This window comes from Lathyrus oleraceus, chromosome 7, assembly GCF_024323335.1.
Source record: "Lathyrus oleraceus cultivar Zhongwan6 chromosome 7, CAAS_Psat_ZW6_1.0, whole genome shotgun sequence".
NCBI classification, from domain to species: Eukaryota; Viridiplantae; Streptophyta; class Magnoliopsida; order Fabales; family Fabaceae; genus Lathyrus; species Lathyrus oleraceus.
Window position 1 is genome coordinate 506,873,425 of NC_066585.1, and position 72,089 is coordinate 506,945,513.

Here is a 72,089-nt window from a genome sequence, read left to right on the forward strand (position 1 = left end):
TAACATATCACGATATAAATTCATAACTAGATATAATATTTTTATATAATTATCAATTAAACTGACTTAACAAAATTTATTTTTATTTATTTATTATTTTATTGATTATTAAGAATTTTATCATTTAAAATAAATAAATAAAATATCGCATACTCATATAATTGAACTTATCTAAACAACTATCAACTGAGTTGTCTTAATTTATTTATCTAAACAACTATCAACTGAGTTGTCTTAATTTATTTAACGTACACCACTTTTTATTTATTTATTTAAAATTGTTGACCAAAAATTTTCAATTTAAAAAAAAAAAAAAAAACATTGGTCAAAAAATATAATAAAGTTAAAAACAATTATTAAATGGCACATAATTTGACAGCCACTCAGTTTCCTTCTTCCACCTTTAAATATCCATTGAATTGAAGAGGAAAGTTACAAAACCTACATACTCTTCCTTTACTCCACTGTCTCCTCTTTTCACACAAACACAACAACACTGTTCCAAACAAAACAAAAACAACCGGGACCATGTTGTTTCATACACACAACAACATCGTCATCATGTTTATCATGATCTTCATCATAAACACAATCTTAGTCACATCATCACCTTTGGTTCTCCGACCTGGATATTACTCAAAAACATGTCCAAAAGCTGAAACTATTGTCAGAGATGTCATGAAAAAAGCACTTGTTAAAGAACCCAGAAGTCTTGCCTCTGTTATGCGCTTTCAATTTCATGATTGCTTTGTTAATGTACCATCAAAATCCAATCTTTTTTCATTCTCTGTATCCAATTTTCTGTTACTTTTTTATATGATTTTTTTTGTTGGTGATTTGAATTTGTGAAGGGGTGTGATGCTTCTATGTTGCTTGATGATACACCAACGATGCTTGGAGAGAAATTGGCCCTTTCTAATATAAATTCTCTGAGATCATTTGAGGTTGTTGATAGGGTTAAAGAGGCTCTTGAGAAAGCTTGTCCTGGTGTTGTTTCTTGTGCTGATATCATAATCATGGCTTCTAGAGATGCTGTAGCACTGGTTTGTACTATTTTTCATTTATGATTGATGAAAATATGACTCTTGTAGAAAATCAATAGTCACCATTTTAATTTGTCATTTCGATCTGCGTTTACATCCGATTATTCAATCTCGACCGTTTAATCTTGTATTGGTGACTGAAATTGTTTATTTGAGTCATCTGATATGAGATTTACGGTTGAGATTGTTTACTGCATATGCGAATGTAGTAAAAAAAAAATCACTTTTGTTGCAGACAGGAGGACCTGATTGGGAAGTGAAGTTAGGAAGATTGGACAGTTTAACAGCAAGTCAAGAAGACTCAAACAATATCATGCCAAGTCCAAGAGCCAATGCTAGTGCTCTCATTACCCTTTTCAAAAAATACAATCTTTCTGTCAAAGATCTTGTAGCGCTTTCAGGATCTCACTCTATCGGTCAAGGTCGTTGTTTTTCGATCATGTTTAGGCTGTACAATCAATCCGGAAGCGGTAAACCTGATCCGGCAATTGATCCTCACTTCAGAGCCGAGCTTGACAAGCTATGTCCGCTTAATGTTGATCAAAATAAGACGGGAAACCTTGATGCGACTCCTGTGATATTCGATAACCAGTATTTCAAGGACTTGGTTGGTGGAAGAGGGTTTTTGAACTCTGATCAAACACTTTTCACTTTCACTCAGACGCGGGGTTTTGTGAAGCTTTATAGTGAAGATCAGAGTAAGTTTTTCAAAGATTTTGCGGAAGGAATGGTGAAAATGGGTGACTTGCAGTCCGGTCGACCTGGCGAGGTCAGGAAGAATTGCAGAGTCGTCAATCCTCGTCCTGCTCATTTCCTGATTGAAAACAACTTGCAGGATAGTGATCTACCAATGTAAATGAAACATGTTTGTACTTAAAGACTAGTGGGTTAATAAGATGCTGTCTTAGCTTTCAATAAATGAAACAAATTTATGACATTAGACTGTAATGCATCATGGATAATTTCACCATATCAAGCATCTCATTCTCATCCCAATTCACATGATATGCAAGTCTCTTAAAACACATATTGTGCTCTAATAAAAAAATGTTGAATTAATAAACATCCATAGGCGGTCAAGGACGAAAACAGAGGGCCATATCCGGTAGCATCAGAGTTATATCAACCTCAAATATCGGACGGAGTGGCCGACCCCAAAAACAGAATACCTGATAACGCCGCTATTTGATTATTTTTTAGACTAATTATATGAATATAAAATATATATTTAATGTAAAATCAAACATAAAAAAGGGAGAAGAGGATTACAGTTAATAAATTACTATTATTTAAAAAACAAAGGACAATATGAATAAAGAAGAGAAAAGAAAGAAAGAAGAAAAGAAGACTTCAGAGGAGGGGATTGCAGGTGGCAATGCTAAGAAACGAAGCAAACGAAGACGGAGGCGTTGAGAAACGAAGTAGAAGGAGGCAATACTGGGAAGAAGATGATGAGTAGAAAATTCTGAAAACTGAAGCGAAAGCGTATGAGAAGAAGATTGAATCCTCTGTTGTGTCTGAGTTAGGGCAAATTGAAATTTTTTCACAAAACTCCTCCAACGTTTATTTATTTTAAGAGTAAATTTGGGTTTTCGTGTTCAAAACAGTTTAAAATTGCTCGGCCAGGGAAACACTCTGCTCAAATAGTGGCCGCTCCATAGTAGAGGGTCCGGGCCGCTAACCCGAGATAGCGCCGCTATCGGCCACTATCGATAACTCTTCGTGCCATTAATTTCAAGAAAGTACATAGATAAGTCTGGGTAGCATTAATTTCAAGAAAGTACATAGAAAGTGATTTGGAGGAAGAAGTGATTGTAGTGTCCACAAATTTGGAATAGACTGGAGTTACACTCAATCAATATTGCAGAAAATGGTAACTTGGAAAACAAACTTTATTCTTATGTTAGAATATTCTATGCAAAGGCAAAAGAATATTTTGGGAGAAACTTTCTGCATCACTAAATCACATCAAATGTACACAGAAAAAAAAAATGTAAATCTTTGCCTTCAGGAAGTGTATACTTGAAATTAAAATGGTCTTACCCATTTGCTTTCATTGAAATCAAAGCCAATTCCAACTTCATGGCTAAAAGTAACTCCTAATCACATGACAGTAACTCTAAAGGTATGAACAAAGCAAAATGCAAACCAATGAAGATAATGAAAAGAAAAACAGAAAAAATGTTCCCTGTGCTGGTTTGGTTGAACTATAAAGTAGAATTGCATCTCAAAATTTACATGAATTGCCTGCACTCACAGAATCAGTATAGCTCATTATAGGCATAATTGGTTCTCTCGGACTCACTTGGTTGCTAATTTCCAAAGGTTTGAAATTTTGAACGTAAACTAAAAAATGTGACGGGAAGCATCACAAACACATTCTAAAAGTTCCAAAACAATAAGAATGACAGAGTTAGACAAAGTAAACAAGGCATATTTAAATTTATAGAGCAATGGTTAAATATCGGAAGAATAAAACACATCACAAATAAAAGAGAAATATCGGAAGACCAATGCATTTTGAAGTTGTCATCATCATATCTCAAGGATAAGAGAAATAACCATTATTCTAACTTTTCAGATCTTTTACATAAACAAATAAAGAGTTAGGATAATGGAATTGGGGAAGAGAAAAACAGTACCATTTCTACACACAGTAACAATAATTCATTTGAATCAACATGGAAACCTGATGACTTCTCTCATCCTGGGTTTGCATTAAACTTTTACTATAATGTTACTTTCTTGGTAATCATTTATATATCATTATTTTATGAGTGAAGAGTGCTGGAAAAGTAGCAACAGTCACTTGGACACTCTTTCAACACTCACTATCTTATTTAGTGACATTTATGTAGGTCCCGCCACTTTATGTGGGACCTATTCCCAAAATGACAGGACCAACATGAATTTTATCTAATAAATAGAGAAGGTGTTGGAAAGAGTGAGTTAGAATGAGTGTTGCCCCCACAGTAGTCCTCTTTATGAATTTATGAGTAAACTTAATCCATAGCCCAGATCATTACCACTAGTTGCAGAATCATTCATAGTTCAACCTCTTAGAAACCTCAATCTTCTTTGTACACCGTGCTTACACGTCCTAACCTGTCTTTGATTGTTCCCCTCCCTGCAAAGTTTATAACCAGATTCACCAATAGCCAGTCTCTTTCTGTACACGCAAGCTTCCCTGTTTTTCCAATTATTGCACAGCCAGCTTTTTCAAGAGCCATGGCCTCAATCGTAAGTCAACGGCGTGTTATAATAATAACTGACAACAATATTAATCTCATAACTGATTGATAAAATCCAGCAAGGGTAAGAGAGGCAACCCCCATCCAACCCAAATTAGTCAATGACAAACAGGAAAAAAGGAATGCAAAGAGTAGAAGCAAATGGTGGCAACATTACCTCTCTTATTGAATTAATCAACCAATAGCAAAGTACAAGAGTCAAAATGTTGGTAGATGAAAAAGTAATAAATGCACAATCTTTTAATCATATAATAAAAAGAGTTTCATCCAAGGCATAAAGAAACACCTAAGAATCATTGGTGATACAACTGTATAGTAACATTTACTTACTAACTAGAAATAGTACATGTTGGAAAAATCATAATCGCGACAATAACAAATTCATATCCATTGCTGATACAATATGGCCGATACAATATAGCCGTGGAGCTTTGTACATCACCTCTCCTATCCAAGAATGAATAACATAATATGGAGATATAATAAAAATTAAAATCTCCACAATATAAGAGAACATGATCAAATCAATGATTGAACGATCAAAGAATGTTACAGGTGCTACCTCAATCAAAAACCCTCTCCCCGGTTGAAAACAACAAGAATATCACAGAACTAAAAACACACATAAGTCCCGGAATGAAAAATACCGCTCTCCAACTTTCAGGACTTGAAAGATCCAAATCAGATGCTTTAGCAGCTTCAAGCAGTTTCCCAGTAAGATCAACACCAACAACGCCAGCCAAAGTACCAGCAGTATTCGAAACACCCATCACAATCCCAGCATACCTCGGAGCAACATCCATATGATTCACCGCAAACCCAGCTCTACCAAGCGCCAAAAAACCAAGAGCCACTGAAGAACAAAACACAGCACCACTTGAAGTTCTGAAACTCGGTATCACGACCAACGCAAACGAAGCAGCTAAAAACCCAACTGTATTCAGAAACTTCCTCGTCCCAGTCACAGACATTATCCTCCTTGTAATCAAATAATCAGCAACAACACCACCAATATTCGAGAACACAAACATATTAAGATAAGGCAACATTTTCGACGAACCCATTTCATGAAGACTAAGCTTAAGCCCCAATTCAAAATAAGTCGGTAACCAGTTCATCAGCATATACAAAGCATAATGGAAAGTAAAATTATTAACCACAATAGCCCAAACAGGTAAACTAGTCATAATCTTCATCCAAGGAATTCCAACTCCATTTTTCTTAACACCATTTCTCTCAACTCCAGTTTCCACATTTACATCCGAAACCTTCCTATCCATTTTCTTATTAACCGGCAAAAGCAATTCCCCGGCTCCCGAAGCCGAAGCTTTAGGATCAGAAGCATATCTAAACCAAAGCAAAGACCAAGCAAATCCTAAAAACGCTTCCGCAATAAAAACAGATTGAGGACCTTTAAACTTAACCAAACTCGGAAGAAACAACATTCCAACAGAAGCACCAAGATACATACCAGAAGTAGTTAACGAAACGGATCTAGATCTTTCATGAGGCGGAACCCACTGAGCTAAAACAGTATGAATCGAAGGGAAAATAAAACCTTGCGCAACACCAACAAGTAAACGCGCGGTTACAAGAATTAGGGTTCTGTCTGGATCTAAAGGAAGAAGCGCGCAGGTTGAAGACCATAATAGAAACGCAAGTAGAAGAACTTTCCTGCCACCGAACTTCTGAGCAAAGTAACCGCCGGGAACTTGAGAAACAGCGTAACCGTAGTAAAACGTTGAAAGAATTGTACCTTTTGTCGATTGTTTAACTCCGGCGGCGTCGGCGGCGACTGTGTAAGCGATTGAAAAGCCCACGCGTTCTATGTAACAAACTGATGTGCAGATGAAGGTTAGGAGTACAATTAGGTATCGAACTGGGAGATTCTTGATCTTCATTGCTGACATCAATTCTTGTTTTTTGGTGAATCAATGAGGATTGTGATTATGATTGTGAACATGAGTGTGATTGGTGTTGATTGTGGAAGAAAGTGAATTTTTTGTGATGTGATTGTTGATTTGGATTGGGATTTAGGTCAACTCAAAGACTCTGAAACTCAACACTGAAAGGTTAACGATGATGCAGAGACAGAATCAGAGAGAGAGGGTGGGTGGGTAAAACGGCGTGTTTTTCTCGCGTTTTGTACTAATGAGACTAATGAATAAAAAATTGAGGCGTGTCCTAAAAACATTGATTAAAAAGAATGATAAAATAAGAATCTAAATCTCACTTTTATTTTGGTTGATAAATCTAAGTCTCACTTAATGAATAATCTACCTACAAATTTCATTGGATTCTACTACATTTAACGAAATTTAAGTTTAACACCATAGTTGTTTAATCTAAGATTAAATTGTACATTCATTAATTATTTTTATTGTTGTTTCGCATGGTCACTCTATTTTTTTTTATTTGGTAATGAAAATATAATCCGTATTTATATCTCTATGGAAACAATTTATTTTGAATATGTTTGTATATTTTTAATTATAAAATACGATGACGAGTCAAATTATATGTATACCATATGTATACCACTAGTATCCACACAAAAAATTCGTTCTAAAATTCATTTCGTTTATTTTATCGTGTATTTTATTATTTAATTTCGATAATATGAGATATTAAATATATGATCAATAATTTATACTTTATTATTTGAAATATTTAAATTGTATGTATGGAATTTTTTGAGATTGTATTACTTTATTATTTGTAGTATAATTTGATGTTGAGAAAAATGAATATTTCTATTTTAAAAAAGTGATTTCACTGCATAAATGATGGTGAGGCGGGGATATCTGAATCCAACCTGAGCTTTAATTATTCATCCTTGTCGCTTTAATTCTTCATCCCTGTCGGGGATTCGGACGGATAACAAGGATTGTTCGGCGCTTCGGGTTTGAGTATGAGGGAGGTAAAAATTGTCTTGAATCCATTTTGTTGTCATGCCTATTTTTTATTCGAGTTTTGTATGATTGATCATTTGTTAAAGACATTAAGTATTATACGTGGTTTAAATATGTTTCTTTTGTTTTATAACAAAATGATATTTATGGTATGTTTGATCTGGGTCGTCTTAACCGTGACAAATATTTTATGAAACCCTTTTTAGCCAGTTTAAACGTGTTAAATTTTGAATTTTTTGTGAAAGTATGCCTTGCACGCCCTCAAAGATGGTATTGTGTGTGATTCTTATGAAAATGATTAATTAAATTAATTTTAATGATAAAATGAGTTCTATTTAGTAATTATTATTTGGGAAAAACTCCAATCACAAAATGAGTTCTATTTTAATGATTCTTATTTGGGAAAAACGTGTGTGGGTCGACCCGTGAACTCGTCGATCCAAACTGAACAAACTCATAAACTATCTAAATTCGTTCGTTTACGGGTATACCCAACCTAATCATCAATAATCCGTATAGTTTTGGTTCAGGTATCGAGAATGGGTGAAACCTCTAATCAAAGACTGAAGATCTCTAGAAAGATCTAACTCATAGTTAAAAAGAAAATCCCTTCTTTACCTGAGATCCCAGATCCAACTATCCCTCTCTCATCTACCAACCTCCAAAATAGATTTAGAGATCTGGTCTGAAATCAGAAAAAGGCGAGGGAATCTATGACGAAGGGTGGGACTCCCAACCCATATATCCTCCCAAAAGGAAGTAAGAAGACCAGAACTAACTTTCAAGGAGAGACCAAGACGAGATCGATCTAAGACGACTGACTCTCCCTCGAAGGGAAACCCCTTTCCACCAAGACTAGGTCGATCTAAGACGACCGACTCTCCCACCCAGAATAAAGGTCGTAGGGGCCACGCCAAATATCTAAAGCCCCCAAAATAAGGAGCCACCTCCACTTACCCGAGAGGGCCAAGTTAACCATCTGAAGGTCTCGAACACCAGGGCCCCCTAACTTCTTAGGATTGCACACATCCTTCCAATTGACCTAGGAAATCTTAGACTTATGTTTCACTCCTCCCCGAAGAAACTTGCTCTGAATTTCACTATCTTCTTCCAAACCTTGACATGCATCTATAGAAAAGATAAGAAAAAGATAGGTATAACATTAAGGACAGAGTTAAGGATGATGACTTTCCCACCCAGGGAGACATACCTATGTTTCCACTATGCCTCCTATAAACAATGTTACCTAGAGGTTCCCACGTATAATCTAGGCGGGGATTAGCTCCAACCGGGAGCCCTAGATACTTAAAATGGAGAGACTTTTTCCTACATCGGAGAAACTGACAAGCAAGATTTAAGAAAGTATTATCAGAATTCACCCTAATAATCGTGTCATTTGCATTAACAAAGTTCACTCAAAGTCCAGAGGCAAGCTCAAACCCACGGAGAATAGCCTTAATGGTCCAAAGGTTATCAATAGTAGTGTAGCGGTGTATTCGTCGCTATATGATTTATTGATTAAACCATAAGCAAAGTATACAAAGAAATCGAGTCGCCACCGCACTTTTATTTATCCAAAGGACTGGCTAAAAAGCGAACAAAAGCCTAAGAAGTTTTACACGTAGAAAACTAATGAAAAGATCAGAGAATCTGGGTAAGGGGTAAATTACGCAATGGGAAGGTGTTAGGCACCCATCACGTCCTAGGTACTCCTAGGGAGCCCTTTCACACTTGTTGTATAAAATGTTTATTTGTTTATGACATATTGTGCAAACATGAATGGGAAGATGAGAAAAGAATGTACAATTTTATTATTTTTGTGTTTGAACGGATGAACCCGTTGCCTACGTACCTTTCCATACAAAGGTAAGGATCAAAACGCCGTAGTTCGGCTAAAAGATTTCCAAAATATCAGTGGGTTCATTTTAAAACAAGAGCACTAAGGCTTTTCATTACCAATGGGAGAAAACTCAACCTGAATCAACAATCCACCATGCGAGGACGGCTTCAACATACTAGTGAGGGGTTAACCCTATAATAAGTATGGAAGACTTACGATAAACTCACTAAGGACAAAGTAAGATTTACATCAACCACTATGGTAATTGAAACCTATGGCTAATGTATGAAAACATATTAACAATGGACAAAGCCACAAAACAATTGAATGGGTGAAGTTAATTGATTATGAGTATTCGCAAAATATGGTCAAGGTATGGTCAAGATTCAATTCAAAGAAGTGTTATGAAATGGAGTTTGAAAAAGTCAAGGACTTAGGGTCCAGGTTTCTAATTTGAAAAGACATGAAGATGTTTGCACAATATGTATTTACAGGTTTTAAAAGTCAACAAGTGAAAAGGGGTTTTGAAACAAAAAGGATGTGGATGAAGGAGTGTAAAACTTCCTAGAAGTTCACCTCTTGAAATCATATAGAAGATGATTCAAGTGTGTCCTTTGGAATGAAGCAACAAAGCAAGTAAGCAAATAAAAAGCAGGGTGATACCGGATGCCATCAATGGACTTATACCAATCTCACAAACAAAGGCGGATACCGGATACCAATCAATGGATTTACACCAATCTCCTAAAACAAAACAATGATACCGGATGCCAATAAATGGACTTACTCCAATCTCCCAAAGCAAAAGCGGATACCGGATACCAATAAATGGATTTACACCAATCTCCAAAGAATCAAAACATGGATGTCAGAAGCCAATCTATCTGGACTTATACCAACCTCCAAAGGATGATCATAGGAATACAAATGCCAGCAACATGGACTTACAATTGCATCCTCACATACATCAAACAAAATAAAAGCACTAAACAAAGAGGACATGAGTGGCCAATGAAATGGTCTTACACTCAATCCCTTCCAAATCATAGGAACAATGGCCAATGAATGGTCTTACTGTTGATTCCTCAATGGGTAGACTCAAACAAATCACAAAGATATGAAATGAGGATCATGCAATAATGAACAATTAATGATGATAAATGCACAAAGGTATGCAAGCAAACATGTACAGATGTACCAAGCACTCAATCAAATAAAGTCATTTAGCACACTCTATAACCAAACAATTAGGCTCAAGCAAAGGGTTAGACTTTAAAGTCAACTGGAATGGGGTAAATGGTGCTCTTAACCTTAACATTGAGAGTTAAGGTGAAGCAGATGAAAAGATATGAGGGGTGTGCCTCATGCTCTTATCCCTGGTCAGGGAGAGCATTGAATATCAGAAGGTGTGGGAGTTCAGAAAGTTGGAACTCTCTCCACAAGTTAGTGACTCGATAGATCTTGGGTTAAGATCCACAATGCTTCAACATGTAATGTGAGCAAAGGGAAGACACACAGAATAGTAGGAGATGGACTACACATCTCTTCTATCTACCAATTGCCTTATCAAAAGGACTTTTCCTGCTTGGGGACAAAGATAAACAATCACAAACATTGCCTCTTAAGGAGGACTTCAGACAGGTGCCTGACCAAGTAACAAGCCAGGTCTTCCAGACTACATGAAGAAGAAGATATTATACCTCAATGCTAATGCTATCAAGCAAAGCAAAAGCAAGTTCACAAAGGAACTATAGCAACTAATGTACCTGAAATCAATCAAATATAATCAGTATACCAATCACAAAGTCAAAACAGACAAGATATGAACCAACAGTCAACACAATCAATCACATGTGCAAAGCACCAACTCAAATCAAATGAGCTAGAGGCATCCTATAAAACAAATCAAGTTAGTTCATATCAATCAAATAAGCTAAACTCAATCAACTTGAATTAATCTCCTTAAAGCATTTGCTTCTTCAACCTGAAAACCAAACTCAATCATGAGAAGCAAACCCTTAGGCCAAAGCCTAGGGTCCAAGATAGGGAAAAAATTTAAAACAGAACCTAAAAATTAACCAAAATCAAGATTAATCAATCAAGAACAAAGTCCAATTGGTCTCATGTCAAAACTATGCACCAAATCCATTTCATAAGCAAATCATGTCAAACTATGCAAATTGAAACACATTGGAGCAAACAGAATGGGCACAAGCATATCAAATCAAACATGGCTCAATAAATTCCAAGAAAAATCCTGCCTAAACAGAACACATTGAATGAGTAACACACCAAAAAATCATGGCAATTGGATAAGTGGAAGCATGTCAATTAAAATCAACAAGTCAAAGCATGTTCAAACAAGCTCATACAAGGCACCAAATCATGCATCAACTTAAGGCAATCCTAAAACAGAAATGACATAAGGTAAATGAGTGAAACCAAAACCATAGAAAACTTCAAGATGTCTATAATACACATGCCAACTTTCAAGTCCATCCAATAAGCCACAAGAATTTCACAAATCATATAAGATCATGACTCACAAAATGTTCACAATTGGTCAAACAGAGGGAAAATTCTCAAACAAAATAGAAAATGCATTCAAAAATTCCAGGAAAAATCACAAGCAAACTTAACATCCATAAGTATCAACATGCAAAAATCCAGATCAATTCAAGTTCAATAGGCATGGAAAAGAAATTCCACAAGATGAACAAGAAATGGTGTGACATACATTGTCACACCTCCAAAGATCACATCATATCTCACAATCCAGAAATGCAAAAATCACAAACTGTATACCAAAATGTTCATCAGAGTGTCTAGATTACACATATAAAATTTCAAGAATTTTGGATCAACCATCATGATTTCACAAATGAAATGGCAAGCTATATGTAAGAAATGACATGCGAGAACAAACCCTAGGCAATTATTTTTTCCAGCCGTGCACAAATTCATTAAAAATCATCAAAAAATAGAAGACATGGCAAGGATCATGGTGGAAAAAATCTCATGTGATTTGGATTATTATTGAGAGAGTTATGATTTTTTAATGTGAAGATAAAAATAAAAAATGGTGAAAGGAAGCATGAAAACATGAAAAGCAAAAAGAGAAAAAATGCAAATGGCAACATGTGAGATGCTGGCGCCAGGATTCGAACCGCGTATGAGTTTAAAATTGGCGCTCACTTAATGAAACACACCGTTTCATTAAGTGAGGTGGCGCACGGCAATTGGCTACATGGCAAACAAACAGCGAAATCACATGCAAACATGGCTTAGGCGGATCAAAGGAAGTTCTGGAAACAAAACTTAAGCATTCAACGCGTGTTCATCATGTTCATCATCATCATGAACTTTTTGTTACAGAAATCAACAAGCAATACACCAATCGATTCATCTTATCATGCACAACACTAATCCAGCCTCAATTTCAATTCATTCTAACTATATTAAGAGCATCGATCAGAACAAGTTTCAACATCCAGATTTCAAATCAAGATAACTTTCTCAAAACCTAATGAAATTAAGAGATCTAAATTGCAGAATGATCTACATGCTAAGATCTACAAGAACCACATGAGAATTGCAAGAATTGGAGCAATCGAGTTCTAACCTCTTTGAAGATGCAGAACTTGATTCGCGAGTTTCAAGGCCTCAAAGGTGAAAACAGATGATCTATGATGATGAGGAAGATGAATGAATGCAAGGCTTTAGCTCAACAGTGCTTGAATTCGAAGAAATCTCCAAATGCCATGAACATGCTCGAGCTCCAATAGTTCCAATTCTTCTTGAATTTTGCACAATCCTGCTTCAACAGATCTTCACAATGCTATTAGAGGATGAATAGATCGAAAAACAAGCAAAGTAAATGAAGAAAAATGAAGAACAAAGTTGAGAGAATTTGAGAGAATTTGAGAGAATTTGAGTTTGGATTTGAAATTGTGATGAAGTTGATGCAGAATTATGTTATGATTAGCACTTTATACCACCTGTTAATCACACTTGTTAAACATGATTAGCAACAATGCAATGGATTAGTGAAAATGAGGGTTTATGCCAAAATGCCAAAATCACCCTTATGCACATGTAACCAATGGAACAGTGTAAATTCACTTGAAGCAAGTCCAAAATTCTGTTTTAAGGCAAATGCAATTGGTTTGGAGTGAAAATTATGCACACTTTTCAAAAATCACTTTTTCCCACCAAAATTCAAAATGAAGTCAAGTGAAAAATGAACTTTTTGTGTGATGATTTTTTATGACATGTAATGAATGATTATGATAGAGTATGTCAAATGGAGATTGCTCCAAAAAGAACCACATGAATTGGCCTTTTGGTTCAAAAGTTATGCCTTGTTGAAGTTCAAAATTCTTGGACAATGATTTGATCATAACTTGCCAACCACACATGAGAAATGGATGTTCTTGGACTTTTTGGAAAGGTGAGAGCAAGATCTTCAACTTTCATGTTGGACAAAATTTGATTTGAAGCTTGCTTGATGATGTAAAGTTGAGGAGAAGACCTTTCCATTTTTGGCAGTTTGAAATTACAGGTCACTTACTATTTTTGGAAACTTTTTGTCTGACCTCAAATCCTTCAATGATGATGTTTGACATGTTATATGAGGCTTGTATGGACATGAATGAGACCTCTCAAATCATCTCCCACCTTCAAATCCCTGATTAAATGCACAGTTGACCATAGTTGACTTTGCTAGGGTTTTGGTTGACTGAGCAATGCTTTGATGAATTTCAAGCCTCTACCACTTGAGATCTTGATTCCAAATGATATCACAACTCATATGAACTCTTAATGAATGATCATAGTGCCTAAATTCTTCAGAATGGCCACCACCTATGGTTCAATGACTGACTTGGACTGTCTTGACCTAATGTTGCTTGAGCTGCAAGTAACAAGGTTAGATGATAATATTTTTGTACTTTTGGTTACTAAACAAATGAAAAGCAATGATATACAAATGTTAAACATGCTTGGTGATCAAGAACCACACTCACAAGATAGCCCACCCACAAGAAAGAAGGCAAGGTGCACAATGATCCTTGAGGCAATGATATGATATGATATGATGCCATGAGGGATCTTAGGGACAAAATTGGGGTCTTACAAGTAGCATTAGCCATAATAATTGTGTCATTTGCATACTGAAGATGAGAGACCACTAAATTCGAGGATCCAACTGTAATGCTAGAAAGAAGGTGCAAGTCTGCAACCCTAGATAACAGGCCACTCAAGCCTTCGCCAACCAGGAGAAAAAGGAAAGCATCAAGGGGGTCTCCCTTCTTTAATCCCCTCTGGATATTAATCTCTTAGGTCGGGCAACCATTTACCAAGACCGCAAGATTTCCATAAAACACAGAAGTTCTGATCCAACTTTTCCACTTATCGTTAAACCCAAACCTGGAGAGCATATAGTCAAGAAAAGACCAGCTAACAGATTCATAAGCTTTCTCAAAGTCAACTTTAAAGAGGAGACAAGATCTCTTACCCCGCTTGACAAGATCCACAAGCTCATTCACAGCAACCACCCCATCCACTAAGAGTTTACCTTTAAAAAAGGAAGACTGATTAGAGGAGATGAGCTTATCCATAACACTAGAGAGCCTAGAAACCAAAACCTTATAAAGAATCTTATAATGCGATCCAACCAAAGAAATGGGTCTAAAATCCCCTAAGTGAGAAGGGGAATCAACCTTAGGGATCAAAGTCATAGAAAAAGAGGAAAAACTATGGGGAAGTGTAGAAAACTGATGGAATTGAGCAAGCATCACACCAAAATCTTCTATGAGAAGAGGCCAACACCTCTTAAAGAAGGAAAGGTTGAAACCATATGGATCTGGACTCTTGTTCCCATCACAAAGAGCAACCACGTGGTCTATCTCAACTAAGAGGAAAAGCGCATTGAGATTAGCATTATCCTCTTCAGAAATAGTGCGGAAGGAAACCTCGTCTAGACGAGGGAGGTCATCAAAGGGTTTTCTAGAGTGATTATTAAAATAATCAACTAAAATCTGACGGATCTCATATACCCCCTCAACTTAACCATCTCTTACCTTAAGAGCTAGGATAGAACTCCGCCTGCTCATACTCTTAACACATGCATGAAAAAACCTATATTAGCATCTCCTTCCTTGAGTTACTTGGCTATAGACCTCTAAACAAACTGAGTATACTTGATTTGGAGAAGGGACCAGAGGTCTAAGGAAGCCTTAAACCTAGTCACAATCTCCTCCTTAGAGATAACACCCTGCTAAAGACACAAATTAAGGTTTCTAACCACCTCCCTCAGGGAATCAATCTGAGAATCAAGACTACCAAACACTTGATGATTCCAAACTTCCAAATCCCCTTTGAGAGCTTTAAGTTTTTCTTTAAGAATAAAAGCTTTCCACCCAGGGGACAAAGAAGTAAACCAACCAATAGTAGGAAGTTAAGGATGGCTTAACCAATGGTTATTAAACCGGAAAGGATTAGGCCTCCACAATTGGTTAGAGTACCTGAGGATGATCGGGTAGTGGTCAGACACATCTCTAGATAAATCCCACTCGGAGGTAGTCCCCCACAAACACCACCAATCAGCAGAAATAAGAATCCTATCAAGATGACTAGCAACCCAAACATAAGGTTGGAACCAAGTGAATCTCCTCCCTGATATAGGGAGGTCCCAAAGCTCCATCTGGGATATGAAATTACTAAACTCAACACAAAAAGAATCCTCTCCCTGGTGCTTGGGGGAGCCACCACCAACCCTCTCAGCAAGGGAACAAACAAAATTAAAGTCATCTAGGATACACCAGATACTACCACCAAGGGAGGTCCGTCTAAGGAGTAAATATCTCTAACGGATTCTCTTATCTCTGAGAATGCACTTGGAGTAGATATTAATCACCACACACTTAATCTTAGATATTCCCTACTTCAGACAAAACCATAGGTAACCAGGACCACAAAGGAGAACATTCAAGTCCTTTTCGAGTTACACCAAATAAAAATAAGGCCATCACTATTACCAATAGAGGGGGAAAAAGCCCCAATCACATAAAAGATTCCCCTAAAGGGAATGGACAAAAGGGGTACATACCTCATAAAGCTTAGTCTCTTAGATTGCAAGGAGCTATAGGGACTTAGAGACAAGATCTCTAACCTTACTCGTTTTGATCCTACTTCCTAAACCACAGATGTTGAAAGACCCAATCAACATCGAGCACAACTCCTAGATAGTCTAGTAGACCTCAATTGTCTATCTCTAGATTCAAGACCTGATAACCTTTTAATCTCATCCTTATCACTCAGGAGAAAGGTACAACCTAGTTTCTTGGCTTGCCTGAAAACCCTTGTCGCTTTCTGACTATCCAACAAAATGAAAAACACAAGTGATAAAGGAATAGGACTTTGGTGACATGAAACACGAGCACGAGAAGCGCCCTTCAGGCAAATGGACAAGTTAAGTCCCTAAGAACTCAAGCCCCCCTCAGGAAAATGTAGGGGGTACTATCCTGTAAATAAAAACCAAGAAAAGTTAGAGGACTAGTAATACCTGAATCCGTATCACGTAACAACAAACACAGAGGATCAACCAGTGGGAGTGAGACAACGCATCGCCTATCTTCCTGAGACATATCATTATCGCCACCGGACAACTCCCCACCTACCAAATAGGATGTAGGCAATGAGGAGTAGCCACGTGGAAAGCTCATTACCCCATCATGCATCAAACGTAGCTCTTCGTCTTCCTCATTAAAGACATCCAAGTCTCCACCATTTTCACTTGTTTCTTCACCCAAAAAAACCTTTTGACCTTCATTAATATCAAGAATCATCACCAACTAGGTCATCAATGGTACCCATCACTAAGCCTTTGTCATCCACAAAAACTAGACCAAATGGTGAGGAGGGGGAGTTAGAAATGCATGAAGAAGGGACTTTTTCAACAACCCAAGCAGAATAAATCATTGCTCTAACTTTTAGCTTGACCTCCATATCAATAAGAGGGCCAAGTTCATTGGAAATAAGTATTCAACCAACTTCAAAACTAACGTCAGAACATGAATTATGAGCTACTTTTTATAACTTTTCCAAACAATTTACAAATATTCAAGAAAACTTCTTCTTTTCAAGCATGGACTGGAATGCCTTTGCATACAATCCACACATTCTTTCTGGATATATTAAGAGACGCTAACCATGGTACCATGGAAGTAAAGAAAGATTTCTAAATCTCTTCTTCATTAGCATAAAAATCCTACAAAGCTCCTTCAAAAATGGAGCTTAAAAGAGCATAGTCTCCCCTCATAAAAAAGATTTTTATCGAAGGAAAACCTAGGATAATAAGTTGTCTGAGACAAAAAATACCTAAATTTGTGAGTTCAAAACTGGTGGATTTTTGATGGATTTTTAGACTTGATAATGCTAGAATGCAATTTATTAGAGTCAAAGACTCCATACTCTCGGATAGTTCTTTCTTTAACATTGATCAAGTCACTAGTATTAGGAATAATAGCCATTTACATCCGTTGAAAGTTGTATGAGGAATTTTTCTTGAGTTTAATTAATTAAATTCCTTTTTCAAAAAAGTATTCTATATTTTATTGTGATGACAAGCTAATTTTGAACTTAGCCACTTTCATTAAGTCTCACCAAAATACATAATACTTTTAGTATTTGATTGAAATGGATTTTAGTGAAATAGGAAAACTAACTCGAATAGAAATATGGATGGTAAAGGAAAAAACAACAATCAGTATTTGGATGAAAATGGCAAGTGTAACATTTCTATTTTTAACAACAGGAGTGTTTTTTTCTTCAACGTGACTAAATCTTTCACAATTATTCTTTGATTTAAAATTAGAGTATAATTTTTTCTTTTAAAAAAGTATTGTCCAAAACAATGATTCGAATCATTTCAGCATTTGTAAAATACCTTCAGAATACGTATTTAAGTAATCATATATGAGATAAATAATCAACATGAATATCAAATATAACTTATAGGAAAGACACCTAAATACTTCACAATAGTCAATAACTTGTAATCAAAAAACACATACAGAATACTCAGCAAGTACTTATAGTATTGTTAGAAAGCGTCTCTATCTTTTGCAAGCTTCCTATGGTAAGACCAAGAAGTGGTCTATACTAAATACCACCATCTCCTATAATAATATTTAGGATTTCACTATATTATGTCTCTCTTTCAATAATAAATTAAGCGTATTTTTAATGCACCTTATATATTACTTAGACACTATGTGAAAAAATAAGAAAATATTTTTAGATTTTGAAGATGTATCTTCGGACACACCCTAAACACACATACACCTTAGGCCAATTTTGAGTTATGTTTTAGGAGTGTGACTTATTTAGATCCGAAGATGCATCTCCGTAACATGTCTGTAGATGCATCTTTGTAGCATACTGAAACAGAAACAGAAGCAAAAAATCAGAAAATTGTATTTTAACAAAATAAAATTAGTATTCATAACATAAAATCAATATCATATGGGTGATGTTAACCTAAAATCAAACATTACATTTCAATATCCAGACAACATATTCACAATATCTTCGACCGATCTTGAAATCGTCGCTTCCACCTCGATCGTCACATAACCCTTACATTTGCATTTGTCTTGATCTTATAGTTGTTGAAATCAATCTTGCCTTCGTTGTTAATTGACGGTGAACGGTACTCAAGCTTCACAAATTTTCAATTATCTCCGTAAGGTAGGAGATTCTACACTTCGTATTGCAGATCTGCAAACGGGGTGTACTCATTGATCTTAAATTCTCGCATGTGTGTCGCGTTGAAAAATGAGACATTTACGACATACCAGATGACGTTCATTTGCGATCAATGAGGTTTGAAGTGAATGATCTTTACCAGGAATTCCAACTTCTTTTATTCCTTTTGATGTGATGAAATACAAGAATGAATATTTGAAATGAAAATGTTGATTGAGAATAGAGTGAATAAGAAGTATGGGGTTGTCACTATCCAAGTGACTGTTTTATCAAAATAATGTTTCCTTATTTAGGAGATACATCTCCGTAAATACCTGACCTGCAAAGGTGATAGATATTTCAAAACTCCGTCCCCAAAATTTCAAAGATGCATCTCCAAAATACCAACTGAGCTGCTCAAATATCAATATATTTTTTGAAAATACTCGGAGATGCATCTCCGAAATAAAATTTTGTTTTATTATGGAATGACATTTATTTAGTGCGTCATAAGATAATGCAATGGTGCATTCAAGGATGCATCTTCAAAATTTAAATAGTATTTTAAATTTTTATAATGTGCTTTTTCATCCCATATGATAAAATAAGAAAATTCTTAAATTAATTACTAATATATTACTTCCTCTCGTACTACTAATTTTTCATACTATTTTTTAACAATTCTATGAATTTTCATATTATATTGTCTAACAACACTATATTGATTAGAGATTTGCTATATTGACATCAAAATTTTAACACCATGTCATTTACACCGTAATTATTAAAGTTCATTACAAGTGTGACACAAATTTGAATGCATATAAATATAATTAAAAAAAGGAAAAAGTAGATTGTATAGTATAAAAAGACACTGTATATGTCAAATATGATATCATTAAATCATTTATCTATTGACTAATGATAGGATCCGTTTAAATAAAGAGAAATGATCTAGTCACATCCAAAATTGACATTACACCGAATTTTTATACCATTTAAGTTGAAGTTGAAGAAGTACGGGGTAAGTATACGGTGTAACTATTTTGGTGTAAGTATAACACAACTCTTTCTATTTTTACTTCATTATTTTGGTTGTGCTTCTCTTTTTCATATTTTTTCTCTTTTTATTGAGTGTTAGGTGTAGTTCAGATAATTTTGGTATTAATTTATTGCGCAATTAAATTCAATGCATACATTCTTTATCTATGACTTTTAAATTTAGAGAAATTTTTTATCCCATCCGAGGAAGAAAAGAACCCTAAAGAAATCAAAAATATCCCTCAGTTTTTGGAGATGTATCTTCGGACGCGCCATTTGCATCACAGAATAACGTATCAAATAAGTCTCACTCCATTATAAATCAAAATTTTGCTCCGGAGATGGATCTTCGGAACATTCTCTAATACAAGAGGATTTCATATGTGAATTCAATTTATTGTTTATTGTGCATTCGCTTGGAGTTTTCAGATATGCATTTCCGGAGTTTTGAAGCGGAATATTGAAAACTTGTCACATTTGCATGTCAATCATTTTCGAATATGCATTTATGAAAATATCAAACATGTTTTGTTAGAACAGAAACGCAAATAAGATCAAAGTAAACAGAAACACATAAAAGCTTTATTCACGCAATTCGGCCAAATTGCCTACGTCTGCGAGTATAGAGTAAATATAGTTTCTTTTATTTATGTCTTGTGAATTGCATATAGATTACAGTGTTACAAACCATATATATAATACAGGGTTTTAGTTTATCTAAAACCATAATCCCTAGTTTCCTTCAACAAATAGTTATCTTTACCCATAATTATCTCAACAATATGAGATATTCTCTCAACAACCTATAGTTACCTAAACAATCCATAATAATCTCAATAATATGAGTTATGCTCTCAACAACCCATAGTTGTCTCAATAACCCATAATTATCTCAACAATATGAATCATATTCAACAATCTCCACCTTGGCGAATATCAAACCCCTATGAAGACTTCTTGCATAACGATTTGTCTTGGAAACTGAGGAGGTACACCTCCTTCTTAACACTGAGAATTATGTAATAAGTCCAAACAGTGTTTAAACTTGTCACTGGTGACTGGCTTAGTCAACATTGCAGTTGCATTCTCTAAAGTGTGAACCTTCTGAAGTAATATATGTCTCGACGCCAATAACTCCCTGATCTTGTGGAACCTCACATCAATATGTTTGGTCTTATCATGATACACCTAATTGTTAGCCAAATAGATAGCACTCTAACTATCACAATACAAGTGAACTCCACTTTGCTCAATGTAACACCCTTCTAAAATACCCCAAATATTTAATTAAAATAGCAATATATCAATCAGAGTAATTATGCAATTAAGGGTGTCACACAATCATTTCACACCATTCACCATAATAACTGTCATGCTCTTTTATTAAAACAGAGTAAACACTTGCATAATACGCAGCGGATAGAGACCAATTCAATCATGCAAAACATGTAACACATTACATGTAAACTGGTTCAACAACCAACAATAAAACAATTAAAACATCCCTTCCCGATGTTACATCTACCAGAGCATGACCCACTAAGGAACTACACTAGACTCCAAGTACTAGCTCCTACTCAATCACTGCTCGTTACCTGAAAAATAGTTGTAAGGGTGAGTTCCTCAATCAATATAATAAGCATTATAAAATATCATGTAATGTTAAGTAAATTAACACATTTCATCACCCTAATCATATCACACATTCAGCAACGGCAACATAAACTCATAATCATACTCATACCCATACTCATACTCAACACAACCACAAAACACACGTATAATATTGGAACACATCCATTCATATTATACGCCATACATACATTATGCAATGAGACTCCATGCATGCGGTACCGACTATTCGTGAACACATAGTTCAACCTCACCGACCAAATCCAGGTACGGCTACCAAGCTCACTAGTCCCACTCATTTGAGACCTAGTGACTCACTCACTAATTCCTCACCATGGGAATTAGCTACCACCCCAAGGGCTATGCTATGCACGCTAAATCACCTAGCATGCAAACATCAACAACAGTCCACAATGACTAACTCACTAATTCCTCACCATGGGAATTAGCTACCACCATAAAGGCCACACTATGCATGCTAATTCACCTAGCAATGCAACATCATCAACAACAATCCACAATGGACATATGCTCACACTCTAAGCCATAAAACAGTCCATTCACCAACACATGCATAACATATACATTCACAGCATTATGCATACCATCATACATTCATCAACACATGTATCAAAACATCATATCATGTCAAATAATTAATCACAGTATTAGCACACTCCACTAATACCTATACTGCTCAAAACAGCGGGAATTAATCCCTATTACATCATACGCCCATATAGGCCAACACCAATTATGCACACATTATTCAAATATTAATTTTTCCAATTTCCAACAGTGTTAACCGGTTAACGCCCTGGGTTAACCGGTTAACGCAACACAGAACACGCTTTCTGGCAAAACTCAACAGTGTTAACCGGTTAATGCCCTGGGTTAACCGGTTAACGCAGACAGAACAGCAATATTTTCACAACCCACAATAGTGTTAACCGGTTAACGCCCTGGGTTAACCGGTTAACGCAAGCAAAACAGCAATACCTCACAATTCCTAACAGTGTTAACCGGTTAACACCCTGGGTTAACCGGTTAACGCAAGACAGAAAGCTGTTCCTGCGCTAACACGAAGCAGAATGCAGAATTCTCCGCATTTTCCGCCGTTGGAGGACTTCCGGACCTCCGATTCCAATTCCGTAAAAAGCTACGTTTTCGGAAAATTACTACCCATCCAATTACAGATTCAATTTCAGTTTTAACACAACTTATCCAACACAATTTTTCAGCATTCAACATCCCAATTAGGGTCAAATCAACGGTTTATCACTACCCATTACATGTTAACCCATAATACCCATTAAACGACGATAAACCCCCCTTACCTGAGTTAATCCGGCGAATCTTTAAGCTTCAAGCTTTTCTCTTCTCCAACCTTCTTCCTCTTGCTCTGCCTCTTTGCCCTTTTCCTCTTTTTGAGCCGCTTCTCTGTTTTCACGTGAAAACTCTTTTTACCAAAATGGAACTCTTTTTCCTTATTTCCAACTTATATATATTCCAATAATTATTATTCCAATAATAATAATAATAATAATAATCCAAAAATTCCAATTATTTAATTAAATTAATAAATATAATATTAACTTAAATTAAATAATTATCTTATTTTTATCGGGGTGTTACACTCAACACCTAACTCTTTCACTAACCTTGTAAGACATAATGCTTCCTTGGCAGCTTCAGCTACTGCCATGTATTTTACCTCAGTTGTAGACATACCTACTATGGATTAAACTGATGATTTCCAGTATATAGGTCCCCTAGCAAGAGTAAAGACATATTTTGTTGTAGACCTCTTATAATCCAGATCACCTGCATAGTCAGAATCCACATATCCCACAATTAATGGAGCACACTGCTTCTTGTTAAACATGATATCATGATTTGTTGTACCCTTCAGGCTTCAAGTACCTTAGGATCCCCTTGACGACTTCCCAATGATGCTTCATTGTCTTGGACATGAACTTGCACACTTGACTAACTGCTTGTGCCAAATCCGGCCCAGTGCAAACCATATCATACAACAAAAAAACCAAGTGTATTGGAATAAGGAATTTTAGACATACCTTCAATCTTTGAGTCTGTCTTTGGACATTGTTCCAAAGAGAGCTTAAAATGACTCACCAATGGAGTACTCACAGGCTTTGCTTTGCTCATGTCAAATCTTCTCAAAACACCTTTAACATGGCTTTTCTGAGACAACCATAATTTATTAGCTCATCGGTCCCTGTGAATTTCCATCCCAAGAATCTTCTTTGCACCACCCAGAACCTTCATATCAAACTACTTACCTAGCTTGGTCTTCAACTCCTTTATATCATGCAAATGGTTTGTAGCAATCAACATATCATCAATATAAAGTAACATGAAAATAAAAGAGATATCATCAATGCTCCTAGCATAAACACAACGATCATAATCATACCTTCTATATCTCATCTGGAGCATGTATGAATCAAAGCACTTATACAAATGCCTTGGAGACTGCTTCAAGCCATACAAGACCTCTTCAATCTGCAAAAAAGTTTTCCATGTCTAGTATCACCGAATCCCTCTAGATGCTCCATGTAGATTTTCTCCTCTAGATTACTATGGAGGAATGTTGTTTTCACATCCAAATCTCTAAATGCATATTCCTATTGGTTACTAGGGCCAATAATGCTCTGATAGAAGTGTGTCTAATAACCGGACTGAAAATCTCATCATAATCAATCCCTTTCTACTATGAATACCCCTTTAACACTAAGCGATCCTTGAACTTTTCCCTTTCTTTTTCTGTTACTGCTGGCTTTTTCTTGTACACCCATTTACAATCAATAGCTCTCTTTCCCTGAGGCAGCTGAACAAGATCCCATGTCTCATTCTTTTTAAAGGATTTCATCTCCTCCATCATAACACTCATCCACTTATCTTTCTATTGGCTAGCCATAGCCTCTAAAAAGGTAAAAGGGTCTCCTAAACTAGTAAGAAGAGAATATGTTTATAAGTCTTCAAACCAATATCTAACTGGAGGTATAATACGACGGATATCCCAATCACGCACAAGTGTATTGTCTTGTACTCCACATGAATCTTGCACTCCGCCTGAATATGGGTTTGGTTTATCCTATTGTTGGGCTACAATCTGTCTTGGACTCACTGGTGGCTCCTAAATTGAATCTTGTCCTGACTAGAACTTTCTACACCAGTATCTGGCATAACTGTCACATCTGAGTGTTTCAACATCGATTGCTCGTCAAATATAACATCTTTGTTGACAACCACACTCCTTTTAACTAGATCTCATAACTTGTACCCCTTCACACCTTTATTGTAGCCAATAAATATGCATTATTTTGACTTGGGTTCAAGTTTAGACTGATCCTCACTGGAAATATGCACATATCCTTGACACCCAAAATTCCTCAAATTACTTAGATCAATGGGGTTACCTGTCCACACCTCCTCTGCAACTTTTACATCCAATGACGCTTAATCCAGAAGGTGCGAAATTCGAAGTGACTCGATTTGATGGAATGTACAATTTTAGTTTATGGCATAGAAGGTTTACAGATTTATTGGCTCAACAAAGTTTACAGAAGGTGCTTCGTGATGAGAAACCGACAGACATCACAACCATTGATTGAAACGAGATGAAGGAGAAGGTCACAGGTTTGATAAGATTGTGTGTTTCTGATGACGTGATGAACCATATCTTATACCTAACAACTCCAAAAGATGTATGGGAAAAATTAGAAAATCACTACATGTCCAAGACTCTCATGAACAAATTGTTCGCGAAGCAACGTCTCTATAACCTGAAGATGCGGGAAAGAGGTGATTTGCAGGCTCATGCTAATGCTTTCAACAACATCCTCTCTGATTTGAAACGACTTTGTGTGAAGGTTGATGATGAGGATAAAGCCATTATTTTGTTGTGCTCTTTACCAAGCTCTTATGATCACAAGGTGACCACTCTCACATACGGGAAGGAAACAATCACGTTGGATTCTATGTCTTCTACTCTTTTGCAACACGCACAACATCGTCAAAGTGTAAAGGAAAATGGAGGAAGCTCAGGCGAGGGTTTGTTTATGAAGGAAAGTCAAGATTGTGGCGGAGGCAGTGGCAATAAGGTGTGTTCTGGAAACCAAAAGTGGTTCAAGTTCAAGGACAGAAAAATGGCAGAATGTTATGGTTGCAAGCAAATTGGCCATTGGAAGAGGGATTGTCCAAACAAGTCAGGGAACAATAGTTCAGCAAATGTAGTTCAATCTGATGGCTCCTATAGTGAAGAGGATTTGCATTTGATCTACAAAGTGCACTGATGCATGGATTCTTGATTCTGGGTGCTCCTACCATATGACGTCGCACCATGAATGGTTCAACTCTTTTAAATCAGGTGATTTTGGTTTTGTCTATTTAGGTGATGATAAAACTTGTACCATCACTGCATGCATTCCTTATTGTCTATTTAGGTGTTGATAAAATTTGTCTCTACAACCCAAAAATCATCTTAACAATATGAGTCATATTTAACATATTTTTAATAAAACAACCACCTGCATGATTAGACCCATTTTCATTTTTTCCTAAAACCCTTTTTCAAAACCCCATCCATTCTCAATCAAGATTTTCACTCCAAAACGTCATTCTTGTTTTTCATCACATCAAAAGAAGCAAAAGAAACTGGAATTCAAAGTAAAGATCATTTATTTCAAATTATAATGCTCACATTAATCTTATTTTGAAGATGAAAAAAATGTATGTTGAATCCGAAAATGTATTTCTGGATTCTGTATGAATTCTTACAAAAATGCATTTCCATAGTCTATTTGTTTTCATTTCCCAACTCTCTGTTTTCAGTCTTAGCTGTTTTTTAGTATTTTATGTTATTGTTCATTAGGTATGGTGCAGCCCGGTGTTTTGCTTAAACCTATTGTGTCTCTGAATGCCAAACATGTTGTTGTGAAGGAGGTAAATGTTGACAACCAATTTAAAAATGAACAAGAGTTTGAATTTCGTGATCACATACTTCAATGGATTCGTATGGAGGCATCCAAATTGGGGTTTGTGCTGTAATCGGAAGGTCCGATAATGGTTAGGATAGAAGATGTGCGTATCTCCAGAATTTCAAACGAGATGGCATCGGTTCAAGAAAGTGTGAGTCTCTCTTTAAGTTGTGTGGTTATCTGTTGGCAAATGACAAATGGATACTTAATGTGATATGTGGTATACATAACCATGCAATTTATGACTCTATTGTTCCTTGCATGGGTAGACCGACATCAAAGGATAAATGGATGTGTTTCCCTGAAATGGGTCATCACATAGAAAGTGTGTATGATAGAATGTGTATTGATCTTACAAGATACAATTTCTCTTATACATTTTTTCCATTGTGCACCACCCCACCTCAAAATCCAAATGATCGTATTATGAGTATTGAATGGCTTTCAAAAACGCCACATTTTGTTCAAATTTATTTGAAAGCAAGATGCCTTATACCACTTACATCACCGGAATGGACAGCTATTTCAACAACAAAAGTCGAGACTGTTAGACGATATGCCTAGATATAGAGGGGGTGAATAGATCCCAAATTAAAAATTTATTCAAAACTTTGATTTAGAAAATTTTATCGCGCGGAAAGCAAGTTTAAAATATTTCCCGAATCCAAAATCGTCTAACCGAACCTTCTATTGAAAAGCTCGGATATGCGTATGAGTACCAATGGTACGATAATAATTCACAAGTTGATTTATCAATCCTTCAAGCACTAAATTTAATACTCTACTATATTAACGATCTATCTCCAGTGACAACAACACACTAAAGACTAGTTGACACAATTCGTCAAACACTTTACGTGCAATCAACAAAGTTTGAATATTAGTATAGTGTTTGTAGTTCTTAAAAAACCAATCACTACCAAATGGTAAGTGATTACTACAACAACACAATTTAACAAAGAATTCAAAAGTTATTATCCAAACAATATTGATCAAGAGATTAAAGTAATTAGCAATTTGTGAGCCAAAAAATAAATGATATATATATATATATATATATATATATATATATATATATATATATATATATATATATATATATATATATATATATATATATATATATATATATATATATATATATATATATATATATATATATATATATATATATATATATATATATATATATATATATATAATAGGAAAGTTTTATCTTAAATGATTTGCATATTAAAAAGAAGTACTTAAACATAAATACAAGACAATAATGCAATAATAGAACAAATTGTCACAACTTATGCCACATAAACACAACACAATCATAAAAAATGAATTATACAAAATAAACACAAAATAATTGACATGCTATAAAAAACGACATTGTGACATACACCTTTGGTGCTCCCGAAATGATGCACACGCATGTGCTCTAGCAAGGTAATAAACAAAGTCCCACCACACAAACCAAAAACATAGAGGAAATATAACAATGACACACAATCAAGGATATTGTAAACAATGTAACATGTTCAATCATAAATCATGAGAAAAATAGATAACAAACTGATGCATCAATTACTATATTTCAAGGAGAATGAAGATAGCATAATGTCACTATAAGCATATGAATTGACATGCATCAATTGAACACGGTTGGAAGTGGTCATACATGAACTATCGTATATGTCAAGAACACCAATCATATGAACCATAAACAACATGTGAAAAGAAAAATCTAATACACAAAAACGGAAAATGAAACGATAGTACCTTGCTTGTGAAATGATGAGGAATGCACTCTTATGAAGTATGCTTGTCAAGAAATGTTAGATAGACAAGATATATTCAAAGTGCATTAACATAACATTTAGGCAAGTGTTGAGATGTCAAGAATTCCTAACTCCCTTCGAATGTTAAAGAAGGGTTCAGTCACAAGTGGTTTTATAAAAATATCGGCTAGTTGATTTTTACTATCAACATGCTCAAAAATGACGTCGCCTTTTTCAACATGGTCGTGTAGGAAGTGATGATGAGAATGTAGCATAAGGTTCTTATTTAGGTTAGTGTTGTCGTGCAAAATTGGAATACAACTTAGTTTTATATCAAAATCAAGTAATTTTTGCTTAAGCATGAGATTTGAGCACAACAACTACCGGCTGCTAAGTATTCCGCCTCGGAAGTTGACAAAGCAACTGAAACTTGTTTCTTGCTATGCCAACTAACTAAGGAATTTGAAAATATGTGACAAATCTCACTGGTGCTTTTCCTATCCGACTTGCAACTAGAAAAATCGGAATCATCGTAACCAACTAAGCTACAATCACTCCTTTTGGAATACCAAAGCCCATAATTCAAAGTACCGTGAAGATACCTAAAAATACGTTTAACAACTTTGAGATGAGATTCCTTAGGGGTTGATTGATATCAGGCACACATACAGACACTAAACATAATATTTAGCCTAGATGCAGTGAGATATAGAAGAGAACCTATCATACCGCTATATTTCTTCACTTCCACATCCTTACACTTTTCGTTCCTTTCCAAGTTACCGTTCGTAGTCATCGCAATGTCAATCGACTTTGCATCAACCTGCCAAATCTCTTTAGCAAGTCCTTGTAATACTTGGTTTGACAAACAAATGTGCCTTCATTTAGTTGTTTGATTTGAAGCCCTAGGAAGTAATTTAGCATCTATAAGGCTCATTTCAAACTTGTGCTGCATAAGCTTAGAAAATTCTTTGACAAGTTTCATATTAGTAGATCCAAAGATAATGTCATCAATATATACTTGTACAAGAAGAGTATCATTTCCATGAAGCTTAATAAAAAGAGTAGTGTCAACCTTTCCCCTTAAGTACCCTTGATTAATCAAAAATTTGCTTAGTCACTCATACCAAGCCCTAGGTGCTTGTTTGAGACCGTACAAAGCGCGTTTTAATTTGAAAACATGATTGGGATACTCGTGATTTTCAAAATCGGGAGGTTGAGCAACATACACCTCTTCATTAATATAATCATTTAGAAATGCACTTTTCACATCCATTTGAAATAATTTGAGGTTCTTAGAGCAAGCAAAGGCAAGAAAAAGGCCTATGGCCCCTTCACTTGGTTATATCCTTGAGCGACTAACTGAGCCTTATTTCGGGTTATCACTCCATTTTTGTCAAGTTTGTTCCTAAAAACCCATCTTGTGCCTATTACTTGATGATGTTTTGGACGCGGGACAAGGTCCCAAACATCATTCCTTTTAAATTGATTTAGCTCATCTTGCATTGCAATGAGCCAATGCTCATAAAGTAATTCATCTTTAGCATTTTTAGGCTCAATCTGTGACACAAAAGCGAAGTGATAACAAAAGTTACTTATCTTAGAGTGTGTTGTCACGCCTCTTGTGATATCTCCAAGAATATTATCAATAGGGTGATCTTTGGATGTTCTTCAAGACAAAGGAAGGTTGTCTACTGCAGCTAGACTCTCCTCTTTTTCCTCTTCGTGATCATTATCTTCTACTTTCTAATTTTCATTTGTTTGAATTTGATTAATCCCTTCATCGGATTCATTGAGAATGTCATGCAAAGCCACATCTATATCATGAAAAGGCATACCCTTCCCAATATATTTTGGAAAATACTCATCAAAAGAAACATGAACGGACTCTTCAAAGTAGCCTCTTTCTATAGACCTTATATGTCTTGCTAGATTGTGAGTATCCGAGGAAGATACCCTCATCGGCTTTATCGTCGAATTTACCTAGATTGTCTTTTCCATTGTTTAAAATAAAACATTTACATCCAAATACATGAAGGTGAGAAACATTAGGTTTTCTACCTCTAAGTAATTCATAGGGGTTTTTGTTTAGAATAGGACGTATCAATATCCTATTCAAAACATAACACGCCGTGCTAATAGCATCGGCCGATAAGTACTTTGGTAAATCACCTTCATTAAGCATTGTCCTCGCTAACTCCTCTAAAACTCGGTTTTTACGCTCCACAACCCCATTTTACTATGGAGTTCTAGGAGCCGAGAAGTTATGCTCAATACCATGTTTCTCACAATATTTTTCAAAAAGAATATTTTCAAAATCTCATCCATGATCACCTTGAATGGAAACAATTTTCAAATTCATTTTATTTTGGAACAATCTAGCAAATTATTCGAAAGTCGGATAGGTCTCATCTTTACTAGACAAAACATAACCCATCAAAATCCAGAATAGTCATCAACTATAACAAAGTCATAATAGTTTTACCTAAGTTTTTGGTCCTAGAAGGACCAAAGAGGTCCATATGAAGAAGTCCGAGAGGTCTAGATGTTGGAACAACATTTTTTATTTAAAAGAGACATATGTTTGCTTCCCCATTTGACATGCTTCACATGGGTGATCTTTTGTGAACTTTATTTTGGGAATACCAATGACTAGATCCTTTGAGGTTACCTTGTTTAGTAAGTCAAAGTTAATGTGAGCTAAGCGCATATGTCACAACCAAGAGTTTTCACTCATGATAGTAAGGCACTTAGTACCAACCAAGGACACGTCATCTAAATTTAGCATATAAGTTTTATTGACTCTCAAGCCTTTAAACACACAACTTTTCTTCTCATTATGCTCAAATAAACAACACATGTTAGTGAAAGTGACTTTAAAACCCTTGTCATGAAGTTGGCTAATGCTAAGAAGGTTGTGTTTAAGACCATCATCAAGCATTACATTGGAGATAGTAGTATATGAGGAATTACCTACACTAACTTTTCCAAGAATAGCTCCTTTGTTGTTATCTCCATAAGTGACGAATCCCTTTTTCTTTGGCACAAATCAATGAAAAGAAATATGTCATCCGTCATATGTCTTGAACATCCACTATCAAGATACCACATCTTTTCGGTAGATTCAAGACATTAAACCTGCAGAATTAAATAAAGGAAATAGGTACCCAGTTTTCATTGGGTCCTTGGAAGTGAGTGGAATCAAGGTTGCATTTAGGCAACCATTGAGAGACTACTTTAGGAACTAACATCTTCATAAATTTGCACTTTTCAATGGTATGACCCTTTTTGCAACAATAATGACAACATATTATGATGAGTTATGCTTTTACCATTCAAATCCTTTTTGAAATTTTTATGCTTTTTGTATAAATGATTCAAATATCTTTCATACTTAGAAGGATCAATAGAAAATTCATTTTTAGGTTGTAAAGTTGTGTCTAATTTGACTTGAATAGCATTTATCTCTTTTTGCCAATTATGACAAAATTCACAACTTAATCTAGAAGGTTCTTCAGACATATTCTTGTCACTTTGAATATCTATCATAGATCTCTTAATAGCTTCCAACTTCCTTTCGGATTCTAATACTTTAGCTTCTAATTACAAAAATATATTTTCATGTGAAGCTAATTTCTTAAAAGCATTTAATGCTTCTCTATGAAGATTATCAAAAGTGTCTTGCAATTGAGAATAAGATAAGTCACTAGTAAGCTCAAGTTTAGAAGGACTTACTTGTTTCTTCTTCCTTCCATTAGCCATAAGACAAATCTGGGCCGATTCTACACTTGAAGTGGAGCTTTCATCGCTTGAGGAATCACTTGCAGTCTCACAAGCTACATAAGCTTTTCTAGATTTACTAGGCTTCTTGTGATGCCCTCTTTCTTTTTCTTTCTTAATCATGGGACATTCCGGTCTATAATGACCAATTTTACCACAATTATAACAAGAGATTCTAAATTTACCTTTCCTATTCTCACCATCTTTTGAAGACTTTGACTCCCTTCTAAATTTTGCTAAGTTTCCTTCGGAGTGCTTGACCTTGTTCTTTCAAATATACCTTTGGTATCTATTGACAAACAGTCCAACATCATCATCATTTGAGATCTTATCATCCTTTTCTTCATACTCACTAGGCTCATTCTTTGAGGACTTGAAACTAGAAGTCTTTAGAGCAATGGACTTCTTCTCCTCCACCTTGTCTTTACCTTTCTCTTTCTTCATCATCTTTTAATATTATTTTTCATGTTTTTCCAAGAAAGTTAATTCTTGCTCATGTTCTTCCAATTTACCAAACAAATTAGTAAGATCAAGTGCTTTAAGATCATTCGCCTCTTTGATAACGGTGACCTTGGATTTTCATTCCCTATTAAGACATCTTAAAACCTTGTTAGTAGCAATAGCATTGGAGATAGGATTACCTAGAGCATTCAATCTATCAATAAGATGTGTGAATATATTTTGTATGTCAGCAATGGTTTCACCATGCTTCATATGAAAGAGTTTAAACTCTTGATTCAAAGTATTAATCCTAGTTTATTTGACTTCATTAGTTCCCTCATGGAAAACTTCTAATGCGTCACACATAGCTTTGGAGGTTTCACAATGAGAGACATGATAATACTCATCAACACCTAATGCGGATATGAGAATATTTTGTGCTTTCCAATCATTAGACCATAACTTATCGTTATCATTCCATTGATTTTCCGATTTTTGTATGATGACACATTCACCATTGGTCATTGTAATTTGATTAGGAGCATTGGCGATGACGTCCCATACACCTTTATCAACGGAGTTGATATGGATACGCATACAGGCTTTCCAGTAGCCATACTTTTCGTCGGTGAAATTAGATGCTCTATTATAAGTCGTTTAAAGTTTGGTAGTCATTATCTAATAAGCAAATCTTAAGACCGGTAACAACTAGAGCTTGTGATACCACTTGTTAGACGATAGACCTAGATCTAGAGGGGGGTGAATATATCTCAAATTAAAAATTTATTGAAAACTTCGATTTAAAAAATTTTATGGCACGGAAGCAAGTTTAAAATATTTTTCGAATTCAAAATCGTCTAACTGAACCTTCTATTGAAAAGCTTGAATATACGTATGAGTACCAATCATATGATAATAATTCACAAGTTGATTTATCAATCCTTCAAGTACTAAATTGAATACTCCATTATAGTAACGATTTATCTCCAATAACAACAACACACTAAAGACTAGTTGACACAATTCGTCAAACGCTTTGCATGCAATCAACAATGTTTGGATATTAGTGTAGTGTTTGTAGTTCTTAAAAAAACAATCACTGCCAAATGGTAAGTGATTACTATAACAACATGATTTAACAAAGAATTCAAAAGTTATTATCCAAACAATGTTGATCAAGATATCAAAGTAATTAACAATTTTTGAACTGAAAAATAATATATATATATATATATATATATATATATATATATATATATATATATATATAGAGAGAGAGAGAGAGAGAGAGAAGAGAGAAAGAAAGAGAGAGAGAGAGAGAGAGAGAGAGTACGCAAGGATTTGTTTAGGAAATTCCCCAATCGACCTCGTTATGGGTATGACTGTCCTCAATTCGAATTCGAATTTAGATACTAATATAATAAATCTTACATTGCGAAAGTATCAATACAAGAGATGAGAAATAAAATCTCATAAACCATGTGTTTGTTCTTGACTCTAGCACCTCCAAAAACCTTGATCAAAGCTTCATCAAGTCACCAACAATGTCGCTTCAATTCACCTATTATTGCTACTTTCTTGCACAACCTCCTTGTCTTAACGCTTTCACCCGACTGAATTAATCTCAAACACACACTTATTGAACCCAAGATTTGTCAATACGATCTACTGTTTCACGTTACTCCCTTGCCGACACACCTAGTCTCAAGGTTTTCACTCGATCGGATTCGAATTGCACAATCTTGACAAAATCCTTCAAACCCTAAAGATCTTGAAGGAAAACTCCAAATCGGTTTTCTTATTTGAATCCATCAAAGATCTCAACTCAATATTCTCGGTACAACAAACCTAATTGGACGTTATCAATCCTAATTTATATGGCACCCAATCAAAAAATTATTATTTATAGTTTGATTGTGTGTATGTATATATTGAATTGAAGATGATGATATGCTTTGAAATTCTGGATTCAGGTAAGTTTTACTCACTCTAGAAACTTTACTAGAGAATGATGCATATATAGAGCATTTATATACATGCAGCATGGATGACTTAAGGAAAAAGAAAATGCAAAGGAGAATAGAAAAATATGATCTTTTGAAGAAAAGTATCGGATAGGTCGACCTATACAAGTTATGTGTCGACTTGTTCGATGCATAGGTCGACCTGTCCAAGGTCATGTGTCGACTTATGACACTTATGTGCTCCCTATGTGTCAACCTGAAGACTTCAGCACATGAAACAGAGGTCACAGACTTTAATATAGCAACATATATTTCGACCTATAGACTTCATGTGTCGACATATAGCCAAGAAATTTTTTCCATATGTCGACCTATAATTCTATGTGTCGACCTGTATTGCTATTTTTCACAAAAATTGATTTGTCATGTATGTTTGATGCATGAGACCTTGCCCAGATAGTTTTCAAATACTTTTATGCTTCCTAATACTAAGATGCACATAGAGATTTAGAGGATATCATTCAATATACATATATGCTAAACTATCCTAATTTTAACATCATACAAAACACATCTAAAGAAAGTTGCACTCTGAGAGACTTGGCCGGACCATTTTGTGAAATGATGCACTACCCATAGATATAGATTTAACCGACAACAAATATTTCAATTCATTTTAATTTTTACTCACCAATGTGTTATATATTATCTTGTATTAATATTAATGATGTCTAATATATACATTTTGAAATACACACAAACTTGGAGGCATTATTCAATCAACTTTGGATGTATGTGTTTGGAATGCGTTCGAAGATGGATGTATCACCATTGTATTTTTACGAGATGTGCTAATAATATACATGGTGCACTAAGAAATTCCCTAAACTCAATGCTAACAATGTATTAATTATTTCACATATTTCACACAGAAAAATACTCAGCTACAGTTTAAAAAATTACTATATATTAAAAAGATAACAGACTGCAAACTTATTTCACTTACAAGTGCTGATTCCACGTCTGAGAAATGATAGAATATAAGCCCTTACAAATTACAACTAAAACTATCATACCACCATTAACCAAATCATACATAATGGAACCCAAATCATTCTCGTTTAAGAAACTTACTTTTATTATTTTCAACCCAGTCGCAGTAATCAGGACTTTTCTGAATACAATTTGCCTGACACCCTAAGAATATAGCAAGACATATACTGCGACCAAAAAATTTAAAATAATAATCCAAATTTTTGCAAGATCACTATATATAGACTAAGCAACATACAACAAAACCTTTACATAGTCTCTTACAGCAGATGTTGCGTGGCAAGATTTTCCGCAATTTCCTCCTTTATAGCAATGTCTCTGAGCATTCAACACCGAATGTTGCATAGATATACAATCTAAGAGAACAATAACAGAAGCAAGTTACCCCAACAAATCCAAAAGGGGTGGCTGCTCAGTGCTTGACTTTGTATGAGAGGACTGTTTGGTTGAAGTAGCACCCCTTCCTCTTCCCCGCCCTCTACCCACTGTGGTTGAAGGGGGTGGGGCAAGTCTAGGTGCAATTTGTTCATTCTTGTTGGAAGAAAATATTGATCCAAGATCAACTGGTTTTACGTTATTGTATGATGACGAAATAACATTCGATGCTGGAAAGGCCTGACTTTGTTTTAGGAGCCCAAGAGGACTCTGAGGTTGAAAGCCATTATTCGGGTTACTAATAGATGAACTAGCATTCCTTGGGTTCAAACTGATAGACTCCACAGAACTTTGGGAGTTGACAGACCAATTGTTGCTGGCTTGAAGATTGCTTGAATTGCTTGTCATTGAATTATGCCCTAATTTATTTAGTGGCATTCCTGAAGTACCATTGTTGGGATTTCCAAATCCACCAGATAATGAGCCACTAGGGCGCGGAGGCCAGTCAGCAAAAGGATCATCATCTTCATGATTAGATGTGGATGAGGTTCCTACTGCAACTGTTTGCCTTTCACCAAATTGTGAGGTAACACCTGAAGATGCACGGGGCGGCCACTCTAAATCTACTGAAGGACATGATTTGGCTGTCTGTTGATTAGACACACCAGATAAGGCCGAATGATTTTGTAAAGATGCTACTTGACCCACGGGGTTTCCTATCACTGACTGACTAGATGTATTAGTAGGATTATTAACATAATTGGTGGTTCTCGATGTTTTGGGACCCCAATCTGCGTCCCAAGAGGAGCCGCTTTTTGTTGGAGTAGCAATAGTGCTGTTGATTGTCCTCGGAGCATCAACCTGAAGGCCATTCACTGCAGGAGATGATTTTACCTCTGGGAGTCCAGAATCAGTCACAACAACTCCCCGCTTCTCTTCTATCTTCCTGCATGAAGCATGGAAAGTTTAGAAAGAAATTCAAAGAGAAGCTTATCAGAGATTAAGGAGAAAGCAAGACGAACCAAATGACAAAATTAGAGGATGACAAATATTTTGAAGGAAAAAATATTACTGGAGAATATTCTTGACAAAAAGCATATATTTGGCAAACTGTTGAACATTGAGTTGTTGAGCAGTCAGGAGTGGCATAAGCAATGGAAGAACATGTTCAGCAACATATTCTACTCCATACTGAACAAGAGAAATCAAATAAGATTAGGGTGAAACCCTAACTATTGCTGATCACAACAGTCAATAACCTAAACAGCAGTTCATAATTCAGGCTGCTATTGTGATTACCTGCTTAAAAATAGAATTTGCAACCCCAAGGGTACACATAAGGGTTGGAGGAGAATGGTCAACAGCAGTACAGCGCTGAATAGTTTGCAAGATTTCCAGGACAGCATGTTTATCAAGTCGGTTAACCATTTCTCCTAGGCACAGCAACGCATTGACTCTAACCTGTCAAACCAAAGAGACAGTTATAGACTAAAAATTTACCCACTACGTATACGTTGAAACTAAAAGCACGCGTCAAAGAAAAAAAGAGCATGCGTCAAAGAAAAAAAGAGCACACGTGCACACAAGCTAGAATAAAGAGTAGAGATGTAACTTTAAAAACCGATAAGATTTCCTTTCAATTAAATAAATAACATGGAGAATAAAGATCTAATTAATTTGCCAAAATTAGGTATGTGTGCTAAAAATACACCAAATATACAATGACTGAGGCATTTGAACCAAAAAGTAAATGTTCAAAAACAAAATAACATACCGCGGCAACCGTTGTTTTGAGTGCTAGTCCATGAACACGGGGTAAAATCACTTGTTTCACCAGCTGAAAGAAAGAAAAGTATTAGAAACTTCATAGAAGTTGATGTTTTAATATCAGAGAACAGAGGACCAGACATTTAAAGTGAACTTGAGTGAAAAAGTGTCCAAGGGTCATCTGATATTGGGCTATACATTACTAGGGTTATATGATAATATAAGCCTAAGGGAATGATAAGACAGGGTAACAAATAAACTTTACGGACATGTTGATCTGCCTCTAATTTGCTCTCTCTTAAGTTTTGGAAGTAATTTTGTGTGTGCCGATTATTGCTCTAGGTTTCTTTATTCTGTCAATGATGCTTTGCAGATTGAAGAGATGTGGCACTAGTAAAGGACCCTTATTTGTGTTACTGGGTGGTATGGGACGCCCGACTTGGTGTTTTGAATACCCTTGGTCATTACTGGGGGTATAATGCTCAACTCAGTGTTTTGGAAATTATTTTAGAAGTTTAGGTCATTAAAGAGAAAGGTCAAGATTCCATAAACTTATGGCATTTACTTGAGGCGTGTGCCAAAGTAACTGAGGACCCTTTAAGGAGCTATCCACCCAAGGCATAACCAAGATTTGTGATTCAGGAAGAGTCCTCATTGCCTGTTTTTTTTTATGGATTTGCTACTTGCAATAGCAAGCTTATGGTTTGAAAAGCTTAAACTTGAGGGAGGAGTTGGAAGATTTTATTAGGGATACTAATTTCACTAGTATTGGGATTAGATTTATGCTTGTACTAATTAGTGATACCGATAAGTGCATAATTAACTTACTGTAGTTTTTTTTCTTTTTTTCTTTTTTTTTTTGTTGACTAATTTTTATTGTAGTTGAATAACATCTTATTTTTACTCTCGTAATGCACTGTTAGTATTTATTTATTTATTCCCTATTCATTGTCTAAATGCTAAAGATTGAACAGTCCCTAAAAAACATGAAACAATGAAACTTAGAAAACATGCTCAAAAACATAGAAGTCCTGTATGATAGGAGTATATCATTCACCTGGGAATCAAGTTGTTTGGCGAGGGATACAGACTTTTTCAGGACCTCTTCTTGTAAACGTGCATCATTATCATCGTAGGCCCGAACAATCATTGGAAGAACATGTGAAATTAAATGTTCTTGAGTAGTCTAATAGAACAAAGAATGGCATAAGTTAATACAAATATAGTCACTAGACTCGACGATTTTTCAATCTTCAAAATAAAGGAACCACATTTAAACTCAAAAATACCTTGTTTATTATTAGCTCAGCATGCTTCAGAAGCAGTAGCATTGTGTCACCAGAAGCAGTGCTTAAGACAGGGACAAGGGCTGGAAGTGTTGATTGCTCAAAATCATTCTTGTCCTGAAAAGAAACTTAACTTTTGTTTGCTTCATCTTTATGAATCTCTTTTTATTAAAAAACAATATGAACCCAGAGTATTCTTTAACTAATTGTTGGAATGTGTGCAAATAATGCCTAGGTTCATTATATATAGGCTAAAGCTAACCATAAACTTGTAGTTATGGTAATTAATTAGGATGCCTGTGATCTTTGTATTACTACTTTCTATATATATTCTTGCTTTGCTGTTTAGCTTGCTGGACAGTATGCCATCTGGTTTGTAGGTTTCAATGGACCTAACAATTCATATTTGTATATAGCTAACTTGATAAAGTTGGATCCATTGCTGTTAAAACAGGAAATATGGCTCCACATAAAATAGAAGCTGCTTTGGTCTGGTGCATCCAACTATACTTCACCCATGAAGTGTGTAGCGACAAGAACTCAGGAGCAACAAAAAGCTTCTCCTTTACAATAAGGCACTTATAGCCGCTACTAAATGGCGATCAACATGCTGAGCTTAAGGAGAATAATTTCAAGAATATAGACCATTGAATTATTTGTAATAAAGCGGTTGATATTTAGCTTTGTTTTATAGAGCACACTATTCCTCGATTTAAAATGTATTGATAGAATGGGCACAAATTTTAGATTAATATGGAATTTTCTGAGCATCGCATGTATCATCTATATTTTCAACACAATGGTGGACTCTAAAATATTCACTCTACAAAAGAATATTTCTCGATGCATTGGTGTTTGATTAACATTGTTGTCAATACTACCATTATGACTAATATAGGAATATAGGAACTTTATCGAAGTAATGAAAAGAAAGAGAGAATAGTACCTGAGACTCCGCAATGGTTAGAACCATTGGTAGAATCATTGGCTGTATCACTACATTCCTAAGTTCTGCACAAAGTGGTGGAAGGACCTGCATGGAATTTATTTTGTCGAGATTACATCCATGACAAAAGAGAATAAAACTCATAATTCTATAAATTTAATAGATGTCAGGAGTAAAGAAACAAATGTAATTTAATTACATATATTAAGAAAAAACAAGATGAGTTAAACATATTTGACATATTTCAAAATGCAATTATTCACATACTCAGCTTATGTCAAACCCAAAATCAACGAAGTCATAGGACACATTACCAAGTGATCGATGGATCAAGAGTGTGGTGAAATATATACGAGAAAGAGAACCAACATAAAATTGATTTACAATAGTAAATGAAAAAATATATTACATGACCAAACGATGGGTTAGGATCTTCTCCATTTCTCTGAAGAAATAGAGGGAATGGAGACGATGCTAACTCCCAAACATCATACCTTGTATCGCAATACACGGGAATCAAAATCTTTCCACATATCTGACAAGGCTTTTAAGAACTCTGACTTCTGCATGTTATCTCTTTCCTGAAGGAAAATAAGTCACGTCATTAAGAAATTATCATCTAAATACTCTGCATGTTATCAATTTTGTGATGCTAACAAGCTAAACTTGAAACTCTTACAAGCATGTGGTCCAAGAAGCGCAGAGCACGTAACCTAGTGTCATTTCGAAAAAACTGTGAACCTGCAAAACGAGGGACATATATCCTGTAAAGATAATCATAATAAAGGTAGTAAATGATATTATTTTAGGACTAGTTTTCCTTCTGTATTATTTCCCCTTTGAACATAATTCCTCTGCATAATGTTCTTCGATACTCTCAGATAAGACGGGAAAAAATACTTGTTTTAAAGCTTTTTGCATAGTCTTGTTCTACATCATAGGAGAAACTAAACTATGAAGAAAAACATTGAAGTGAATTGTCAGGATAAAGATTTGATATATAATAGAGCATTATGGCATCGTTTGATCTGTGTAACCGACCACACCAAGTTGGATAAGGCTTGGTTGTTGTTGACCATGTTGTGATTGGAATCAAACTACATACTCCTTTATACATTCTGAGGAAGTTAAAAAATTAGAGACGTGGTTGTGGGGTATTAGTAGAGATATACATGATACATAGGCTTGGTTGTTGTTGTTGACCATGTTGTGAGTGGAATCAAACTACATACTCCTTTATCCATTCTGAGGAAGTTAAAAAATCTGAGACGTGATTGTGGAGTATTAGTAGAGATGTACATGACACATTTGATGGTGGTGACCGCTTCTTGAATTAGCATAGTTGTCTATAGATGAGTTTGACTTGGAAGCTATGTTTTTTTCTGAATGATGAAGATGTAGAAATGAAATTGATTCAGTAGGGTTATTAGCCCAGTTTATTTTGCTTAAAATAATCTTTAAAAGTCAAGTAAAGCTGTTCGCGGTAATTCACAAACATTTAAGAAAAAATGTCCCGACTCCTGACTCACTTTACCATTATGTTAACAATAGTTCCAATACAATTTTATTATTGTAGAATTTTAAAAAGAGAGCCAGAAGCACATTTTAAAAATAAAAGAATTCACCACCAAAGGATGAAAAAAAGTGAAAAAGGAGTGAAGACATTAGTACGAAACAGAGCCTTCTTTTTTCCGAAGCCCTCTCTTTTCCTCCTCTTCTTCACAAACAGAGCCTTGTGCCAAGACTGTTTTTTTTTTCATTCAAGGAATGAAGAATATATATTCATTTATCGGGCAATATTTACCTGTAAAATCCATTGCAGTTGGCCTGAAAGATTCATTTAAAGAGAGCATCCTTTGCAAGTCAGGAACCAGTTCCGACGGGATAGATGAGAAAGCATCACTGGATAAGTAAGTCAAGGTATTCATGTACTGCATAAGTAAAAAATCACAACTTATTACTTTCTAATTAATGAAATAATATAGCCCAGTGTTATCAAATAATAAAATTTTAGACATCTTTTGTCTATCTAAATATATAGAGTAAAAACCTACTAGTGAAATGTATTTGATCATTAATACAAATACTCAATATGGTTAGCATTGACTTTGATTAATACAATAGTGGTATTTTAGTACTTCTGCAAAATGAAAATGGTACACCTCGAATATATTATACTAGAAAACCTTGTGAAGTAGCTAGCACGTGAAAACCTAATTGCAAGTAACGGAAGCAGAAAAAAAAATAATTCAGATGGAAAATATCTTACTAGAAATTAAACTTGTGTATAAAAACACAAGATTCAATCTGGACCAAAATAACCCTCTTTCCACATTTTTTGCTGGTTTAAGTTTCTTATATGATATCGAGCTCATTTTTTTCAGATACCATTACCAGTCTAGATAAAAGGAAGACAAAGGGATTTGTACATACCATCTTCACATTGTTGTGGCAGTCAAACAAAGGCTTGCGAGCAATTAAATGGTAGGCAAGGCATCCAAAACTGAAAATATCAGAATAGCAGCCAGATGAAGAAGCAGTGCTCCTCACCATCTCAGGAGCAGTGTAATTAATTGATGGCTGAAGTGGCAAAATAGAGTCTTCAACGTCATATTCCTGTTCAACAGACATAGTGAAATAAGATACAGATCATTTGAGCTCTTGAGGATTAGAAGGAGATACAAATATTAAATAGTTTTATGATGAGTCACAAAATTTAGAGTTCTATGTTGTATTTCATTTCTAGATTTATTCTATGGTTCTATGTCATGACTACTTTAAAAGGCAAACACGGAAAATGAATTTTGTCATGTTCTGCCCCTCAATTTTAAGCAAATGAAATGCACCCTTACATTTCATTCTAGTATCATATATGATATGTATCTAATACTTTGGATAATTCATTGACGAGCAAATCAACCTCTTCTTTTCTTGGAAGAGAAAAAATATTATTAAATCTGATATGCCGACAGACTGTAGTATACAGTTGAAGAGGTTTTTGACAAGGCTCTGGCCCTTTCAATCGAAGAAAGTAATTTTCAATTTCTTTGGCAGGATTATGACAACATCAGCGTGGAAATTTCTTTTTTTTGCCTAAGTGAACGCGTATTTTTGATCTTCAGATTGTTGCATATTTTGTGGCCGCATAACGTGCTGCATAGGTTTCTTTTCCACATCTAGGTTTGCAGCATACTTGCTATCACTATTAGTTAGATTCTACCCAGAAATTCAAGTGAAACTTCAAAGCAAAACAAGACCAAATACTAGTAATAACAATGTCTAAGTACTACTTCTGTTTCTAAGTATAGGCCTCATTTGGAAGAAGAAAAGTTGTCTCAAGATACAAGCTCTATTAATAATTTACAAGATATATTTATTATAATTTCTCAAATATACCATCTATTAATACTACTAATTTGTCTTGAGATATGAGAAGTCATAATTGAACACACCTATGCAAAAAGGACTGCTTAGTAATATTCATACACAAAGTGTAAACATTAATTATACCACCAACTTTGCCTAATATATGTGAAAAGTGTCAAATGGTATTACAAAAAGGGATGGAGATAGTATGTTCTTAATTTGTATTTTAAGAATTGAAATTAGATGAGTATATTATATTTTGTGAATTTTTGTCCTATATTTTTCAAGAATATCCAAATCTTCTGCATCATTATAGTATAGTTTTTCATATAAAATCATCATACTTACTACTTAGTATAAGGCATTTAAGACATCCAATATGTCAGTCAATTAAACAATCTCGATATAGAAAATCCTAATCATATCAAATGTTTCCACTCACAGCATAATGGAAGGCTTGCTGATTAGGTAACTCGCCAGGGTTCTGCGAAGCAGGGATTGCAAAACCAAATCCACCAAGTTTCCAGGCTCCGCTCATTGTAATAAAAACATTCTGCAAAGCATAAAATTTGTATTCAATGAACCACTCTGAAATTTTATAGATGTTGCTCATCATTACAAGGAAAACTCCAAATTTAGACACACGGTTTACATAGATTATACCATTTCTAACTATTATTGTAATCACTTTCACCGGTATTATTACTTGTCAAAAACTTATGACAAAAGTTGAAGGAAAGAATAATTAAACTAATTACAAGGATCATTATAAAGGAAAAAAAAGAAATTAAAAAAGTTGTCACCTCAGGAGATATAGCTCGATGAATAAGATGAGCTTGGTTGTGGAGAAAATCCAACGATTCCGCCATCTGAAGTAACCCATGCTTCACCTCCAACAGTCCCATTTCCTGCAAATTAAAAAAAATTACAACAATAACATAACAAGCCACACAAAAATACAAAAAATTAGCAATGGAATGAGAACGGCACTGAGCATATACACGTGGTTTTAAAAAAGGTAATGAACTGCAATTTAGTCTATGATAACAGGGTTTCCAATCTTCCCTATCAATCTATTTGTCTATTTATTCTAAGACAAATCTTCTACCTAGTAATACATACTGGAATTTCACACCTCTATTTTGTATCACTTTTTTCTATATTCGTGCAATCTTCCACATGATCTATATTCTATACTAGCTACAATTGTAAAGAGACTATAATAGAGGCGACAACAAGCAATTCTTATTCGTAATAACAATGCTTCTCTGTATCAAATGATCACAACACGGCTGCGATTTAAAATCATGCTTATACATAATAAATTAAATTTAGCAAGCACTGGCATTTGCATTGCATTTAATTTGAATTGAATTGAATTGAATTGGATCAAGACACTAACCATTCCTCTAAGATCCTTAGGAACATTTGCAACATTATCAAGACTCCCAAGCGTATTAGCAACAGAAGCAAACAAAGGCTCCGTCACCATGGCCATCGCGTTCTTATTCTCATCAAGTCCCTGAACAACATGAACAATTCCAGGATGCCTAAGTCTAACAAGCTTCCCCGCATCCGTCCGAATCAAATCTAAAAACGAATCCTCGGCGGCTTTCGTCAACCCCGCGCGCATTCGAGCCTCCGACAAAGCCCGTTTATCCAACACCCAAACGCATACAACAGGATACTGATGCTGGCGCGAAGGATCGCGAGCACGGGCGGAGTAAAGCCGCCAGGCTAATCCCGGTCCGGCGGAACCGATCTGATCGAGAAGCTCGTAGTCTTGAAGTGGCTTTGGACCTGTTACCTCTTGCACCGTTGTTTGTACCTTTTTCTCGATTACTGCTGCGGTTTTTGCTAGTGCTTGGGTTAGGGTTTTCATGTTGAGCGACATTGTGATTGTTGATTGATTGATAATGGAGAAAGGGAATTGATCGAGAAGAGCTGAGAGGTTCGAGATTGATCTGAGATTCACAGTGTGTGCTTGTTTGTTTGATCTTGCCCGGATCTCTGTCTTCTTCTCTGTTTCTCCGTGTTTCAAGTCATCTTTTCTACCCCAATGCTTACTTCGCCATTTTAGTTTTTCTCTTTTTTTATTATTTTTGTTATTATTATATTATTTTATTTTTATTTCTAATTATAATTAGTATTATGTTGGGTTTCATTATTAAAAAAAATTAAAGTTGGTATTTTAAAACGTAAATTATTATTCAATTTTTAAGTATCAGTATAAAATAATTTTATAATAAACGAGCAATCTATTATATTTTTTAAAGATTCCGAAACATGTTTTAGAGTTGATTTGGAAATAATATTTGGTCAATTTTATATTTATTTTTTTATGTCTATATCATAGTTTTGTATTTTATTTTGTGATTTTGATCTTCGATGCTAAATCTCATTTTTATTTAAGAGATTTTAGGTTTATTTTTTGGTGAGATCCTTATACAAACAGGTGGCTAAAATATTGGCGATTAGACTTGGGTCAGTGATGGACAAGTTCATATCTCATAATCATTCGTTTTTCTTAAGGAGAAAATGGTGGTTGATGGAGTGGTGGTTATCAGTGAGGTGGTGGACTTTGCCAAGAAATTCAAAAGAGATTGCATCATCCTTAAGATGGATTTTGAGAAAGCGTATAATTCAATTAATTGAAATTTTATGAATTATATGCTTATCAGATTTGGGTTCAGCAATTAGTGGATGTCTTAGATGATTAGATGAGAGTTTGTGTATTTGTTGGTAATCTTGTAATGTTGGTTAATGAGTGTAATACTCAAGAGATCATATCCAATAGGTTTGAAGCAAGGAAACCCTTTACCTCATTTCCTTTTCCTTTTTGTGGTAGAAGGGCTTAGTGGTCTAGTTACTAGGGCTAAAAATATAGGTTTTTACTCTAAATTTAAGTGGGAACATTTTGGTTGGTGGTATTTCATCTTTAGTATGTTGATGATACTTTCATAGTGGTCGACCTTAGTCTAAAGAATATGTTGAGTATTAAGGTTATTCTTGCAGGTTTTGAGATGGTCTCAGGGTTTAAAATGAATTTCTTCAAGAGTAGTTTTATAGGGATCAATATGGTTGTAGTCTTTCTATCCTCTACTAAATTCCCTCCATTGTGAAATTGATTATCTTCTTTTTAAGTATCTAGGTTTTTCAGTGGAGGATAACCCTCAAATTTAAGCTACTTGAAATCCTTTAGTTAACTTGTTAGAAAAGAGACTCAATTCTTGAAAGCATAAGTATGTCAGCTTGAGTAGTATACTGGTTCTCCTTAATTAAGTGTTTAATAATATCCCCATTTTCTTTTTGTGTTTTTTTATGATGTTTGTATCGGCATGGAAGAAACCTGACAACTTACAGAGAAGGTTCCTTTGAAGTAGGGTGAAAGGTGCTTCTAAGATAAATTGGGGGGGGGGGGGGGGGGGGGGTATGAGTGAATGGCCTTTGGTTGGTTAATCTTGCCTTGTATGGCGAAGTGAAGATGAATACTACTTACAAGGGATCCATGTCTTTAAAGGAATGTCCTTATAACTAGATATAGGGCTACAATCATTTCCTCTTTCTTTATGGGGAGGATTGAGGGGGAGGGGGGTTGTCCCACTTCTTTCTGGTGAAAATGGGTGTATCCTCTTGGTTCTAAAGAGGGTGATAACTCTTATTGGTTTGTAGATGTTGTCATTAGGGAAGTTAGGTTGGGTTCTCAAACTTCCTTTTGGAAAGATCCTTGATTAGGTATCATTCCCCTTAAGATTAAGTATCGTGGTTTGCTATCTAACTCTTTATACTAGAATTGATCCAAGAAACTCAAATACTATTCGTGTATCTATCATTGATTAGCTTAATTAAGTTTATAAGAGAATGTATTCATGAAATGTGTATCTATGAAGTTCAAAAAGAATGATTATATAGAGGAACATTTTAAACAATAATTAGAAAATATGTTTTTTTCATAAAGAACTTGGTGCATAAAAATAGTGTCTAGCATCAAAAGAATGAGAAGTTTCCTTTACTCTTAGTTGAACAACACATTTTCTAACATCAATGAGGGTTATGGTGTGCCAAATATGTATAAAGTATAGCTAATTGAAATAAATATAAAAAAGAAGATAATATGTATAAATTATTGTCAAAAGGCATAATCAATGACCTCTGAATCTTTATGTTGAAATGATTCGTATTGATGGCCAAAAGAAAAAGCGTGACTTATCATATTAGGAAATTTCATTTTCAATTTTCTTTTATTAATTACAATTCCACCTTTAGTTGTGTTTGGAGTATAAGATCTTCAGTTTGATTTGTAATAGCTACTACATATGATGCTTGTATAGTGATTATCATATAACTTAATTGGAAAATAAAAATCATTAATTAAGGCTAATGAAGTTAAGCGATCATTCATATCAGCTTTGTACAAACACATGATTGGTGGAGCCCTTTAATATATACCCTAGTTCATATAGACTATACATAAAACTTGTTGATAAACTAAATTATTGCACCATTATTGTCTCATACATCTGTTAGTTGTAATGTAACAAGTAAGTTTCTGGAAGTTTTTTTGGATATTCCATTCATATACTAAACTAAGATGACCAACTATATATTAAAATATGATTCATTCAAGAATTTTTCATATGAAGATAAAGGAATATGATTATAGTTTCTCTTTACAAAATCTGAATATATTAGATCATCCTCTCTTTACAATTATGTTTGACATATTTTCAGTTCCATTATAGGACCAACCATCCAAGCAAAAATACACACATCAATAATATAAAAGCTAATGTTAGTTTATAGTTTTTTTTTTAAGATATTGGATCGAACTCTAATATGTTCGAAGGGTAGCTTCTTGGTTCGACAATTTGACATGACTTTAGCATGTCGTCGAAGTCTGTTCACATGTTGCAGTCGAAGTATGCTAGGATTGTTAGAATATCGAATTGAGTTTGTTCGTTATGCTCAATTGTTTAAGTTAGTTTGTTCTTTAAGTTAGCTTGTGTAATCAGCATGTATATAAAAGCTCATTAGTTTAGTGTGTTAGTTTTCTTATAAATAGCATACTAGTCTCTCATCATTGTATAATGCAAATCTTAATTAGGGTAAGAGATGTTATTTGATATTATGTATAATTTGTAATCTTGTTTCAAATAGAAAGTAAAGAATAGCGGTTTATAACCAATTTCATTGTGTTCTTCTTACTTCCCTTTTTCCTACCCTTGTAGGTTTCTTGTCGATCAAGAAACTGATTATACTTTGTTATTCTGACATTGTTTTCACAACAAATTGGTGCAGTGAGAATGGAGAATATGTCATCAACAAAGTATGAGATTGAAAAGTTCACAGGAGTGAACTATTTTGGTCTGTGGCATTTGAAGATGAAAACTCTATTGATTCAACAGGATTGTTTATAAGCATTAAAGGGATGAGAAGCCATGAACGATGCATTAACAGACAAAGAAAAAATGATTATGGTAGAGAAAACCCACAACACCATCTTATTGAACCTTGGTGATAAGGTTATTCGACAGGTTTCGTAGGAGACGACAGCGTTGGGGTTATGGGTGAAAATCGGAAATTTGTACATCTCATTGGTCAATTGCGTCTACATGAAGCAAGCTCTGTATTCATTCAAGATGAGTGAAGACAAAGTTCTGGATGAGCAGTTGGATATGTTCAACAAACTGACTTTTGGTCTTGAAAATATCGATGTCAAGATTGAGGATGAAAATCAAGAGTTATTGTTGTTGTTGTGTACTTTGCCCAGATCACATGCTAACTTCAAAGAAACTCTCTTGTATGGAAGATATTCTATGACCTTTTAAGAAGTTCAATCAGTTTTGTATTATAAGGATTTAAATGAACGAAAGGAGCACAAGCCATCTTTGACTGGTGAAGGCCTGTAGGTTAAGGAAAATATAACAAAGAGAGATGGTAAGTTCGACAAGAAGAAGGGTAAAAGTCAGCAGAAGTTTATAGTGGTGATGCATTTGGTACTCAATGTTATCACTATAAAAAGGAGAGTCATACAAGAAAAGTGTGTCATGAACGCCTGAAACATCATGGAGGTAAGGATAATGGCAATGCAACCATTGTTCAAGATGATTTCGACTCATCTGATGTTCTTGTGGTTTCAAGCGGCGACTCAAGTAAAGAGTGGATTATGGATTCAGGTTCTACTTTACACATGACTCAAAATAAAGACTTGTTTGAGGAACTATGTGATCAAGATGGTGGATTTGTATTGCTTGGAAACAATAAAGCTCGCAAGATTGCAGGTGTTGGATCTGTGAGATTCAAGATCCATGATGAGTCAATAAGGTTGTTGACTGAAGTCGGGTATGTACATGATTTGAAGAGAAATTTGATTTCTCTTGGTGAATTCGACAAGAAATGATATGTTTTCCAAGGAGAGAAAAATATTCTAAAAGTCATGAAGGGGTCGAAGAAAGTCTTAAGAGGTGTGAAGAAATAAGGCTTGTATACCCTTGAGGTGAAGTTGCCAGTGGTTCTGCAGATGTTGCATCCACAAAACCTTTGTCAAAGAAAGAAATTTGGCATATGAGAATGAGCCATGTCAGTGAAAGGGGCATGGTCAAATTGGGGAAATAAAATCTACTTGGTGGAGACAAAGTCAAAAAGCTGAAGTTTTGTGAACCATGTGTACTTGGAAAATCTTGCAGAGTGAAGTTCAACAAAGGCAAGCAAAGAACACATAGATCCCTTGATTACATCCATGTTGATCTTTGGGGGCCTGCAAGGTGTACATCAAATTCAAGAGCAAGGTATTTTCTATCCATAGTTGATGATTATTCCATAAAGTTATGGGTATTCATCCAAAAGACTAAGGATGACACTTTTGAGAACTTCAAAAGTTGTAAGACTCCGGTAAAAATTTAGACTGATAAAAAGGTTAAGAGATTGAGAACCGACAACAACCTTGAATTTTGCAATGAGGCGTTCGATAGTTTTTGTGCAGCTCTAGTATTACAAGGCAAAAAAATATTGTAGATACTCCCCGACAAAATGGTTTGGCTGAAAGGTTTAATTAAACCATTTTGGAAAGAGTTAGATGCATGTTGAATAATGGTGGGTTAAAGAAGGTGTTTTGGGCAGAGGGTATTTTGATAACAACATATATGATAAATAGATGTCCTTCGACTGTGTTAGATATGAAGACACCTGAAGAAGTTTGGTCGGGACATCCACCAGATCTCAACAAACTTAGAGTATTTGGTTGCATAGCCTATGCTCGCATTAGCCAAGACAAGGTCGAATCTAGAGCTCTGAGATGCATGTTCGTCGGATATCCTGAAAAAAGTCAAAGCTTATAGGTTATGGTGCTTAGAGCTAGGTCACAAGAGGTGTATCACCAATCGAGATGTAATTTTTAATGAAGTTGAGATGGCTTTCAAGAAAATTGATGACGCTAGTCGAAATGCACATATATCTGAAGAAAAGCTAGAATAGGAAGAGATTCTTGTTGAGGTGAAGCATGTCAATGTTGAATTGCGTGTCCCAAATCAAGTCAAAGAAGAAACACAAGATGTTGAAGATATTGAGGAAGTTGAGGAAACTGTCGATGAATATCTGTTGGCAAGAGATATGCCTAAAAGAGTCATCAAGCCACCTCAAAGACTTGGGTATGCAGATCTCATAGCTTATGTATTTATCTTTGCAAGTGAGCTTTTAGATGAATAACCTAAAGACTATAATGAAGTCAAAATAAGACTGAATGACTGAAGGCCATGGATGATGAGATGAAGTCTCTTCATGATAACCACACTTGTGAAATAATCAAGAAACATGTTGGAGTCAAGTTATTTAGTTGTAAGTGGATTTTCAAAGTTAAGAAAGGAATTGAAGGAGTGACGTCGAAAATATACAAGGCAAGATTGGTTCCAAGGGGTTTCACTCAGAAATAATGTGTTGACCTTAATGATGTGTTCTCTTCTATTGTGAAGCACATGTCCATTCAAATGTTACTTGCCATGGTGGCACAGTTCGACCTAGAACTAGAACAAATGGATGTGAAGACTGCTTTCTTGTATGGAGATCTAAATGAATCAATCCCGATGAGGAAACCTGAAAGGTATGTAGAAAAGGGAAAGGAAGATTATGTGTGCAAGCTGAATAGATCCTTATATGTACTGAAATAATCTCCTTAACACTTGAATAAGAGATTTGACAAGTTCATGGCACACAAATGTTTTATTAGAAGTCGATTTGATTATTATGTTTGCTTCAGATTTTGACCTGCAAATTCATTTTTTATTTTGTTGCTTTATGTGGATGATATCCTCATAGCAAACAATAATGTTGAGGATGTAATGAAGGTGATGGATGAACTCAATAAGGAGTTCGATATGAAGGATTTGGGAGATGCATCCAAGATTCTTGGGATTAACATCCGAAGAGACAAAAAGTAGTCAAAATTATGCTTATCTCAAGAGACGTACCTACGGAAGATTCTCGATAAGTTTGGTATGTCGAATTCAAAGTTTGTTGTGACTCCAACAAACCCTCAATTCAATATGAGTACATATCAGTGTCTCGGTACTGAGGTCGAAAGAACTTATATGAGTAACATCTTATATGCTAACATAGTAAGTTCTTTGATGTATGTTATGGTTTGTACTAGACCCAACATAACATATGCAGTAAGTCTTGTAAGCAGGTACATGACGAATCCTGGAAAGGCTCACGGGCAAGCATTGAAGTGGGTTCTAAGGTACATAAATGAGTCTCTAAATAGAGTATTTATTTATGGTGGAACATGTAGTGAAAATAGTAAAGCAGAAACCGAAGGGTATGTCAACTCTAATTAGGCATGTTGTATGGATTCCATAAAATCCATTTCTAGATATGTGTTCACTATGTTTAGCATAACAATCAGTTGGAAAGCAACACTTCAGAAGATTGTTGCCTTATCAACCACTGAAGCGGAATATATCTCCCTCACTGAAGCTATGAAGTAAGCATTATGGATTGAAGGTTTTGCTAAGTAGGTGAAACTTCAAGGTCGAGTTATCACTGTTAAATGTGATAGTCAAAGTGTTATACATTTGTCAAAGAATTCAGCCTATCATGAGTGAATCAAGCACGTCGATGTGAGACTGCATTTTGTCAGATGGGTAATCAAGCATGGAGAAGTCCAAGTGCGGAAGGTTTTGAAAGATCACAATGTTGCTCATATGATCACCAAGACATTACCAAGTTACAAGTTTTTTCATTGTATTCAATTGATATAATTGCACGAAGAGAGGTAGTTTATTCCTTTGATGTTATAGAGTTTCCTCCAAGGTGGAAACTTGTGAGATATTGGATCGAACTCTAGTATAGTCAAAGGGTAGCTTCTTGGTTCAATAATTCGACAGGACCTCAGCAGGTCGTCGAAGTCTATTCACATGTTGTAGTCGAAGTATGCTAGGATTGTTAGCATGTCGAATTGGGTCTGTTTGTTATGCTTAATTGTTTAAGTTAACTTGTTCTCTAAGTTGGCTTGTGTAATGGACATGTGTGTAAAAGCTCATTAGTTCAGTGTGTTGGTTTTCTTATAAATAGCATACTAGTCTCTTATCATTGTATAACACAAATCCTAATTAGGGTGAGAGATGTTATTTGTTATTCTGTAACACTTGTAATTTTATTTCAAAGAGAAAATAAAGAATAATAGTTTATAACCAATTTCATTATGTTCTGCTTACTTCCCTCTTTTCTATCCTTATGGATTTTTTGCTGATCAAGAAACCAATTATACTTTATAATTCCAACATCGTTTTCACAATATTTTTTTATGAAATCATCTACAAATTGAACAAATAATAGTAGAGCTTGTGCAAATAAGAAACAATAAATTCCTACATTAATAACATGTGAATGTGTTCACGAATCATAATATTCAATTTGTAATCATACAAAGACTATTGATGTTAAATTATACATACATGTGTAACACCTCAAAATTTGCCCTCCTCTCTTGGGACTAGCTTAACATATTACATATCATTTTTAGGGCATTAGGCATAGCATATTGCATATCATGTGGTTACATTGTGCAAGCTATCTTCCCAAGTCTGGATCAGAAGATGAGGAAGTCAAAGTGCAAGCCTAGGGTTTCATTGGATTGATCATTGATCATCTGAGGATGGGGCAGTGAATTAGGGTTTTATGATTCTCAGAGGATATTGATCTTCATCTTGATTGCAATGATACATCATTATCATCATGGTTGGATTTCATCAGGAGATTGAAGCTCATTCCTTGAGATTAGGGTTTTGACCACTGGTCAACCCTAATCAGTTGCATTGGGTCAGTCAGGGCATGATCAGGAGATGGGGTTTATGATGGCTATGGGGTTCATTCTATGATTTTGTTGTGCTTATTGAGGCTAGGGTTTCACCCTTGAGCCATTTCATCAGGAGATTGGGGCTCAGTTTGATCTATGCATTGCCAAATTCATCTATCGGTTGGAAAAGACAACTGTGGTCAACTGTGCTTGATTTTATGGATTTGGAGGTGGAAATGAGTTGGATACACTTCATTCATGTTGGAACAAGTGATATTTGACATGTCAAAGCTCAAGAATGGAGAAAATCAAGTCAGGACAAAAACTGCCAAAAATAGAAAGTGACTTGTAATAGAAGTTTCCAAAAATGGAAAGTTTTTGATCTCAAAATTACATGTCCAAGGAAGCTTCAAATGAAAATTTGTTCAACATGAAAGTTGTAGATCTTGTTCTCACCTTTCCAAAAAAGTCCAAGAACTTGAAAATCCCATGTATGGTTGTCAAGTTATGGTCCAGTGAATTTCAAAAATGACCCATAATCAGGAGGGCATAACTTCCACATGGAGTGTCCAAATTGGATGTTCTTTATATGCACAAACTCTATTTGACATGTACTCTCATGGTGCATAATTGGATTTTCTCAAAAAAGGTCAATGCAAAAAGTCAAATTTCAACTGGAAAGTTAAATGAACCAGGGGCAAAATTGTCCAACTTGTGAAATAATTGGAATTTTTGGATGGGGATTTTTGCAACACTTCATAAATGGCATTTGAAACTTGTTGGAATATTCATAACATGCTAAGGCTTCATGGTTTGGAAAATGGCTTTTGAAATGGACTTGAAAATGAACACATAAGCCATCACATAGTGAAAATGAGAAATATGCATCCAATCAACATGAACCAAGTTGCAACAGCTCACACATGTCATTTTGAGAGTGTGTGAGCTGTCCATGAGCTGTCATGAGCTGGCATGTGAAAGTTTAATTTTGCCCCTAGCTTGAAAATGACATTATGCTAAGCATTTTGCATTTGGCTAATTAGTGTGATTAAGCATGGATTAATCAAGAGTATATATTCCTAATCACAACTAAATCATAACAGATTTCACAATTCACCAAATCAGATCAAAATTCTCTCCAAATTTTGAAAATTCTCAAGAACACCAAAACCAAAAATTGACAAGATCTCTCTCAATTCTTGGTCATCTTTCGAAATTCTTCTTGCTGCCAATTCCTCTCATCATCATCATCAACTGTTTTGGATTTCATCATCAAATTCACACTAAAACACGACTGTTCAAGTTTGCATCATTCATGGCATTTGGAGAATTCAAGCACTAGGAGCAGAATCAATTGAACCTAAGCCTTGCATTCAAATCCTTGGAGCTTCTAGTTCAACTGTTTGTGGAAAAAACGCGCGAAGAACATCAGTTCCAGCACTGCATTCCAGGTACTTGATTTTTTCGAATGTCATGGTTCTTTGATTGCTTGTATGCGTTGTGTAGACTGGTTCATGTAGAGCATCGTGATGCTTTTAGTTTTAGGAATGATGAAACGTAGGTGAAGTAATCTTGATTAGAAGTTTTGAAACCAAACCCTAACGCGATCGATCCGTGAGATTTAGGAACTTGTAGGTTAAATCATTGACATATTTGGACTCCTTGTTCTTAGACGATTCCATAGACTATGCGCTTGCAATTTTGGTGATAATTCGTGGATCTTCATGTTCATGTGGTCCTGGAAAAATTCTGAGCGAAAACGATGAGGAAAGGCTTGTTTGATCCGAAATCCTGTTTGAAAATTTGAATAAGATGTTTACCGCGTTACTGTTCATGTTAATTACGGATATGCCATTAATGAACTAATTTAATTAATTTAATTCTAAAAAATTGTTAAAATTCATAAACACTTTAAAAAATTCATAAAAAATGTTTTAACAATCCAAAAAATATGTGGATTTTTTTGTTGACTTCCTAATTCACTGTAGAATTTTGTTGACTAATTTTTGGAAGTTGTGCTTGGAGGAATTTAGGTTTGACCTAGGGTTGATTAACATGTGTGCAATTTTGATACCTTTGGCCATTTTGATTGTGAAATCCTCATGCTTACAAATAAATGCTTGGAAATTTTTGTGGTAATTGTAGACTGGTTGATGGTTATTTACATGTAAATTTCATGAATGTTGGATTCCAGGTGATTGAGTTATGAATTTTTGAATCTAGGTGTGACAATTTGTGTCACACCTAGTTAGGTCATCTTTCTGGATTTATTTTCATGACCTAGACTTGTTAGAATGGAATGAAATTTTGCATGGATGTTCATTAACATGTTAAGATGCTATGTGTATTTTTCTGGATTTTTCCATTGCGTTTTCAAATTGATTGGTATTTTTCATCTCTGTTGGTCAATTATGCAAGTTCATGTGACATAGGTTGGTAGATCTTGTGTGAAATGCTCATATGGTATTGAATGAATATGAAATTTGGTGTGCTGGTTATAGACACATGATAGGACATGATGCTTTTGGTCTCATTCGTTTCTTTACTGTTTTCATTGACTTATGATTTTTTGAAGTGAATGCATGTGTTGGTGTTATGGTTTGGATCATATAATTGTGTCTGTTTTTGGTGATTTTCATTGACATAGTTCCCTTTGCCTAATTAAGCTGAAATTTGACATGCCATGCCTTGAATAAGTCCTGTTTAGGTGTAAATTATTTGAGGATTTTTGGAATTGTTTTGATATGGATTTGAATGCAATAGTTCTGTTTGGATGTTTGATGCTTCATTTAACCTAAATTGAATTGTTTGGTGCATGAAATGAATATGGTGGATGATATAAACATGGGACTAATCATGTTGGCTTTTGTTTGACATTAATTTGACTTTGGTTAGAGATCCCTTGCTGTTTAGACATTTTTGTCACCTTTGGACCCTAGGCTTGGCCTAGTGGTCTAGTTTCTAACATTTGATTGATTTTTCAGGATGAAAAGGTGCAATGTGTATGGAGATTGAACCAAGTCAATTCAATTGATGTTGTTTGATGTTTGTACACTAACATAACTTTGTTTTGTAGGTTGTGAAGATTGGGCTTGAGCTCATAGCTTGCCTTTGTTGTGCATTAGTTTGTATAGTCTGACTGATTAATACTTGCTGTTTATTTTTGTCTATCTGAGTACTAACTGTGTTTGACTGTTTCCAGGTACTTTTAGTTGCTCAGTTCCTTGTGAACTTTTGATTTGCTTTGCTTAAGCAACTTGCATTGAGGTATAACTTCCTAACTTCATGTAGTCTGGAAGACCTGGCCTGTTACTTGGCCAGGCAATTGTCTGAAGTCCTCCTTAAGAGGCGATGCTTGTGTGTGTTTACATTTGTGCCCAAGCAGGAAAAGTCCTTTAAATAAGGCAATTGGTGGAAGGTAGGGATATGCAATCTATCCCCCACTATTCAGTTGAGTCTTCTCCTTGCTCCCATTACATGGTTGTAGCATTGAGATCACAAGCCCAAGATCTTGTGCAGTGCACATTGTGTCAGAGTCTCTGAGTATAGAAGGGTTCCCCCATTCTGGACCCATGCTCATTTGTCAGAAGCTCTCCCTGGTCAGGGATAAGAGCTGTGAGGTCTGATCCTCACTTCACCTTTCATCTGCTTCACCTTAGCCTCGTAATGGCAAGGTTAAGAGCAAACACAACCCGTACAGATGACTTGCTGAGGCAGTCAAACCTATTGTGTGAGCCCACTTGTTTGGTTATAGTGCGTGCTATGTGGATATCTGTTTGAGATGCTTGTTCTCATTTGATGTATGCTTGAATTATTTTGTATGCTTGTATGCTTGCTTCTTTCCTGGATAGGAGTAGTTTGCTTATGCAAGTAGGATAGAAAACTGAACTTAGGGTAACGATGCATGACAACACTAGGCTCGAGTCCAGCTCCCTGGTAGTGTGTCTTCCCCTGGTTTCTGGCTAGTAATTCAGTCCCTTTCAGGGGAACTACATCGCCCTGATCCTTGTTCCAGACGAGGTATGTAGGCAGGTGGTCGTGCGAGATCACTTCGGGCAACCTTTTTTTCTTTTTTGTGTGTGTTTACCTGTTATCTGATTGTGTGTTTGGTTCGGATGCCGACGTAAGTCCAGTGATTGGCTGTCGGGCTCCACGTTTGCTCTTTTTGAGTGTGTTTTGGTTCGGATGCCGACGTAAGTCCAGTAATTGGCTGTCGGGCTCCACGTTTGCCCTTTTTAGTGTGTTTTGGTTCGGATGCTGACTTAAGTCCAATGATTGGCAGTTGGGCTCCATGTTTGCCATCTGTTTGTGTGTTTTGTGCTGTTTGGCGTGCGTAAGCCGAACTACAGTGGCTCTGATTCTCGTTCCAGACGAGATATGTAGGCATAGGATGCGATGTCCTATCGAGCTCCCTTCTCCTAACCCCACCTGCGTTCCCTGTGTGTGTGTGTGATGTTTTAGCAACCTATTCTTTTTTTAGAACGTGGATCCCGTCGAGTACGACGGACGTGAGGGGTGCTAATACCTTCCCCTTGCGTAACCGACTCCCTTACCCTTTCTCTTTGGTCACGAGACCATTTCCTTTCCAGGTTTCTCTGAGCGTTTCCTTTCCCTATCTTGGGATAAATAACGCGCAGTGGCGGCTCTGTGTTGTGTTTTTATTTGAGTCTCGCCGGTTGTTTTTTCGCGGATGCGACAGCTGGCGACTCTGCTGGGGAATTACAGATGTAGACCTGTGCTGGTCCATCTTCCCTAAGCGAGTCCTTCCTAGCGTATTAGGATAGTTTAGGTTGCTTGTTTTGCTTGATTTATTGCATTTATTATTCTAACCAATGTATATATTTGCATTAAATATTTGCATGCATCATTCTATCATATTGCCGTCCTCTGTGCAGGTGGTTCCTCTGTTATGGGGTGGGTGTTCTGAGTGGGGCTAAAACCCAGGCCCGAGTATACACCTAGGATTAGTGTGGTCTCACGTTCTTCACATGTTGGGTTGACATGATTGTTGTGACGTGACATACCACAAGCTGGACGAGGTTCTTCTGAGAGGGCTCTTCCTTGTGGAGTTTCCACTATGGTTGAGTTTTATCTCTTTTGAGCTGTTGACTTCGGTGACCGATCATTTCCCGGATCTTTGGTTTAGACGATCTTAAGGGAGCTACAATGGCACACCCGAAAGGGCAAACCCATTGAGTATCCCCGCCCGATTGTCGAGGCTATTATCCGCCTTAGGATGACCTGATTAGAATTTACCTGTGAGGGGAGGGTTGATTCTTACAGATGCATGTTCTGTTGGTGACTCAGATGGTGACTAATGGTTCCGCTGATCAGAGTCATATTTATAAGTCGGATTTATGGGCATTTCTTGCCGAGACGCCGGAGTGCTGTCCGAGTTATTTATCAGTGGGGATCCGTTTATTTCAGGATTCCCCGGGCCGATTCAGAGGTTGTGGTTATCTGTTCAGTGGATCTCTGAGGTTGATGATGATGATGGTGTATCTTGCAGTTCCGTTTATTTCGGAACCCTTGAGTGGGATTTGTGGTTGCATATTCCTTCAGATGATTGTGATCAGTCCAGAGATCAGGCTTCAGTGCACCAGATGATCAGATGACTTGGAGGATGGCAACGCATTGCATTCATTCATCAGCATCGTCCCATTTTGCATTTATCTGCATCTAACACATGTTTATCCATATGCAGGGACCTTTTTGATCGAGATCCTGGTTGAGAGGCTTCTTAGACATGAGGAGACCCGGTTTGAAGGACGATGTGGCTTACAGTTTCTTTGACCCAGAGATCAGTGTGCTGAAGGATATGATATCATTGATTACGCCTGACCATGTGGGGATGTTCAGAGAGGCATACGGTGGTATTCTGAAGATGGTTTTCAGACTCACTGACAGTAATAGGGACGCCATCCACACTTTTCTCCAGTTTTATGATCCTGGTTTGAGGTGTTTCGTTTTTCCGGACTACTTGCTGGGGCCTTTGTTGGAAGACTATGCAGGTATCCTGGGTATTCAGATCAAAAACCAGGTACCTTTCCTTGCCACTAAGGAGGAGCCTGATGTTGGGGAGATCTCTCGTGCTCTTTATTTGAGCCAGGAAGTGATTAGAGGAGGTTTGAAGGAGAAGGGGAATTTGCCCGGTTTTCATCTAAGCTTCTTGGAAGCTAAGGCCAAGGAGTATGCTGTTTTGGGCAATTGGAGGGCTGTATGTGCTTTGATTGCTGTGAGCGTCTATGGAATCATCTCGTTCCCTAATCAGAAGAATTTCGTGGATATTAATGCCATCCGCTTGTTTGTTCAGAGGAATCCTATCCCCACCTTGATTGGAGATGTCTATTACTCGGTCCATAATCGGAACGAGAAGAGGCGTGGGGGATTGATTCGATGTTGCGCTCAGTTGCTATACAAATGGTTCATGGGATATTTGCCTACCAAGGGTGCTTTTGTTCTTCTTGACCATACTGTCAGTTGGGCGACCAAGTTGATGGGTTTGCGTGCCAAGGACATAACTTGGACTCATATCGATGAGGCGGGACGAGATTTCATTTGTGGCTGCGGGAGTTTTCCTAATGTGCCTCTTATAGGAGTTCAAGGGTGTATCAGTTATAACCCGACACTTCTTAAGAGACAAAGGGGATTTGCTATGGAGGCTCCTCCTCTCGAGTATGAGATTCAGGACTCTTGTTACTTCCCTGTCGAGAGTAACCGGTCAGCATCGGAGAAAGTGTCTGAGGCATGGCGTAATATTCAAAGGAAAGGCAAGATTCCTTTTGGTAGGGCTAATAGTAGGTCTTTCCCTTTGTTTGATGAATGGCTCAGAAGGAGAGTGGAGTTTACTCGTCTACCTTTTCCTGTGGGTGATCTCTGGTATCCGGTGATTGAGAAGTCTTGTTCTTCTATCAGTATGGAAGAGTTCTTGGAGATGAAGAGGGAGAGGGATCAGTTGCAGGTAGAGAAGACCGAGTTGGAAATGAGGGTCGCTAGAATCCAAATGACTAATCAGGAAATCAAAGGGAAAATGGAAGACCAGGATAAGAGACATGCTCTTGTGGTGGAGCGCTTTGAGATAGACACCGCGTATTATGGCAAGGTCAGCCAAGCACTAGAGTCATCCATAAAGGAGCATGACCTTACCAAGGAGAAACTAGCTAAGGCCTTAAGGGTTATTGAAGAAGAGAAGAGGAGGCAAATCCTTGTGAGGGATCAGAGAGATGCCGGAGCCAAAGTCCTTGGTACAAAATGGGAAGCTGAGAAAGCAAAGATTATTGCCGAGAGAGATCAATATCTTGCTGAGAGGGATCATTACTTCAGACAGATGAAGATGCGCCAGAAGGAGATAGGGAGATTGCAGCAAGAGAACACTGAGCTTAGGTTCGCGGTGAAGTTTACCCAGATGGTTGACGATGCAGAGCCGTCTGCGGGACCTCCTTCAGTGTAGACTTTTCTTATTTGTGTTGGATTACCGTCAGGCTTGTTGACGGAATTCATTTTGCTTGTATTTCTTTTCCCGATTCTGGAGATTTGTATCTGATTTGATGTATGACTATGGCACTGATTGTGCATTCTTTGGTTATGTGATGGTTATTTTCATTCAGTGATTGATCTTCAAGCTTTATTTGTTTTACCGTATGCACTCACACAAGCACACACATGGTTGGGAGTATCATGCTAAATCACATATCTCCGATCTGCACGATAAAGTTAAACATTGTATATCAGAATATTGATGCCGGATTATTGTTTGTCTCAATGATGCCAGGATCGAGAGACAAAGTGTCCTTCATATGGATAGACACTGCATCCATGCATTGATCATAATAACTGTGCTTTATTTTGCAGGTGTTTGTTACTAACGTGCTTGTTTGTGACAGGAATCATTGCTCGCGCACGAAGAACAGTACCTTTGCACTCAACACGCCCTCACAGATATTATACCAGAAGAAATACTCCCAGACTCATGGAACTTCCCAGCGCAGATATGCTCGAACTGAAAGACAAAATGAACGAGCTGATCAACATAATGCAAGGTTTCGCAGTTGGTCAGAAGGCTCTGGCAGATAAAGTTGAAAAGCTCGAGCGGGCTTCTACAGCCAACAGTGGGGTTAACCTGGATGGAGTCTCCAACCAGGGGCAAGGGTCACGTGACGGCGGAAAGAGGACGACTGTGGGTCTCGTGAATAATGCTGGTGGTCTTGGTGGTGTTGGTGGCCAACCGGGTCAGAATATGAAGGATAATTTTGTGCCTCCGTTTTATGGGTTCGACGAAGATCAGGAGGAAGATAGAGAGGCTGATCAATTATCGATGCAGAACGAACCGTTCGTGCCTTATAATGCTCCGCCTCAGAACAAGGAAATTCAACTGCTGGCTGAGAAAATCAAAGTGCTTGAGAGTTATGCCACTCCTGGGGTGGTGAATATGTCTAACATGGGGTTGGTAGAGGGGATCGTTATTCCGCAGAAATTCAAAGCACCTACTTTTGACAGATATAACGGGAGTTCTTGTCCAGAGACGCACTTACAAGCTTTCGTCCGCAAGATCTCTGCGTACACGGCAGATCAGAAGTTGTGGATGTACTTCTTCCAGGACAGCCTGTCTGGAGGCTCCCTGGAGTGGTATACTAAGTTGAAATCTTCTGATATAAAGAGTTGGCAGGATCTTGGAGATGCTTTCTTCAAGCAGTACCAGTTCAACGCTGACATGGCTCCGAGCCGTACCCAGTTGCAGGGTATGTCTCAGAAACACAATGAGGGATTTAAGGAGTATGCCCAGCGGTGGAGAGAACTGGCTGCGAGAGTTCAACCTCCTCTGGTGGATAGAGAAATGTCTGATTTGTTTATGGGGACCCTGCAGGGGCCGTTTGCGGAAAGGATGGTGGGTTGTCCTGTCACCAATTTCTCTGATATTGTGGTGGCAGGGGAAAGAATAGAAAGTTGGTTAAAGCTGGGTAAGATTCAGGGTACTGCGTCTGCATCTTCTTCCGGTTCAAAGAAGTCATTCGGTAATGGTGGGCAGAGGAAAAAGGAAGGAGACACCAGCGCTGTTTATACTCAACGTGGACCCAGTAGGGACCGTTACTTCCAGCACACTGCTGCGGTAACTATCCCTGCTGAGCCTCAATCTGCACCACCACAACAACAACAACAACAACAGAGACAACCCTTTCAGCAGAGGCAGCAAAGGGCTGGTTATCAGGTCAGGGGAAGAGCACATGATCGTCAATTTGACAGGCCTCCGGTGACCTATGCTTTCTTGTTTAAGAAGCTGCAAGATCTGGGCCTAGTGCAAACCAGAACTCTGGCACCTTTGAGACCTGATCAAAGGCCAGCCAGCTATGACGAGAACGCCAAATGTGAATTCCACTCAGGTGCGCCTGGGCATAATATTGAGAACTGTAAAGCTTTTAAGCACACAGTTCAAGATTTAGTGGATTCAAAGGCAATCAATTTTGCTCCATCTCCCAATGTCAATGCGAATCCCATGCCTGCGCATGGTCAGAGGGGGGTGAATGCAATCTCCGAGGAGAATAGAGTTGGGTTGTCTGATGTTGATCAGCTGAAGACGCCTCTGGCTGAGGTCAAGAGGCAGTTGTTAAAGAATGGGGTTTATCCGGCTGCGGGTCTGGTTGTGCTGAGTGCACTGTTTCTGTGAATGGTTGTGAGCTTCTGCGGAAGTGTGTCCAGGGTCTGATGGACAGTGGTGATATCCTGATTGAGAGGGCTGACAAAGAAGAGAAGGAAGAGATCTCCACCATAACCATTTACTACGACCCGGTGGATTTGTCAAACCTTAGTGAGGAGGCTCCAGTTACCATCACGGTACCTGGGCCGATTCCCTATGACAAAGATGATGCCGTGCCGTGGCATTATGGGGGGGAAGTGTATTGCAATGGGGAGAAGTTGGAGGAACAATCTGCAAGTGAAACCACCGTGCTAAAGGTGGGTAATGCCGATCCCAGCGGTTTCACTCGCAGCGGTTGTAACACCCTTCTACCTAAACGACATATTTAAATAGATTATCAGAGTACAACATGTAGAAGAGTTTACATTTCTTACAACATAACAATTATCGCATCACAACATAAAACATATTATTTATTTTATTAAAACTTCGCAGCGGACAACAACATTAATATTATCATTCATCATATAACAATTCATAATAATGGTTCAACATTATCTCAACAAAACATCTCAACATGTTAGTCATCATAAACAACGTAAATAATAATCAATTATCTATCGAATCCCATAACCCCGGTGTCACATGACCAGAGCATTTGACTCGACTCTGTAGAATAACTCTACACTTATTCTTCAAACCTCAACAATAGCTACTCCTTTTTATCTGCACATTGCTCATCATAGATGAACATAAACACATGCAGAAGGGGTGAGAATTACATTATTAAATAATAATATAACGACAGAAATATAAACATAAATATATTTCACATATGCCAACACAGCTCATCGTAATCATCATAATCAACATAGTCATGAACATCAACAAAACAACATATCAAATGCAATGCACACACCCATGCATGACTCAACACGACTCGGTATACCCATTTTGTGACCAACTACAGGATCACCACTCCCAGATTCATCACCATAGAATCCGAGTTCCCCGCAAGGAACCAAGCCTCTCAACAAGCCCGGAGTCAACAACATCATTGGAACTCAGTCCGTTCATCACTAGGCATCGGCCTTTCATGAATGCATGCACACCAAGCATGCATCATAATCAACATAGCAACAACAGCATCATATATTCATGTTATCATCATCATTAACACATTCTATCACAAAAGCATATCACATCATGCCACATAATCAAACACAGTATTATCACACTCTACTAATATCTATACCACTCAAAGCAACGGGAAATGATCCCTCGTATACCATGCATCAGCTAAGTTACCTCGCTCAGCCTAACCAACCAAAAACTGCACAACAACAGCCCAGGAAAGACCACAAGTCTGCCCATACGCGTATTGCCTATGCCCATACGCGTATTACCCACGCCTAACCAAATCCATACGCGTATTGCCCATGTCCATACGCGTATGCTACGCGTATCACATTCCCATACGCGTACCAACAGAGACCAAAACACGTTCAAAACATCATCTTCCTCATCCATACGCGTATTGCCTAGTGCCATACGCGTACCAGCAATCTCATACGCGTATTGCCTAGTGCCATACGCGTATGACCAGAAACCAGATTTCCAGATCTGCAATGGCTTTTTCTGCTACGAGATCTATCCAAATTCGTCCTTCCACAGTCCAAATTTCACACAAAATCACTCATATCATCTAATACAAATAGTCCCCTATTCGATTTCACAAATCCTAACATCATTGCATATAATTTCTACGAATTCCTTCGATTAAAATCCCAATTTCGTTCATCCAATATTTCACCATTTTCAGCATATTATTGTTTAATAAGGTTCAGACCCCTTACCTCTTTGGATTGAAGGAAGCTCTGAGCAATCTTTGGCCTTTTCCTCTTCCTTCTCTTTCTCTTCAGCGTTTCTCCCCCTTTCTCTGACTCTGAGGCAAAACACGTGAAAAAACCTGAGTCCTCACTTTGGCCTCTTTTATCCAATTTCCACTTTTACCCTTCCACTCTTCATATTCCATTTATTTTATTTATTTAATTATTATTAAAATAAATAACATCTATAATAATAATAAAAATAATCCAATAATTCAACTTTATTTAATTAATTAATAAAATAATATTAACTCAATTAAATAATTCTCTTATTTTAATCGGGGTGTTACAACTCTCCCCCACTAAAAGAGTTTTCGTCCTCGAAAACATACCTCAAGCAAATAGAGCCGGATACGACTCCTTCATCTGATCTTCACGCTCCCAAGTCAAGCTCTCACCAGCTGGACCTCCCCAAACAACTTTCACTAGAGCAATCTTCTTACCTCTCAGGGTCTTCTCTTCTCGGTCATCTATCCGAATTGGCAACACCTCAACGGTCAAATTATCCCTCACCTGGATATCATCCAACTGAACAACATGCGAAGGATCCGCAATATATTTTCTCAACTGAGATACATGAAACACATCATGCAGATTAGAAAGCGACGGCGGTAAAGCTATCCGATACGCCACTTCCCCAACCCTCTTCAAAATCTGATACGGACCCACAAACCTCGGAGTAAGCTTTTTAGACTTTAAAGCTCTACCCACACCTGTCGTCGGAGTAACTCTCAAGAACACATGATCTCCCTCTTGGAACTCAAGTGCCTTTCTCCTGTTATCATGATAACTCTTCTGACGACTCTGAGAAGTCTTCATTTTCTCCTGAATCATCTTAACCCTTTCAGTCGTCTGCTGCACAATCTCAGGTCCGAGTACAACACTCTCACCTGATTCATACCAACACAATGGAGTTCTACACCTCCTACCATACAATGCTTCATATGGAGCCATACCGATACTAGCATGAAAACTATTATTATAAGTAAACTCCACCAACGGCAAATAACTATCCCAAGAACCACTCTGCTCCAACACACAAGCTCTCAACAAATCCTCCAAGGATTGGATAGTCCTTTCGGTCTGACCATCAGTCTGAGGATGATAAGCTGAACTCAACCTCAACTTAGTTCCCAATGCTTTCTGCAAACTTTCCCAAAATCTAGAAGTAAATCTGGGATCTCTATCAGACACAATACTGGATGGAATACCATGCAGCCTCACTATCTCCTCAATATACAACTCTGCCAACTTCTCTAAAGAGTGATTAATCTTCATCGGCAAGAAATGCGCCGACTTAGTCAATCGATCCACAATCACCCAAATAGAATCATTACCTTTCGTCGTCCTCGGCAATCCCGTCACAAAATCCATGGAAATGCTATCCCACTTCCATTCAGGAATCTTCAAAGGTTGCATCATACCTGCCGGTTTCTGATGTTCAATCTTTGACTTCTGACAAGTCAAACAGGCATACACAAACTTAGCAACATCTCTTTTCATACCAGCCCACCAAAACAACTTCTTCAAATCTTGATACATTTTTGTTGCACCTGGATGGATACTCAATCCACTCCTATGGCCCTCTTCAAGAATACTCTTTTTCAATTCAGACACCTCAGGAACACAAACTCTACCTTTAAATCGCAGGATGTCATTCTCATCAATCTCAAAATTACCACCATTACCCTGGTTAACCATAGTAATATGATCAACTAGAGCGACATCAACTTGCTGACCATTCCGAATATCTTCCAGAATTCCACTAGTCAACTTCAGCATACCCAACTTTACACTATCAGCGGAAACTTCACAACCCAAACTCATATCACGGAACTGTTCAATTAACTCGAGCTCCCGAACCATCATCATAGACATATGTAGAGACTTTCTACTCAGCGCATCTGCAACTACATTAGCCTTACCGGGATGGTAACTCAATTCAAAGTCAAAATCCTTCAGTAATTCTAACCACCTTCTCTGCCTCATATTTAACTCTTTCTGATCAAACAGATACTTCAGACTCTTGTGATCACTGAACACTTCGAATCTGGAACCATACAGATAATGCCTCCACATTTTCAACACAAATACAACAGATGCAAGTTCTAGATCATGCGTAGGATAATTCCTCTCATGAACTTTCAACTGTCTAGAAGCATAAGCTACAACTTTACCATTCTGCATCAAAACACCACCAAGACCCATCAAAGAAGCATCACAATAAACAACGAAGGACTCACCAGGATTAGGCAAGATCAACACTGGAGCACTGGTCAACCGCCTCTTCAACTCAACAAAACTCGCTTCACAAGCTGCATCCCACACATACACTTGACTCTTCTTAGTCAACTGCGTCAACGGCAATGCCAACCTAGAGAAGCCCTCAATAAATCTGCGATAATAACCAGCTAACCCCAGAAAACTGCGTATCTCAGTAGCAGACTTCGGAGTCTCCCACTGTAATACGGCATCAACTTTAGCAGGATCAACAGAAATCCCACCACTCGAAATCACATGGCCAAGGAAACTCACTTCCTTCAACCAGAACTCACATTTAGATAACTTTGCATATAATTTCTTTTCTCTTAACACCTGCAAAACAATTCTCAGATGTCCTGCATGCTCTTCTTCTGTCTTAGAATATATCAATATATCATCTATGAACACCACAACAAAATTATCAAGGTACGGATGAAATATACGATTCATATATTCCATAAACACACCTGGAGCATTAGACACACCGAACGGCATCACAGTGTATTCATAATGACCATACCTCGTACGGAAAGCAGTCTTCGCAATATCATCTGACTTCACTCGGATCTAATGATAACCCGACCGCAAATCAATCTTACTGAAAACATGAGCTCCAACCAACTGGTCCATCAAATCATCAATCCTCGGCAATGGATACCGATTCTTGATAGTCACCTTATTCAACTGCCGGTAATCGACACACAACCTCATCGTACCTTCTTTCTTCTTCACTAACAATACTGGTGCACCCCAAGGAGAAACACTTGGACGCACAAACTTCTTCTCAAGCAATTCTTCAAGTTGCTTCTTCAATTCCATTAATTCAGTTGCCAACATTCTATAAGGAGACATCGACACTGGACTCGTACCTGGTACTAAGTCAATGGCAAATTCGACTTCCCGTTCTGGAGGTAATTCACTTACATTCTCCGGAAACACATCTTGAAATTCACAGACAACAGGCAAATCTACACCCACCACTTTCTTATCCGATTGCAGAGACGCAAATAAAGCGAATATCTGAGCTTCATTTTTCACAAAATCCCCCACCTGCCTAGCAGATAGAAATCTTGCCTCATCATTCTCACCAACTTCAGAAAATCGTACCGTCTTCCTATAGCAGTTGATAAACACGCCATAGAATTCTAGCCAATTCATTCCCAGAATAATATCAATTTGGTGCAAGGGTAAGCACACCAAATCAATCACGAACTCTCTCTCAAAGATCGTCAAATGACAACCTCGACAGACAACAGAAGTCTTCACAGAACCATTAGCAGGAGTATCTATCACCATACTTCCGCCTAGGGACGACATAATCACACCAATCCTGGTCGCACACTCATACGAAATAAACGAATGGGTAGCACCAGTGTCAACAATAGCAAGCAATTCAACATTATTAATCAAGCAAGTACCTTTAATCAGATTATCTTCTTTAGGAGCTTCAGCCCCGCTCAAAGCAAACACCCTACCAGTAGTATGAGCTGCAGTAGCCGCCTTCTTCGGTTTCGAGCACTGCGAACTGATATGGCCTTTCTCGCCACAATTAAAACATGTCGGACCAGCATCCTTACATTCCGTAACTCTATGACCAGCCTGACCGCATCGGAAACATCTCAGCACTTTCTTGGTACAGCTATCCGCACGGTGGCCTGGCTCGCCACACTTGAAACATTTACCAGCTATGGGAGATCCTCCTTCACTTGGCTTCTTCGCATCTACCACTTTCTGCTTACCTTTACCATTCGGAGATGCATAAGGACTACCACGATCCTTATTCTTCTTCTCACTAAGACTCTTGTAATGAGCAGTCCTAGCCTTGCTATCTTCATCAAATATCCTGCACTTATTAACCAGCGTAGGAAACCTACGAATCTCCTGGTAACCAATGCCTTGTTTGATCTCGGGACGCAACCCGTTCTAAAACTTGACACACTTGGATTCCTCAGCATCAGCATTATTATAATGGGGACAATACTGCACCAGCTCCTCAAACTTCGAAGCGTAATCAGCAACAGACATGTTACCCTGCTTCAGTTCTAGAAATTCCATCTCCTTCTTACATCGCACATCAGCAGGAAAATATTTCTCCAGAAAGGCCGTCTTGAACCTTTCCCAAGTCATCTCAGCACCTGGTACTTCAATTCTCTGGCGAGTGTTATCCCACCAGTTTTCAGCCTCTTCAGATAACATATGCGTACCAAACTGCACCTTCTGTGCTTCAGTACACGTCATCACCCGGAAAATCTTCTCAATTTCCTTCAGCCAAATCTGAGCACCATCTGGATCATAGCGCCCTTTGAATGTAGGAGGGTTATTCTTCAGAAACCTTCCCAAATTCCTAAACTCGTCGACCGGCGGATTCTGCTGCGCCTGCATAGCCTGCGCCATAGCAGCCAAAGCCTCAGCAATCGCACGGTCATTTTCTCCAGCCATACTCTGCACGACACAACTACAACCGTTAAATATCGACAGTGTCATTTACACTAATCGACCAACAGGGAAAACGTCACATTACGACTCGACTGGACTGACTATGCTCTGATACCACTAATGTAACACCCTTCTACCCAAACGACATATTTAAATAGATTATCAGAGTACAACATGTAGAAGAGTTTACATTTCTTACAACATAACAATTATCGCATCACAACATAAAACATATTATTTATTTTATTAAAACTTCGCAGCGGACAACAACGTTAATATTATCATTCATCATATAACAATTCATAATAATGGTTCAACATTATCTCAACAAAACATCTCAACATGTTAGTCATCATAAACAACGTAAATAATAATCAATTATCTATCGAATCCCATAACCCCGGTGTCACATGACCAGAGCATTTGACTCGACTCTGTAGAATAACTCTACACTTATTCTTCAAACCTCAACAATAGCTACTCCTCTTTATCTGCACATTGCTCATCATAGATGAACATAAACACATGCAGAAGGGGTGAGAATTACATTATTAAATAATAATATAACGACAGAAATATAAACATAAATATATTTCACATATGCCAACACAGCTCATCGTAATCATCATAATCAACATAGTCATGAACATCAACAAAACAACATATCAAATGCAATGCACACACCCATGCATGACTCAACACGACTCGGTATACCCATTTTGTGACCAACTACAGGATCACCACTCCCAGATTCATCACCATAGAATCCGAGTTCCCCGCAAGGAACCAAGCCTCTCAACAAGCCCGGAGTCAACAACATCATTGGAACTCAGTCCGTTCATCACTAGGCATCGGCCTTTCATGAATGCATGCACACCAAGCATGCATCATAATCAACATAGCAACAACAACATCATATATTCATGTTATCATCATCATTAACACATTCTATCACAAAAGCATATCACATCATGCCACATAATCAAACACAGTATTATCACACTCTACTAATATCTATACCACTCAAAGCAACGGGAAATGATCCCTCGTATACCATGCATCAGCTAAGTTACCTCGCTCAGCCTAACCAACCAAAAACTGCACAACAACAGCCCAGGAAAGACCACAAGTCTGCCCATACGCGTATTGCCTATGCCCATACGCGTATTACCCACGCCTAACCAAATCCATACGCGTATTGCCCATGTCCATACGCGTATGCTACGCGTATCACATTCCCATACGCGTACCAACAGAGACCAAAACACGTTCAAAACATCATCTTCCTCATCCATACGCGTATTGCCTAGTGCCATACGCGTACCAGCAATCTCATACGCGTATTGCCTAGTGCCATACGCGTATGACCAGAAACCAGATTTCCAGATCTGCAATGGCTTTTTCTGCTACGAGATCTATCCAAATTCGTCCTTCCACAGTCCAAATTTCACACAAAATCACTCATATCATCTAATACAAATAGTCCCCTATTCGATTTCACAAATCCTAACATCATTGCATATAATTTCTACGAATTCCTTCGATTAAAATCCCAATTTCGTTCATCCAATATTTCACCATTTTCAGCATATTATTGTTTAATAAGGTTCAGACCCCTTACCTCTTTGGATTGAAGGAAGCTCTGAGCAATCTTTGGCCTTTTCCTCTTCCTTCTCTTTCTCTTCAGCGTTTCTCCCCCTTTCTCTGACTCTGAGGCAAAACACATGAAAAAACCTGAGTCCTCACTTTGGCCTCTTTTATCCAATTTCCACTTTTACCCTTCCACTCTTCATATTCCATTTATTTTATTTATTTAATTATTATTAAAATAAATAACATCTATAATAATAATAAAAATAATCCAATAATTCAACTTTATTTAATTAATTAATAAAATAATATTAACTCAATTAAATAATTCTCTTATTTTAATCGGGGTGTTACAACTCTCCCCCACTAAAAGAGTTTTCGTCCTCGAAAACATACCTCAAGCAAATAGAGCCGGATACGACTCCTTCATCTGATCTTCACGCTCCCAAGTCAAGCTCTCACCAGCTGGACCTCCCCAAACAACTTTCACTAGAGCAATCTTCTTACCTCTCAGGGTCTTCTCTTCTCGGTCATCTATCCGAATTGGCAACACCTCAACGGTCAAATTATCCCTCACCTGGATATCATCCAACTGAACAACATACGAAGGATCCGCAATATATTTTCTCAACTGAGATACATGAAACACATCATGCAGATTAGAAAGCGACGGCGGTAAAGCTATCCGATACGCCACTTCCCCAACCCTCTTCAAAATCTGATACGGACCCACAAACCTCAGAGTAAGCTTTTTAGACTTTAAAGCTCTAC

General features: G+C 36.9%; 3 protein-coding genes across 3 annotated transcripts; 1 reads left to right on the forward strand and 2 right to left on the reverse strand.

Annotated features, from left to right (window-relative positions):
- Positions 1 to 390: 390 nt before the first annotated feature.
- On the forward strand, positions 391 to 1,978 carry LOC127105968 (peroxidase 17). Its single transcript, XM_051043192.1, has 3 exons — positions 391 to 756; positions 852 to 1,043; positions 1,279 to 1,978. The coding sequence occupies exons 1-3, from the start codon at positions 529 to 531 to the stop codon at positions 1,897 to 1,899; spliced, it is 1,041 nt and encodes a 346-aa protein (XP_050899149.1). The 5' UTR covers positions 391 to 528; the 3' UTR covers positions 1,900 to 1,978.
- Positions 1,979 to 4,516: 2,538 nt separating this feature from the next.
- On the reverse strand, positions 4,517 to 6,488 carry LOC127105969 (probable anion transporter 5). The gene has a single exon (XM_051043193.1). It carries the CDS (start codon positions 6,202 to 6,204, stop codon positions 4,858 to 4,860), a length of 1,347 nt encoding a protein of 448 aa, XP_050899150.1. The 5' UTR covers positions 6,205 to 6,488; the 3' UTR covers positions 4,517 to 4,857.
- Positions 6,489 to 35,376: 28,888 nt separating this feature from the next.
- On the reverse strand, positions 35,377 to 45,301 carry LOC127105970 (SCY1-like protein 2 A). The gene is made up of 14 exons (XM_051043194.1): positions 44,622 to 45,301; positions 44,023 to 44,127; positions 43,662 to 43,772; positions 42,287 to 42,469; positions 41,658 to 41,784; positions 40,533 to 40,594; positions 40,348 to 40,434; positions 39,854 to 39,940; positions 38,911 to 39,024; positions 38,679 to 38,807; positions 37,629 to 37,691; positions 37,154 to 37,315; positions 36,927 to 37,045; positions 35,377 to 36,800 (listed from the first exon to the last, which is right to left on the reverse strand). The coding sequence occupies exons 1-14, from the start codon at positions 45,111 to 45,113 to the stop codon at positions 35,861 to 35,863; spliced, it is 2,781 nt and encodes a 926-aa protein (XP_050899151.1). The 5' UTR covers positions 45,114 to 45,301; the 3' UTR covers positions 35,377 to 35,860.
- Between the last annotated feature and the right edge of the window lie 26,788 nt (positions 45,302 to 72,089).

Coding starts and splice junctions, on each gene's coding strand:
- LOC127105970 (XM_051043194.1), bottom strand. CDS start 45,113: ATGTCGCTCAACATGAAAACCCTAACCCAAGCACTAGCAAAAACCGCA. Junction 42,470..43,661: donor AGCAAGCCTTCCATTATGCT/GTGAGTGGAAAC, acceptor TCTGTTGAACAG/GAATATGACGTTGAAGACTC. Junction 39,025..39,853: donor TAACCATTGCGGAGTCTCAG/GTACTATTCTCT, acceptor GTTTCTTTTCAG/GACAAGAATGATTTTGAGCA.
- LOC127105968 (XM_051043192.1), top strand. CDS start 529: ATGTTGTTTCATACACACAACAACATCGTCATCATGTTTATCATGATC. Junction 757..851: donor TTCATGATTGCTTTGTTAAT/GTACCATCAAAA, acceptor GAATTTGTGAAG/GGGTGTGATGCTTCTATGTT. Junction 1,044..1,278: donor CTAGAGATGCTGTAGCACTG/GTTTGTACTATT, acceptor CTTTTGTTGCAG/ACAGGAGGACCTGATTGGGA.
- LOC127105969 (XM_051043193.1), bottom strand. CDS start 6,204: ATGTCAGCAATGAAGATCAAGAATCTCCCAGTTCGATACCTAATTGTA.